Source organism: Nicotiana tabacum, chromosome 4 (genome assembly GCF_000715075.1).
Source record: "Nicotiana tabacum cultivar K326 chromosome 4, ASM71507v2, whole genome shotgun sequence".
Classification (NCBI taxonomy): domain Eukaryota; kingdom Viridiplantae; phylum Streptophyta; class Magnoliopsida; order Solanales; family Solanaceae; genus Nicotiana; species Nicotiana tabacum.
Window position 1 is genome coordinate 66,829,498 of NC_134083.1, and position 72,089 is coordinate 66,901,586.

Below are 72,089 nucleotides of genomic sequence, written 5' to 3' on the forward strand. Positions count from 1 at the left end.
AGATTTGACTTGTTCGAGGTAAGTAACTCTTCTAATCTTAGAGTTGAGAGTATGAACCCTGAATATATGTATTTTATGAATTATGGGGAGGTGACGCACATGCTAGGTGATGGGCGTGCACTATAGCAATTTATGAGTTAAAGATATTGAGCTGAAAAACATATTAAAAATCATGTTGAGGCTATGTGCCAGTATTATTGGGACCCCCAGAGGTCATATTGCTGTGAATTATTTGTTTTAAATTGAAAATTCATACTCAGTCATATTCATTTCATTGTATATCATATCTCAGTCTGTGTTGTTATTTATTGATACATCATATCATCATTTTTGGGCTATTTTTCATGACATTGTGAGCTTGAGAGATTGATGAGATTGATGACTGAGTGAGGCCGAGGGCCTGATTTGTGAGGATATTTATGGGATCGGGCTGCACACCGTAACATGTTTGATATCGGCCAAGTGCCTGAGTGATTCATGCCATGATTTGTCTTGATATAGCGCTTGGGCTGAAGGAGCCCCTCTGGAGTATGTACACACCCCCAGTGAGCGCAGGTACCTACTAAGTGCGAGTGCCGAGTGATGAGTGACTGGGAGACATGAGTGATTGTGAGGTATGCTCGAGTGGCAAGAGTGATTGTGAGGTATGCCCGAGTGGGAAGAGTGACTGTGAGGTTTGCCCGAGGGGCTGTATATGAGTGATGTTCTGCCTGAGGGGCTGTTTATGATTTTATCACTGAGTTGCATCGCATTAGCATGCACACATGACATAAAGGCATAGAGATGTATTTTTTTCCTCATACTGTACACCATCACATCATTCATGATTTCTCACACATTTTGACAGATGGGCATAGTGATGCATTTGTTTTACACAGGTTATCCGAAAGGAAAATGAAACATATTATTTATTATTGAAAAGATTTTTGGAGAAATTTATTGTTTTCATACTATTCATATTATTGGCAACTTCGGCAAACGATTTGGGTTTTCACTGATGTATTTGAAAGAAAGAACTACTATTTTTGAAATCATTATTTGGATGAGTATTTTATCCTTGAGTTACATATGGTATTATTTGATTTATGTTGTTATGGATTGTTGTGGACTATTGGTTTTGGACCCGACCTTAGTGGAAGCTCGTCACTACTTTCAACCTACGGCTAGGTTTGTTACTTACTCAGTACATGGGGTTGGTTGTACTGATACTACACTTCTGCGCATTACGTGCAAATGTTGGCTGCTGTTGTTGCTGTGCTCGATGGTTGCGGGATTTGAAGATGTACCTGCGTTCCTGTTGTAACTGCCTCTTGTTCAGGGTAGCCTTAGATTTATAAAAGCTCTGCTTATATATTATTCAAACAGACTATGTATTTATTTCATTTCCGCTTTGTATACTCTATTCTTAGACGCTCATGATTTGTACTACCAGTTCTTGGGGATTGTATAAGATGAGAATCTTTATTCACTTAAATTGCTTTAATAATTATCATTGAAATTGGTTAGTTGGTAATTGGCTTACCTAACGGGATGGGTTAGGTTCCATCACGACTAGTTGGATTTTGGGTCATGACATCACTAAAGGATAACGCGAAGCACTGGCTTCGTAACTTACCAACGGGATCGATCAGGACATGGGAAGATATGACTAGAAAGTTTCTTGACAAATACTTCTCAGCTGCAAAAACAATGAAGTTCAGAAGGGAAATTCACAACTTTTGCTAGACGGACACCAAAACAGGTTTCGAGGCTTGGGAAAGATTCAAGGAGATAATGAGGAAGTGTACGGTATTGAATTATGGATGCAACTCTAGGACTATAGGGATGGGCTGACACCTCCATCATAACGAACTCTAAACACTGTAGTTGGAGGTCCTTTTATGAAGAAGACTCCTGAGGAGATTGTGGCAATACTTGATGAGCTCTCTAAAGATGCTAACCAATGGCCTTCTGAGAGCAATTATAGAAGAAAATCAGTTGGGGTTCATCAAGTAGATTCCAATACAGCGGTGCAAGCCCAACTAGACGCCATGGCCAAAAAGATAAGAAAACTGACCTTAGCCAAGATCCAGAGTCAACCATCACCAGTTTGTGATTTCTGTAGAATTAGTCATCCAACGTATGAGTGTCAGGCCGCAGCTGCAGATGAAGTGGTAAATTCTGTGGGAAGCTTTGATAGAGGCAACTACCAGAGTGGTAATAATTTCAATACTATAGGACAGAGGCACCCAGGTGTTTGTTGGAATTCTCCAAGTGGTAGCCTGAACTCATGGCAGCGAAGTAACTCTAGACCTCAGGGATAGGGAGCTCAAGGCTTTCAAAATCAGCCGAGGCAGCAATATCAACCTCCATAGTCTAATCAATCTAGCATGGAAGATCTAATGAAGGCCTTCATTATCAAGACAGATGAAAGGCTTGACACCCATTGTACAGCTATCACAGAACTGGGTACATCATTTTGAAACCTGGAAAGACAGGTTGGGCAACTAGTTACTCTATTGTCTAAGAGGGTTCCAGGAATGCTCCCTACTGATACAGAAAAAAAATACAAAAGAGACAATCAATGCAGTGTCTTTGAGGAGTGGGTATGAGTTAGAGGATCCCATAGCAAAGTAAAGGGATGAGCCGATTGAGAGACAGGTAGAGATTGTGGACTAGTAGAAAAATAACAACATTCAAGAAGGAGAAGTGAAGGTATTGAGGATTTGAAGAAGAAGGGGAAGAGTAGAGCTCAGCAAAAGAAGAAAAATGAGAATTCAGCAAATATTGAGACTGAAGAGAGCAAATACATGCCAGCTCTACCTTTCCCCCCAGAAGCAAAGAGGAGAAAAGCTGGATTAACAATTCGGGCGCTTTCGAGAAGTGCTCAAGTAGGTGCATGTGAATATACCTTTCGCAGAGGTGCTTTCACAGATGCCAACTTATGCTAAATATTTGAAGGAGATATTGTCCGAGAAGGGGAAAGTGGAGGAGATATTGGTGGTCAACCTCACAGAGCATTGTAGTGCCATTTTGCAAAATAATCTCCCTAAAACATGTGGAGATCCAGTGAGTTTTACTATACCTTGCTCTTTAGGAAGTATTAAATTTTAAAAAATCTTTGTGTGATTCAAATGATTTTATTAATCTTATGCCTTCGTCTATTTTCAGAAAATTAGAGGGAGATAACGGAGAAATCAGGTCGATATCTGTGTCCTTGTAGTTGGCGGATCAAACCACAATCATACCTGAAGGAATAGTAGAAGATGTGCTAGTTCGAGTGGACAAATTTGTGTTCCATGTGGACTTCATTGTGGTGAACATGGAGGATAATAGGGAGGTCCCTCTGATTTTAGGAATACCCTTCTTGGCTAAGGTCAGAGCAATTCTGGATATTCAGGAAAGGCAGCTCATGCTTAGAGTGGGGGAAGAAAGGATGATCTTCAAGATGGAAAGAGAAGGGGGGCCTAAAAGAGCAACTTGGAGACAGTCAAATGAATAAGTATGGGGTTTACCCAAAGAAGGATGAAAAGAAGCTATCGGCATGGATGTGTGCACTGGATCGGGCATGAAAAGGAGATCCGGACTTCGATTCAGAACCCGACTAGATGAATCAGGGAAGCTTCCTTTACCTCTTGCTTTGTATTTGTGTGTCATGGGGACATGCCACAGTTTAAAGCGTGAGGTGGGGTATATAAATATGTATTTGTGTGTTTGTTTTTCATTTATTTTGATTTAAAAAAAATAATTGACTTTTCCCGATGATAGATTTCCTCGGTTGTCTTCTTGAGGGATTAAAGTCGAAAAAAAAAGAAATTTTTTTTAGCCCTTTATTTTGTTTTGTTTGCTTAGATAGTATAACAATTCCCCCTTGATTTTTCTTTGTTACGCGGTTATTTTTTAAGGGTTTTGTTTGAACCGGGTGTAGTTAATTTTTTTAGGAATAGTGAATTCTTGTGCTATGTATTAAATGGAGATGACTTTTCTTGACGTTGTTTTGCCTTGAGAGTAGTGAGTGCCTTAGCTGTGACGCCTAGGCTCAATTATTGACTCATGTATTGTAGTGCCTTATATTGGTTGATTGTAACTTTGCTTAATTGCTTTGACTAGAGAGTCGGGATAGATCTGATCCTGAGTGAGTTGTTGATATTCTGTGCATATTAGTTGATGTCTAGAACTTGCCTCATGTATTTGCAAAGAAAAGTAGTAGTCTTGTTCGGTCTAGGAAGTGATATAGGTATTTCTTTGTTGAGCCAATTATATATTTTTACCCACCTAATTAATGGATATCTTAGTTAGCCCCGTTGAGCCTGTATTCCTATCTCTTTGGCAACTACACTACAAGCTTGACCCCTTTGGTTGGATTGTCTATCTGTTTGAACCTTTTACCTTTCGTGAGCACTTGAATTTGTATGAGCTTGTAAAAGCCGAGTGGAGGTGTGGTCACATTGTTTTTTATTGAAACTATTGAAAAAATAAGAAAGGTGCACTAGTTTAAAATTTGTGAGAGCCACATGTAAGGGATTGAAAAAAAGAGAGAAAACGCATTTAGAATTTTGAAAAAAAAAGAAAAAAAAAGAAAGAAAAAAAGTTTGTGTATGTAGTAGAAAAATTGATTCCTTGTTAGTGGTAGTTCTCATCTTGTTTGTGCTTAAAGATATGGGGAGCTTAATGTTGTGAAGGTTGGGGTTTGGTTCAAAATAAGTGTGGGGTTTAATGTGTTAATGTACATGTATTAAAGTGCTCAGGGAGGTTTGTCACTATATCCAAATGTATCTTACCCGTTCCGCAACCTACATTACAACCTATTAAAGCCCTACTTGATCCTTGACTAAATGAGCTAAATTAGTATATTATTACACTAGGACAAGCATATGGTACGTCTTCCATGGCGCATGAATTTTAATTTTGAGAGTGAGTGAATTTTTTCTATCTTGAGTTCCTATTTGTTCTTGAATTTTATTGCGCGTGGAACTACTCTCTATTGTTTGTTTGAGGGCACATGATTTACGAGGTAAGGTAAAGTCTTTGACCTCTGTGTTAGAGTAAGTAAACATGTTATGAAAAATGCGTGGTACTTTTGAGTCGAGTCTTGAGGTTAGGATGTTATGATATGGTGCTTAGTCTATTTTAAATATTCTTGGCATGATGCGTTAGGGAAGTTGTCTGATGGGAAGCTCGTTTCTATATGAAGTGTAGTTTGATTGCTCGAGGACGGGCAATGGTTTAAGGGTGGGGTGTTGATGGTAGGCTAGGAACACATGTTTTAGCCAAATTCTGCACTCTAATTACTACACTTTGAGTGTGTTTGACCTTAAATAATAATGATTTATACTTATTACGTGTTTTATGCTTTGTAGGAGATGATTCCAAGTTAAAAAAATAAATTGGAGCTAAATAGAATAATCTGGAGCTTTGAAGTTTGAGTAAAAGGCAAGGAATTCAACTGGGATCGTGTCTGGGGCTCGTGGACCGGCGTTGCATACAAAAGTTGGAAGAAAGCACAAGGGTTATGACATTTGTACTAATGCTTCGTGTAAGGCCCCGTAAACTTTTACCAAAAACCCGGAGTTTTTGGGTTTAACAGTTTGTTGGGGAGTTGAAGAAAATTTTTGAAAGTGAAGGGCATTTCTGCGGCTCATTCTGCGGTCGTAGAACTAATCTGCGGACTGCAGATCTACCGCAGACTTAGGCAAAAAATTTGGGCAAATGTTTGGACCATTATGCGATTCATTATACGGCCGCATAATCGCTTTGCGAGCCACATAACCCATCGCAGACCTACCACAAATATTCTGGAGGGCAGTTCTGCGATGCATTATGCGACCGAAGAATCGGTCTACGGACCGCATATCGGTCGCAGAGTGAGGCATAAGTGCTCACTTCCGAAGGACCATTATGCGGTCCATTTTGTGGACCGTAGAAGCATTATGCGGTCGCAGATCTGTGTCGGGGCTTTATTTTTCCAATTTTATAACCCGACTCCCATTTTATTTATCTAGCCCATGGGTTCATTTTTGGGGGATTAACTGACACGTTAGAGAGATGAAAGAGTTATTATAGAGAGAGGGAAGGGAGGACTAAGGATTTTACTACTCTACTTTGATCAAACCTTGGAATTCCATCAAAGGGAACTTGCTAGGGCTTCAAAAATATTGACATCGTTAGGAGTGTTGGGACATTATTGTGGCACTACGAAAAGAGCTTTTGAGGTATGAAGGCTAAACCTTTCTTCTAGTATCGGAATTCCTGAATCCTTGTGAACTTCTATCATGTGTAGTTGAACTTGAAATACTATTACTGTGGGGTATTCAAACTAGTAAAATTGATTCCCAATTGGCATAACGTGTTACAACGCTCGTGTGTTAATAATTCTCTAATATTGATTCAATTATGTTATACCCCCTTTTGGGAGGATATCTTATATGATATCAATGTGATTAAACACTTATTTCTCATATGATGAGACCTTGTGAACTTACACTTGCTAAGGCCAAAGGTGCCAAATGGTTGATTTAAAAATGGAACTCACTTGTACAAACTATTATCGTTTTGGGAATCCGAAGTGTGGCATTGCGAATATACCTCCACCCGCATACATTAGGGTAAGACGGCAAGGCCGATTTGTGTAGAGTTGTGGTATTGTGAATAAACCTCCACTCGCATACATTGGGATGAGGCAGCAGGGCCGCTTTGTGTAGAGTTGTGACATGGTGAATGCACCTCCACCCGCATACATTGGGGTGAGGCGGCAGGGCCTCTTTGTGTAGAGTTTCTGGTATTGTGATTGCAACTCCACCCACATACGTTGGGGTGAGGCGGCAGGGCCGCTTTGTGTAAAGGTAGTTGCAGAGGATCCCCGACTTATGAATTTATAATTGTTATTGAAAGCTCTTAATAAAGTTTCTATGGATTTAACGACTAACTAAGCCTTTTATGGTTACCATGATTCATCATATCCATGTTTTACTTCCAAGTCCTTACATAGGTGTTTGGTTTTCGTACTAGTACTATTAGACATGTACTAACGTCCCTTTTGCTGGGGGCAATGTATCTTTAATGGATGCAGGTGGTATTGATCAATAATAGCATCACACCCTCTCCCCAACTGACTTGATGAGCCCCACTTTATTCTGGGGTCATGTATTCTTTTGATCCATGTGCATAGTGTTTTAAGGTATAGCCGGGGCCTTGTTGCCGGCACTATCATAGTACTCTTTTATTTCTGTTAGAGGCTCCGTATACATAGTGTGGGTTGTATCCTATTTTGGGAAGGTTGAACTAAACTTGTTGTAATTGTATCATCTGTCCCGTTTTAACTGTGATTGTACAATGTACTATTTTGGAGACTTGTTAATGACGTAACTAATCGAAATGAACTGGTGTTATTCACATGACCTCTTACTGTCAAATTAATGATATGTATTCTTTCTTTATTCATGAGTGAGTTGGGTAGAAGGTAGTGTACATGCTTGCTCATCCGAAGTATCTCAGTTGAGCGACGGTTGCGCTTCCCGAGGTCGAGGCGTGACAATTCACACCATGCGTAGCACAGTGCGACGCATCAGTGCAAATGTGCGTTAGAAATTTGAGAAGTTCAGAGACATGGAGTTTTTGGGTCTAATAGAAAAATACACTAATGCTAGGCATAGTGCATGGCATAGTACGTAGCATCAGTACAAAATTTTGTTAGATAAGCTAAGTTCAAAGAGTTTACAACCGAGCAAATTGCACTAATGTTACGCACCCTGCGTGGCATAGTGCGACACATGAAGTATAAAAAGTTTGTAGGTTTTTCCACTTCGGTCAAAGAGGGTAGTTTAGTCCAGGTTCATTCCTACTTGGTATAAATACACAAGAAACACATTTTTGAGGGAACTTTTGACCTTCAAACCTTTGGGAGGGCATTAGAGGCTACAAGACACGAGATTCCATCATCTTTCCATCAATTCAAGACGAGAGTTTGGATTGTAAAGTTAGATTGTTTCTTTCTTATTCTTTAATTATAATTGTGATGACTTCCTCTATGATCATGGAGTAATTTCCCTTAGGGTTTGACAGATATGGTATTTTGATAAATATTTGTGGATTTAAACTCTAATTCCTGCTTGAATTCATTTATGGAGTTTTGAATTGTTGAAGTTTTATTCATCCGTTTATTTAATCGAAAGAGGAATATCTTGGTGATTATCTTTGCATTATTTTCTTTGATTCAATTCATTAATTCTCTTAAGTAATCGAAAGAGCTTGTTGAATTGTTTATTGAATCAAGTTAGGAGACTATTCGAGAGACGTTTTTCTTAGGAATAATCCATTAACGCATGCTTGCATACTTCACAATGCTTATATTAGTTCACCTCATAGAATTAAGATTTAATCGAGAGAGGAGTCTTGACAAAAAGTTTGAACTAATTATCGAGTGAACTCATTAGAATTTTTAGAACATTAGAGTGAATTAAACTAGAGCTAAATCCCAAATAGCTATCTTGCACCTATCCTGTCAAACCCTTATTAGTTACATTGATAAGAAACCAACTCTGCGAATTCCAATTCTTTCCTGTTAATTGTCAATTGCTTTATTTTAGTAGTTAAATATAGTTCATAATCCTTTAACTCAATTGTTAATCATCATGAATAGCAATTAACCCAGAAATTACTCAAACATTATTTCAATCCAGTTCCTGTGGAGATGATATTTTACTATACTATCTTTGGTTAGCCAACATTAATTTTGTGTTGTGTTTTGCGCTCGCCAATATAGTGGATATTATCATACCTGGCCTTGAAGACCCTATCTCAATATATCCAAACTGGAACCCGTTTCAATTATTAAGCATGACGTTGCCGAGGCGAATGGCCCGATCCCATAAGAATAGTGATACTCAATACTGTTGAGGCGAACAACCCGATCCCATAAGAATAGTGTTACCATCATACTGTCGAGGCGAACGACCCGATCCTATAAGAATGGTGTTACCGTACTGCCGAGGCGAACGACCCGATCCCATAAGAGTAGAGAATTTTACCTCGCTCGCGGAAGTACTTGCGACGCAAGAGGACATGGAATTTTCATAGTTATTAAGTATTCCTAAATTTTCCAAAATAAGAAGTCTAAGTCGATAATTGAAACTTTATAATCCCTAGTCTCAGCTCTATTCAAGACAGTTAATACGCATGATAAATACAACAGTACAATAAAATTATGATGTGGATCTAAGTCTACCCGGACATATCATGGAATATAGCTACGCACGGAATCTCGTCAGCTCGTGCGTACGTAGCTCCCCACATAAGTAATACACAACAAGATAAACCTAAGGGGATGAGTTCCCTCTTACAAGGTTAGGCAAAAGACTTGCCTCGTTTCCAAGATCACTTTTGTTCCACTAATCCACTCTAAAAGCCCCAACTCGATGCCGAACAATTCAAAACTAGTCAAATATTATATAATTTAAACAATATATACTCAAAAGTTCATAATTTAGATATTAGAGTAATTATCTAACCCAAATTGAAAAATTCTTAAAATTCTCCCCCGAGCCCACGTGCCAAGATTCCAGAATTCGAAGATAAATATTACCCATAACCTCAGGAACTCAAATGTATAATTTTTACTTAATTCCATAACCAATTTTGTGGTCAAATCCTATTTTTACCAAAATCCTAGGTTCTTCACAAATCCCACAAGTTTTCACAATCTTTCTATGTTTAATCTACCTAAAACCCGCATAATTAACTTGAAAATGGGTGGGAGTTACTTACCTTAGGATATTGATGAGAATCCCCCCTCAAATGTGCTCTCAAAATCTCCCAAGACTAAATGAAAATGTGAGAAAAAAGGTTTAAGTCCCGCAATAAAAGCCCTCACTGCCCCCAACGATATCGCACCTGCGACCAAAACAGTCGCACCTGCAGCTCCTCTTCTGCGGAAGAATCATCGCAGGTGTAGTCCTTGCTCAGGCCACCTCTCTTCGCTTCTGCGGACAGGCTCTCGCTTCTGCAGAAAGGACGTCGCACTTGCGAACCAAAGCCTGCTTGCCCTCCTTCGCATCTGCGGATCCTCCATCGCAGAATCGATTTCGCTTATGCGAAAAAATGTCATTTTTGCGGACCACTAGCCGGCCCACTCCCAGCCGCTCCCGCGATCACACGCTCGCTTATGTGAGCTCTCACCTACGGCTAAACCCACGTAGGTGCGAAAGCACCAGAACCGAAGCCACCAGTAGTTTCCCCCATGCCGAAATCGAGTCTGATTCCAATCCGTTTCGCATCCTGGACCACCGGGGCCCCATCAAAATATACTCACACATCCATCAACATACTACAGACTCGCTGGCATGATCAAAACACCAAATAACATCTAGAATTACGAATCGAACCCCAAAACACATGAATTCGACAAGAAACTCTAATACTTCTAAATACACTTATGCGCGTCCGATTCCTATCAAATCAACTTGAAATGACGCCAAAGTTTGTGTGTAAGTCATAAATCACCATACAGAACTATTCCCAGGCTCAGAATCCTAAACAGACCTCGATAACACTAAAGTCTACTCCAGACCAAACATAAAGAACTCGAAAAACCTTCAATGCGCCAACTTTTAGTATTAAGCGCCGAAATGCTCCCGGGTCATCCAAAACCCGATCCGAACACACGCCTAAGTCGAAAATTATCATACGAACCTATTGGGATCGTCAAATTCTGGTTCCGAGGTCGTTTACTCAAAACGTTGACTCAAGTCAAACTTAACTAGTATAGGCTACTATTAAGGAACTAAGTGTTCCGGTTTCAACCCGAACCCTTCCAAACCCAAACTGACCATCCCCGCAAGTCATAAAATAGTAGAAGCATATACGGGGAGTCTTCATTAAGGGAACAAGGATCTAGAAAGCAAAACAACCGTTCGGGTCGTTACATTCTCTACCTCTTAAACAAGCGTTCGTCCTCGAACGGGTCTAGAATCATACCTGTAGTGCTGAAAAAGTGCGGATATCTGCTCATGTCCTCCTCGGCCTCCCAAGTCACTTCCTCGACTAGTTGTCCCCTCCACTGGACCTTCACAACAGCAATCTTCTTGGACCTCAACTGGCAAACCTGCCTGCCAATAATGGCAATTGGCTCCTCTTCATAACCCAAACTCTCATCTAGCTGAACCATGCTATAATGTAGCACGCGCGACCTGTCGGCATGATACTTCCAGAACATAGACACATGGAATACAGTATGAACTCTCGATAGACTGGGACACAAAGCAAGGTCATACAACACCTCAAATGAGCAAATAAACCTTGGGATCAGATTGACCTTCTTCACAAATCTCACGATCCCCTTCATCGACGAAACATTCAAGAGAACCTTCTCGTTCACCATAAATGATAGATCACGTGCCTTCTGATCCATGTAACTCTTTTGTCTGGACTGCTGTGCGAAGTTGCTCCTGAATCAACTTTACCTTTTCCAAGGCCTCCCTCACCAAATTAGTACCATATAACTTAGTCTCGCCGGGCTCAAACCATCCAATGGGCGAATGACATTGCAGACCATATAAAGCCTCAAATGGAGCCATATCGATGCTGGACTGATAACTGTTGTTGTAAGCAAACTCGGCCAAGGGCAAGAATCTATCCCACTAACCTTCGAAGTCAATGGCACTTGCTATGAGCATATCCTTTAGAATCAGAACTGTTCGCTCTGACTGCCCATTGTTCTGCGGATGAAAGGCTATGCTGAGCTCTACCCGAGTACCCAACTCGCTCTGAACTGCTCTCCAGAAGTGTGAAGTGAACTGAGGGCCTTTATCAGAAATGATGGAAACAGGCACACCATGCAACCGAACAATCTCCTGAATGTAAATCTAGCCAATCTCTGAAGAATATGTAGTCACAACTGAAATAAAGTGTGCCGACTTGGTCAACCTGTCGACAATGACCCAAACTACATCAAACTTTCTCAAAGTCCAGGGCAACCCAACTACGAAGTCCATAGTAGTGCGCTCCCATTTCCACTCAGGTATAACCATCTGCTGAAGTAGGCCACCTGGCCTCTGGTGCTCATACTTAACCTGCTGGCAATTTAGGCACCTCGCTACATACTCAACTATGTCCGTCTTCATCCGCTGCCACCTATAATGCTTCCTCAGGTCGCGATACATCTTCGTAGAACCTGGATGAATAAAATACCGAGCATTGTGTGCCTTCTCTAGAATCTTCTCCCTCGATCCATCCACATTAGGAACACATAGATAACCTTGGAGTCGCAGAACACCATTCTCACAGATAGTAACCTCCTTGGCACCACCCTGTAGTACCGTCTCTCTAAGAACCATTAAGTGCGGATCATCGTACTGACAAGCCTTGATCCACTCAAGTAATGAGGACTGAGCCACTACGCATGCAAAACTCGACGGGGCTCAGAAATATCCAATCTTACAAGTCTGTTAGCTAAGGACTGAATGTCAAAAGTCAATGGCCTCTCATCTACTGAAATAAATGCCAAACTACCCATACTCTCAGCCTTCCTGCTTAAGGCATATGCAACCACATTCGCCTTTCCCGGATGATAAAGGATAATAATATCATAATCCTTTAGTAACTCAAGCCACCCGCGCTGCCTCAAATTGAGATCCCTCTACTTGAACAAATGTTGCAAGTTGCGATGATCGGTGTAAACCTCACAAAATACCCCATAAAGATAATGCCTCCAAATCTTGAGAGCATGGACTTTCGCAGCCAACTCCAAATCATGTACGGGGTAATTCTTCTTGTGGGGCTTCAGCTGCCGTGAAGCATATGCAATAACTTGCCCCTCCTGTATCAACACATAACCCAGACCAATGCGTGAAGCATCGCAGTACACAGTATACATTCCTAATCGGAAGGCAACACTAACACTGGTGTTGTAGTCAATGCGGCCTTGAGCTTCTGAAAGCTTGCCTCGTAATCATTGAACCATCTGAACGGAGCACCCTTCTAGGTCAATCTAGTCAAAAGTGCTTCAATAGAGAGAAGCCCTCCACAAACCGGCGATAATAACCTGCTAACCCTAGGAATTTCCTGATCTCGGTCGCTGTGGTAGGATGAGGCCAACTCTGGACTGCCTTGATCTTCCTCGGATCTACCTTAATAACCTCGCCTGATACAACATGCCCCAATAATGCCACATAATCTAACCAGAACTTGCACTTGGAGAACTTAACATATAGCTCCCATTCCCGTAAAGTCTGAAGCACAACTCTCAAATGCTGCTCATGCTCCTCCATGCTACGCGAGTAGATCAATATGCCATCAATGAAGACAATGACAAATGAATCAAGATACGACTTGAATACTCGGTTCATCAAATCCATAAACGCCGCAAGGCTGTTAGTCAAGCCAAAGGACATCACCAAAAACCTCATAGTGACCATATCTAGTCCGGAAGGCCGTATTCGAAACATCCGAAGCACGAATCTTTAGCTGATGATACCCAGATCTCAAGTCGGTCTTAGAGAACACCCTGGCACCCTACAACTAGTCAAACAAATCATCAATACGCGGCAATGGGTACTTGTTATTAATGGTAACTTTGTTCAACTGGCGGTAATCAATGCATATCTACATAGTCCCATCCTTCTTCTTCACGAACAACACCAGTGCACCCCAAGGTGACACACTCCGTATGACGAACCGCTTTGCTAGCAATTCCTCAAATTGTTCCTTCAACTCTTTCTAAGCCATGCTGTAAGGCCCCGTAAATATTTTACCTAAATCTCGGGTTTTCAAAATGCCGGGGTAGACTCTCAAATGTTGCTCGAGCTCCACCAGTTTTGTAGATACTACATCCGCAACACCTCCTCCAGCTCGAGGCACCCCAACACTCGCAGGGCGAGGTACAACTAGGGGTGGCGTACAGAGTTCGGGAGGACCCAGCCAATTTTATGCTATGAGGGGTCGCCAGAGTTCATAGGTTTCTCCAGATGTTGTCACAGGTATATTGACTGTCCAATATTATGATGTGTATGCTCTTATTAATCGCAGTTCCACTTTGTCCTATGTCACTCCCTATGTTGCTATGGAATTCGGGATAGACCAGAACAACTCCATGAGTCGTTCTATGTATCTACTCTGGTTGGTGAGTCTATTATGACCGCACGAGTTTATAGGGATTGTGTTGTCACGGTGCATGGTCGGGACACCATGGCTGATCTCATTGAATTGGGGATATTGGATTGTCATGTAATAATGGGAATGAATTGGCTTTATTCATGTTTTGCCAAGCTTGACTGTCGAACCAGAATCGTTAGGTTTGAGTTTCCAAATGAGTCAGTAATTGAATGGAAGGGGGAGGATATGGTGCTGAAGGGTAGGTTTATTTCTTACCTTAAGGCTACAAAGATGATTAACAAAGGGTGTATCTACCATTTGGTCCGGGTTACGGACACCAATGCGAAGACACCTATACTTGAGTCTGTGCTTGTTGTGTATGAATTTCTGGAGGTCTTTTCGGATGAGCTCCCTAGGATCCCGCCAGACAGGAAAATTAATTTTGGGATTGATGTGATGCCAGGCACGTAGCCTATATCTATTCCACCATACAGAATGACACTAACAGAATTGAAGGAGCTAAAGAACAATTGAAAGATTTATTAGAGAAGGGTTTCATCCGGCTGAGTGTGTCGCCTTGGGGCACACCAGTTCTATTTGTAAGGAAGAAGGATGGGTCGCTAAGAATGCGTATTGACTATCGACAGCTCAACAAGGTTACAATAAAAAATAAGTACCCATTGCCAAGGATAGATGACTTGTTTGATCAATTGCAAGGTGATAAGTACTTCTCTAATATTGATTAAGATCTGGGTATCACCAGTTGAAGATCAGTGAGCAGGACTTTCCGAGAACAGCTTTCAGGACCCGGTATGGGAACTTTGAATTTCTGGTAATGTCTTATGGGCTAACAAATGCCCCCACAACTTTCATGGATCTTATGAATTGGGTCTTCAAAACTTTCCTCGACTCCTTTGTAATAGTGTTTATTGACGCCATTCTTGTTTATTCGGGGAGTCGGGAAGACCATATCGATCATCTCAGGGCAGTTTTGCAGGCCCTGTATCAGCACCAGTTATATGCAAAGTTTTCGAAATGTGAATTTTGGCTTGAATCTGTCACGTTCTTGGGTCATGTTGTCTCTAGAGAAGGAATTGAGGTTGACCCGCAGAAAATTTCAGCCGTGAAGAATTGGCCTAGACCTACTACCCCAACAGAGATTTGCAGTTACTTGGGCTTAGCTGGTATTACATGAAGTTTGTGTAGGGGTTCTCCACTCTTGCCTCTCCGTTGACTAAATTGACACAGAAGGCGGTTAAGTTCCAATGGTCAGATTCTTGTGAAAAGAGCTTCCAAGAGTTGAAATAAAGATTAACTACGACACTAGTGTTGACTCTACCAGAAGGTACGGATAGATTTGTGGTATATTATGATGCTTCAAGGATCGGTCTTGGGTGTGTATTAATGCAACATGGCAAGGTGAGAGCTTATGCTTCTAGGCAACTCAAGAATCATGAAAAGAACTATCCAACACATGACTTAGAGCTTGCGCTGGTGGTATTTGCATTGAATATTTGGCGTCATTATCTGTATGGGGTTCATGCAGATATATTCATGGACCATAAGAGCCTACAATACATTTTTAAATAGAAGGAATTGAATCTGAGGCAGAGAAGATGGCTTGAGTTACTAAAAGGTTACAACATCGATATTCTGTATCATCCGGGGAAGACTAATGTTGTGGCAGATGCTCTTAGCCATAAATCTATGGGTAGTTTGGCTCACTTGGAGGCATATCAAATGTCGTTGGTCAAGGAGGTTCATCGGGTGGCTAGTTTGGGAGTTCGTCTTGTGGATTCTAGTGAAGGAGGGGTGACTGTGCAAAATAGGGCTGAATCGTCACTTGTGGTGGAAGTCAAGGAGAAGCAATACAACGATCTATTGTTGGTGCAATTGAAAGAGGTTATTCATAAACATCAGCCTTTTCTCTTGGCATGGATGATGGTACACTAAGGTACCAAGGGTGACTATGTGTTCCTCATGTGGATGGTCTCCGGAAAAGAATCATGACTGAGGCTCACACTTTTAGGTATTCCATGCACTCGGGCTCCACAAAGATGTATCATGATCTTAGGGAAGTTTACTGGTGGAATGATATGAAGAGGAATGTGGCGGACTTTATGGCAAGATGTCCAAATTGTCAGCAAGTGAAGGCCGAATACCAAAGGCCCGGTGGGATGGAACAGAACATAGAGATTCCGATATGGAAGTGGGAGATGATCAATATGGACTTTGTAGTAGGGCTACCTCGCACTCCTCGCAAATTCGACTTGATTTGGGTGATTGTGGATCGACTCAAGAAATCATCACACTTTTTACCTGTTAAGGCTACCGATATAGCAGAACAGTATGCTCAATTGTATATCAAGGTAATAGTTAGGTTATATTGCACTCCAGTTTCTATTATCTCAGATCGAGTGGTATAGTTCATGGCTAATTTTTAGAAGAAATGTTAGCAAGGTTTGGGTACTCAAGTGAATCTTAGTACAACCTTTCACCCACAGACTGGCGGGCAGGCAGAGCGGACTATTCAGACGCTCGAGGATATGTTGCGCTCTTGTGTTCTTGACTTCAGGGGTAGCTGGGATGATCATTTTCCGCTCATAGAGTTTGCCCACAACAACAGTTATTATGCCAACATTCAGATGGCACCGTTCAAGGCTTTATATAGTAGGAGATGTAGATCTCCCATTGGATGGTTCGAGATTGGGGAAGCAGAGTTAATAGGGCCATACCTCGTGCATCATGCTATAGAAAAGGTCAAGATCATTAAGGAGCGATTAAAAAACTGTTCAAAGTCGTCAGAAGTCCTATACAGATGTTCTTCATAGGGATTTGGAGTTCAAAGAAGATGATTGGGTATTCTTGAAGGTTTCCCCTTTGAAGGGTATAATGTGGTTCGGTAAGAAAGGAAAATTGAGTCTGAGGTATGTCGGATCGTACAGAATCATTCAGAGGATTGGTCAGGTGGCTTACAGGCTAGAACTACCTCCAGAAATGTCTTTAGTACACCCGGTGTTCCACTTGTCCATATTGAAGAAGGTGGTTGGAGATCCATCGCTTATTGTTCCGGTTGAGACCATTGAGGTTAATGAAGAATTGACTTATAAAGAAATTCCAATTGCCATCCTTGATAGACAAGTTCGAAGTTGAGTAACAATGAGATTGCCTCCGTGAAAGTACTATGGCGGAACCAACAAGTTGAAGAGGCCGCCTGGGTGGCCGAGGAAGAAATGAAGAAGAAGTATCCTCATTTGTTTGAATAGCCATGTATTTATAATGTTGTGTTCTATGAAAATGCTAAGAGTTACCTTCTATAAATTATGTATCATTGGTACAGTTGATGCTAAAGGTGTTCCTTTTTGGTAGTATACTGCTCGTGAGGCCACGATTGGCATTGTTTTAATGTTACGTTGCATCGATGGTTCCTGTATTTATTGTTAGGACTGGTTTTGAGATTCTTTGGTAGGTGGATAGGCCCAATTACAGGGGAGACTCTGGTAAAATATTTGGAAATTTAGGGAGTTAGTCAAAAATTGGAACTGTTGGTGTGTGTTGTAGCAACTGAATCACATTGTGCGCTAATGGTAGATTTTGACCCTCATTCGAGGACGAATGATCCTAAGTGAGGAAGGATGTAAGGCCCCGTAAATATTTCACCTAAAACTTGGGTTTTCGAACTGTCGGGGTAGACTTATTGCGGTTCGGACTTTTTAGGTTGAATAGTGCGTTGGGTAGTTGAAGAATATTTTTAGAAATATAGGGCATTCTGCGGCCCATTTTCCGATTGCATAACTAGTCTGCAGACCGCATATCGGACGCAAAATGAAATAGAGAACTAGCAAAACATTTGGACCATTATGCGGTCCATTATGAGGCCGCATAATTGTTTTGCGGGCCGCATAACCCATCGCATACCCAACATGAAATTTTTAGGAGGGAAATTTTGCGGTGCATTATGCGACCGCTGAACAGGTCTGCGGACCGCAGACTAGTCGTAGAGTGGGGCAGACTTGCCCATTTTTGAAGGGCCATTATGCGGCTCATTTTGCGGACCGCAGAAGCATTATGCGGTCGCATATGCGTCCACAGATCTGTGATGTTACCCGACCCTATTTTGATTAAAGGCCCTTGGGGCTCATTTTGAGAGAGAAATCTGATATTTTAGAAAGAAGGGAGAGTGTTCTAGAGAGAGAGAAGGAGACCCTAGTAAAATTATTCAACAATTCTTGCTCAAGACTTGGAGAATTCACAAGGAAAACTCACAAGGTCTTCATCCAAGAGGTAATGTTCTAACCCTAGTCTTCAATTTCGAGTTTAGGTGGAAGATATGTAATTGGGAATATGATTCTTTCGTATGAGAGTTTTTTATTTTACATGCATGTACCATCGAGGTTAGTGGGAAGATTGTTGAGCTCTTTTTGGTAAACTTTGGATAGAGGGATGGAATAATTCACCATAGGAGGACCTTGAAACCTTAATGCACACCTAATGTTTGATAAAATGCTCAAGTGAGCTGAAACTATGAACTCCTTCCTAATTTGTGTTCAATTTTGCTATATCTCTACATAGATCGACGAGGCTAAGAATTCCAGAATATTATAGTAATTTAAAAAGCTCGAGGCGAGGTATGTTGGCTAAACTCTTCTCTTAGAATTGAATCCCACAATACCCTTGTAAGTCCCATGATGCTTATTATAAATTGAATTATTCCAAATAAGCCTTGTGTCAAAACAAATATGCGTTCAATATGTATTCCAAAGATTCTTGTTATGTTGAGTTACCGTTTGAGAATGTGGTTTAAGCATGGGATGTGTGTTATAGTGTTATGATTTTAAAATGTGTTTCTAACGAAAGTTACCATGTCAAATTGTGTAAAAGAAATCACATATGCCTAAGACCCTAATTTGCTCATGTGTTAAAGCCTTAATTTGAAAGGCCTTGTTGTTGATTATCCATGATGACATTTGAAAGTGAAATAGTGAACATGAATTACGAAGTACGGCCAACGTGCCAGGAATGATATTGTGTTATGGCCAATGGTGCCAACAAAATGAATGACATGTAAAAGAATGTGAAATGAGTGGTAAATCCTTTTTATAATAAATGCCTTGGGAGTATCGTTTAGCCACCGATGAAGGGTAGGTCGGAACAATCTAACCCCGAAACTACACGTGTCGGTATAGGAATGACGGAGGGGTAAATCCCTGTGTTAATGTGAGGAGACTGTTTCCCCTTATATGAGATGAGATTGATGTGTTGAGATGTTTCCCCTTAAATGAGATAAGATTATTGCTAGCAAGATGTGATGTGATGTCGATCCACACGGAAACGTGGTGAGACGGCTTAGCCGATCCGACTGAGATTGGACGCCATGCCGTGCACATGGTGGTATTGTGAGTATATGTCTCAGGGTGAGACGGCTTAGCCGGTCGGGCTGAGATCGGACTCCGTGCTAAAACACAGTGGTGTATCGGTGCTAAAGATCTCCCAACTTAAATTACTAAAACTTACTTGAAATTTACTTTTCCTCTAATTTGACACTTTGATACCATTTGAGTCTCTTATTGATTTCATATTTTATTCTCCGTTTACTATTACTCGTTCTATTGAGGGGATGTTCAGTTTTACATACTAGTACTATTCCATATGTACTAACGTCCCTTTTGCCGGGGGCGCTGCATCTTTAATGGATGCAGGTGAATCTATAGCAGGTGGTATTGATCAGTGATAGCAACACACCCTCTTCTCAGCTGACTTGGTGAGCCCCACTTCATTTCAGGGTCCTCTATCTCTTATCCTTGTACATAGAATTTTGAGGTATAGCCGGGGTCTTGTTGCCGGCACCGTCATAACACTCATTTGTTTTTGTTAGAGGCTCCGTAGACATAGTGTGGGTTGTATCTATTTTTGGGAAGGTTAAACTAAAAATGTTGTAATCGTATCATCTTTTCCACTTTAACTATGATTGTACAATGTACTGTTTTGGAGGCTTGTTAATGATGTAACTAATGGAAATGAACTTAATGAAATGTATTCTTCCCTTTATATATGGGTGAGTTGGGTAGACGGCACTGTGCAGGCTTGCTCGAACAGGGTAACTCTGTTGAGAGCCGGTCGTGCTCCCCGAGGTCGGGACGTGACACATGCGGTATGATGGAATAGAGATAGGCTGGTTACCTGGAGCCAAATCAATACAAAAATTGATATCACTATCTGGTGGCATGCCTGGGAGATCAAAAGGAAACACATTGGAGAACTCTCGCACCACGGGCACTGAATCAATCATCATAGTCTCTGCAGCAGTATCCTGAGCTTAAGCTAGATAAGCCAAACAACCCTTCTTGACTATGTGTGGAACCTTCAGGAAAGGGATAACATTACTAGATGCACTGACAGATGAACCCTTCCACTCCAATCTAGCCAACTCTAGTATCGCCAAGGTAACAGTCTTAACATGACAATCAAGGATGACATGATATGGAGATAACCACTCCATGCCCAGGATGACCTCAAAGTCGGTCATATCAAGCAACAGAAGATCCGCTATAGTCTCATAACCATAAATATTCACGATACAAGACCTATAAATCTGATCCACAATATTAGAATCGCCCACTAGCGTGGATACATATAAAGGAGTACCCAAGGACTCGCGAGAAACACTCAAAAAATGAGCAAACAAAGATGAAACATATGAATACGTAGACCTTGGATCAAACAGTACCGTAGCATCCCTACCGTTGACAGAAATAATACATGTGATCACGGCATCTAAGGCTACTACTTCTGGTCTAGCTAGAAAGGCATAGAACCTAGATAGAGCACCACCTGACTGGCCTCTACCTCTAGGACTGCCCCTACCCACCTGCCCTCCGCCTCTGGGCGGCCAAACAGCTGGTGTGACAGCTTGTGCGGTAATCAAGGGCAGATAGTCCTGTTGTTCAGCCTTGCCCCAAAGTCTGGGACAAAACCTCTTCACGTGGCCAAGATCCCCACACTCGAAACAACCCCTCGAAATAGTGGACTGCTGACCTGAAGCCTGACCTTGTTGGCCTGAATACCCACTGGAGGAACCCTGAATAGTTGGCGGGCAGTAAGTACTATCTGGAATAGCAGTGAAACAAGGGCGTGCTGGAGCACTCCGAGCAAGCGGTGGTGTTGAATGCATGGGTCGAGCCCTCATGAACTAACCTATGCCCTCAGGTGGGGCACCACTGAATCATCCAAACTATCGGGGCCGCTTGTCTCTCGGCGCAAACTTTCAACTGCGGTTACGAATACGCTTGATCCTCTGAGCTATATCCACCACCTGAAGAAAAGAAATCCCCATCTCTGCCTCACGAGACGTAGGTACTTGAATCTATGGGTGTAGACTTGCAATGAACCTCCACACCCTCTCTGTATCTATGGGGAGTATAATAGCTGCATGGCGAGACAAGTCAGTGAATCTCGCCTCATAGTCAGCGAGAGACATGTGACCCTGGCGGAGTCGCTCAAACTAACCCCGAAGCTCCTCTCTCTCCGAAGGTTGTATATATTTCTCCAAGAACAGATGTGTAAACGGATCCCAAGTCAAATGAGGTGAACCTACTAGCCAGTTTAGAAGATAAGCTTGCCACCATCTACAGGCCTTCCCCTCAAACTGAAAAGTGGTGAAGTCTACCTCATTGGACTCCAATATCCCCATATTCTGGAGCCTATCCTTATACCGGTCAATGAAATCTTGGGGGTTCTCTAACTGCTCACCCCCAAAGATAGGGGGCGAAGCGTAGTCCATCTGTCCAGCCCTTATGCTGATCATCAATCGCGACTGGTACAGGCTCCGTCATAGCCGCTATAATAGGCTGGGCTCCACCCGCAGGTAGTGTACCTGGCATTTGATAAACGGCAGCGGCGTGCACTGGAGCCTGAGCGGTAGGGGTCTGTGCTCCCCTCCCGCCTGAACCGCAACATACGGCCCATGACCTCCTGGAATCCCGGTGCAGTCATGAAATCTGCTGGGCTGGCACAGCTGCAGGAGACTCATCGTGCTCCTAAATAACAGTATCCTCCACTAGATCTACAGGTGCACAACAGGAGTAACCCTAGGGTGCCCTCATCCTCTGACTGGATCTAGAGCCATCCCCCGGCCTCTACCTCGGCCATTACCAACGGGGGAAGCAGCCCCTCGACCGCCTGAAACATCCGTCGTGTGCGTTCTCACCATCTGTGAGAGATCAATCGAAAGAAACTTAGTATAATATCAACTACACGATAGGAAATGAAGAAAGAGAAGTTTACTAACACCCTATAGCCTCTCGAAGATAAGAACATACGTCTTCACACCGATCCATAAGACTCTACTAGGCCTGCTCATGACTCGTGAGACCTATATGAACCTAAAGCTCTGATACCAAGCTGTCACGACCCAATTCCATACTAGGTCGATACTGCACCTAACACCTCCGTTAGGCAAGCCCACAAGCGAAACTACTGTTTATTTATCCTTTTTCAACATATATTTAATTACACTAAATTTCATGTAATTGTGATAAGTCTTTCTTGAACAAAATATCAATATCAGAAGTACATAGTCTGCGGTAATAGAAATGACAAGTACAACAGTACATAATTGCTACAAATCCCCAAAACCCGGCGTCACAAGTACATGAGCAATCTAGAGAATATACAAAACCACTAAAACTACTGTCTGAAAGTAATAGACAAGAATAGTAAATAAGATGGAAGGAGACTCCGGTGCTGCAGATCATAGCGAGGCAAGCAGCTCACCCCTAAGTCTCCGTAGATGATCGGCTTCGCGCCCGCATGACCACTGTTAGAACCTGTCTCAGTACCTGCACGTCAGTGTAGAAGTGTAGCGTGCGTACGAAGAACAACGCGTACCCAGTAAGTATCTAGAATAACCTCGAAGAAGTAGTGATGAGGGTCGTCTTGACACTTATTAGAGGTCAATAAGAATAATGAAAATGCGTAAAGTAGACATGGTGAACATATAATAGGTATCAATGAGACAAATAAAAACAACAACAATAAATACAACAGAAATTCGTAACACATCACCAACATCTCATAACTGGCCGTGAAGACCCTAACTCAATTATATCCAAACTGGAACCCGTTTCGATTATTAAGAACGATGTTGTCGAGGAGAACGACCCGATCCCATAAGAATAGTGTTACCATCATATTGCCGAGGGGAACTGCCCGATCCCATAAAAGTGGTATTACCGTACTGCCGAGTCGAACGACCAGATCCCATAAGAGTAGAGAATGTTACCTCGCTCGTAGAAGTACTTGCGACGTGAGAGTACATGGATTTTTCATAGTTATTAAGTATTTCTCAATTTTCCAAAATAAGAAGGCTAAGTCGATAATTGCAACTTTAAAATCCCTAGTCTCAACTCTATCTAAGACAGTTAATACGCAAGATTAACACAACAGTACAATTAAAAGTATGATGTGGTTCTAAGTCTACCTGGACATATCATGGAATATAACTACGCACGGACTCTCATCACCTCGTGCATACGTAGCTCCTCACACAAGTAATACACAACAAAATATACCTAAGGGGATGGGTTCCCTCTTGCAAAGTTAGGCAAGAGACTTACCTCATTTCCATGCTCACTTTCGGTCCGCTAATCCGCTCTAAAAGCCCCAAGTCGATGTAGAACAATCCGAAATTAATCAAATATTATATAATTTAATGAATATATACTCAAAAGTTCATAATTTAGCAATTAGAGTAATTATCCAACCCAAATTGGAAGATTCTTAAGATTCTCCCTAGGGCCCGTGTGCCCGGATTCCAGAAATTTTCGAAGATAAATATTATCCATAGCCTCACGATCTCAAATATATAATTTTTACTTAATTCCATAACCGATTTCGTTATCAAATCCTATTTTTACCAAAACCCTAGGTTCTTCACAAATCCCACAAGTTTTCACAATCTTTTCATGTTTAATCTATCTAAAACCCGCATAATTAACTTGAAAATAGGTAGGAGTTACTTAACTTAGGATATTGATGAGAATCCCCCCTCAAATGTGCTCTCAAAAGCACTCAAGACTAAATGAAAATGTGAGGAAAAAGGTCTAAGTCCCGCAATAAAAGCCCTCACTGCCCCTAGCGATTTCGCACCTACGGCTTCGCTGCTACAAAAGAATCATCGCAGGTGCGGTCCTTGCCCAGGCCATCTCTCTTTGCTTCTGCGGATGGGCTCTCGCTTTTGTGGACCCGCTTTTGCGGAAAGTCTATCGCACCTGCGAACCCAAGCCTGCTAGCCCTCTTTTGCATCTGCGGACCACTGGCCAACCCACTCCTAGATGCTTCTGCGATCAGAAGCTCGCTTTTGCGAGCTCGCACCTGCGGCTAAACCCATGCAGGTGAGAAATCACCAGAACTAAAGCCAGCAACAGTTTCCCCCATGCCCAAATCGAGTCTAATCCCAATCTGTTTCGCATCCGGGACCCTCGGGGCCCTATCCAAATATACTCACACATCCAACAAAATACTACGGACTCGCTCGTATGATCGAAAAACTAAAATAACATCTAGAATTATGAATCGGACGCCAAGACACATGAATTCGACATGAAGCTCTAAAATTTCTAAAAACACTTCCGCGCATCCGATTCCTATCAAATCAACTCGAAATGACGCCAAATTTTGCGTGCAAGTCATAAATCACCATACGGAACTATTCCCATACTCATAACTTTAAACGGACCTTGATAATACCAAAGTCTACTCCAGACCAAACTTAAAGAACTTGAAAAATCTTCAATGCGCCAACTTTCAATATTAAGCGCCGAAACGCTCCCGGGTCATCCGAAACCCGATCCGAACACACGCCTAAGTCGAAAATTATCATACGAACCTATTGGAATTGTCAAATCTCAGTTCCGAGGTCGTTTACTCAAAGCGTTGACTAAAGTCAAACTTAAGCATTATAGGCTACTGTTAAGGAACTAAGTGTCCTGATTTTAACCCGAACTCTTCCAAACCCGAATTAACTATCTCCGCAAGTCATAAAATTATAAAAGCATATATGGGGATTCTTAATTAGGGGAACGGGGATCTAAAAAGTATAACGACCGATCACTATTTTGGCGCTTCTTTTGAAAGATGAATTTCAGTTGATTTTTTCTGGAAGAGTAAGTTGAGTTCAATTTTTTGTGGATAATGTTCATTCTAATCAACATATTTTCTTGAAAAGTAATTGTGTCTCAGTGAATTATCAATGTGGCTATGAGTTTTAATATTGAATCTCATCCGCTTTTTTAAAGATGAATCTCAAAAAGGCGGTGATGATATTTGCTTTTCTGGGCTATAAAATCATTTGAGTGTAGAGATAACCAAACCCGCATGTTGGCTTGACTTATGTGAATTGAGGCATCTCCATCACATGCAACGGGTTCTTTGTGACCCATTTAGTTAGAATATAATAGTCGAACAATTTCGATTTCACAGGTTTTTAAAGCTCGAATTTTCTCTAGGTGGGGAAAATAGGACAGCAGTTCGAATGTAAGAGGTAAGTTCCGCACTTTTTTGTTCTGATGGTATATGCTTAGTTGTAATGATATAGTACATATATGTAAATGTACGAAGAAATTTAGTTAAAACTAAAAAAGATAAATTGATGTCAAACATCTCTGCTCTACAAATGATAAGCTTTGTTGTGACTACACTAAATATACTTCAAAAATGTAAAGAAGAGAATAGAGGTTGGCATTAGCTTTAGATGGTACAAATGCAAATAGCTTGAATAAAGAGCAACAAATTTGTTTTCTCAAACAAGAAATTGAGCAGATAAGAAATTTTTATTAGTCTCATAGAAGAAGTTCTCAGAAGCTGAAAAGAGAGCCAAAACCATCCAAAGAGCTGAGACACAAGGCATGTTCAAAAGTTTGTTGCATAATGAAAAGTTAGTTTGAGTTTTATTTCTTCATGAAAGAACTGTGATATTGGTGAATGAGTTTGGAGTTTTCTCTCGAAATAATCAGAGGAAGTAGAAAATATTTATGATAACGAACTAGAAAACCAACATATGCATCAAAGTAAGCTTTCTGTTTGCCTACTTGTGCGCCTTTTCAAGTTCAGTGCATAATCACTATCGCTGACCTCTAATTTGTTGGGGATATTCTGAAGTAGTAAAAAAGTGAAACTGTATAGTAAAGATGGGATTTTAAGAAATGACTAAAATTGAAATTAACTTGAGGAAATGTTGAAGCGTGCCTTACCTTAGTCTAAATCATGTTCATTATAAATAGATATATACCCATTATATGCAAAATCTAACTTTATAATCTTATAATGCAAATGCATCCCACTCAGTGAATCTCAATCAACTGTGATTTACATGAATTCTGCAATTAACAGGCCAAAAATATTGCCGGTTCAGGTTCTTCTTTACACAGTTACCATCTCCTATTGTGGCTCAATGAAAAAGATAGAAATGATTGAAACTGTGCAACTACTTTAGGTTTTGCTTTTGCTTTTATAAACACATTGATCGAGGTACTTACAAGTATTATCTGCACTCTTTAGATTTAGGATGTCTGTTTTACGATATGCTTACGTAGACTAATGAATTAACAATGAGAGTTGATGATAGGTATATGATTCATTTATTTGGTCTGTTCTTCTCTCTATCTTATGAGGAGGCCTATGCATTGTGACCATTTAAGAGCCAAGTTTCAGTTCTGGTTATAGTATCAATAGCTTTGACTTCTGCTGGAAAGAAAAAGTTATACTGATCCAACACTTAACTTCAATCTCTCTACTAGAGGTCTCTTTTTGGCACAATTCTCAAGCTTACTGGAGAGGCAGGCCCAATTGATATAGGATTTTGTTCACCATTGATGTATCATTATTCTGTTCGTTTCATTACATATGTGAGTATTCTCCTTTTGAAGAAGATATACATCTTTGAGAAATATAATTTAAATATCAATATATTTGTGCAAGTTATTTTCATGTTTGTTCAAGTGCATATTAGTGTGCACACTTACGTGTCATCAGATATGGAGGATTGGTTGGCATTGGATCTCTTTTCAAACAATTACTTGATTTTCTTGATTTGGTGTTGTAGCCATGAATGAATTTTGCTTTTGTTAGGGACAGTTTCACCATGTCTCGATAACATTTTTACCATTAAAGGTTCTGTGTTGCAGTTAGATTGCTTTTTCAGTTTCATCATTTTTCTGAACCACATTATAAAGAATAGGCTACATCTTTTTTACTCAAATATTTATACCATACCTTTTTTTTTTACACCAAACTTCCGAGATTGCTTTAGAGCCCCTTTCTTCTTGATTCCCTTAATGTAGCACAATCCACTTGTGGTATCTGCTATCAGTAAATGCAATTGGAGTGGTCCTGATATAGCTATTTGATATGTTATAAGTCTACTCCTTTTTTGATGTGGAAGACCTAATTTCCAAGTTTCATACACTTTATGAATACTTAGGTTTGTTTTTTATAGTAGATAGATCAGTTGTACTGGTGGATTAATAGACTATCAGGTAAAATAAAATCACAAAATTCCGACATAATTAAGCTTCCATCATATAGTCCAGAGCTGCATAAGTATTGAGAAATTGGTGTCTTAGCATACATGAATATATTATTTGGTTACATAAGATCAATTATTTCTATATATAGGGCAAAACTCCAGCTTGAGGTGTCTCATAAGGATCCATGCATGTCAAACTACAGAGGTTCTTAATTAACTTGTCATTTTCATGCTTCTATCCTACAAAATATAGATAATTTCAGCAAGTCTTAACCACCTTATTTTTCCTCCAAGTCTGTTATTATTTTGTTTACTTCCTAGCTATAGTTTACTAAGAAGAAATCTTACACAACAAAGTAGTTCTCCAAATTCAACTGGTTTCAAAATTCCTTTGATGGAGGTCTTCGTATAGATTTAGTAAGTTTGGATCTTTTCTCTCCTCCTCTTAGTTCATGCTAATGTTTTAGGGTAGACTTCTCCTCTTTTTGTCCTTTAAACTAACTGGATTTATGGCTGCTATACAACATATGCAATCCTTACGAGGAAAAATTCTTTTGATAAGTGCCTTAGTAGTGAAGTTTCAATTATCTAAAACATTGTATTGATTCAAATAGGTCATCTAATTTGCAAAAGATCATATGAATTTTATAGTAGGTTGTCGTTGTCTTTCTCTTCGCATTTCTATTTTTTCATTTTGGTAAGGAATTATTTATGAATTTTTATTAGTCTATGTAATATATTATTTTCTATTTTCTTAAGAGTCGGAAAATAGGATGAACCGCTTTTAGTATCTCCTGAGCAAGCAAAAAAGCCATTTTTTTCTCTTATGTGCATGATTTTATGTCAATATGAGAATTCAATTCTATGGGATATATTGGATCAATTATTCAATAAAGCATTTTATGCCACAACCTTCCAATGACATAGATATGGGGTCACAGAGTTTGAAGTTGGAACCAATTGTTAACCTTCAAGGTATGTGTTGAAAATTAAAGGTATGAGATAAACTTCTTAGTTTGGGTTGGATTGGGATTAGCTTTAGTTGGTGAGGCATGCACAAAATTCAGTATGCTTAAACGCGAAATATGAAACGTTTTCACATGCAAGTGGCCATTGGCCCTTCTCATGATAACCTCTGATATATTGCATCTACTTTGCTTCTTTTGTCATTTCAGTTTTTTATTTAACTTAATGATAACTCAAAGAATTATTATCCATCATAAGTTTTGGGTGGATTATCTTATTGCAGGTTTAAATCAGTTTTAAGTACCCTAAACTTATCAATGCTTAGTCAAAATCTTTCAAAATTGGAGTACCTTCCTTTCTATATATGTAGATATGTCACTCGCGATGAGCGAAAGCATGATGATGCAATGCCGAGAGAGACAATTTTCTATCATGTTTGATAGATCATAGTTCTCTTGATTATTATTTTATTATCCTTTTGGAAAGCAATATCAGAAGGTTTGTCCTTTCTTTCCTTTGCTTTGCATTGATTATCCTAGATTTAGCTTGGTATGTTATCCTTTGATTCTAATTCTTAGTTTTCCTTTCATTAGTGGATACCAAGGTGAAAGTATGTGCTATCACAATTGCAGCATCAGCTTTTGCATTAGTTGGGACTATCAATATGAACATGATTAATCTAATTATTTGTCTTTCTCGTTGGGAACAAGCCCAAGAATGTAAATGTACAACGTCATTCCGCAAATAAATGTACATAGTCTGAGGCCTGATATGTTAATATTTAGTCAGATCGATAGTTATTTTTTCCTGTATATTATGAAATTATCTTTCTCGGTATCAAATCTCTTTTGTAAAGCAAATTCACGCATATGCCCGTGCAAAGCACGAGCCACCTAGTATTAATTAAAGGTCGATCTAGAAAATATACTTTGTGCACTGCCAAGGGTCGAACGACACGAACCATAGATGCATCTATTAACCTCCCGAGGCAAATGATCCACTCCCATGAGAGAAGAGGAAATTTACCTCACTCGCGAAAATACTTGCGACGCGAGTGAACATGGATTTATCAGAGTTATTATAAAATTCTTAAATTCTTCCCAAACATAAGAAATCCAAACCGGAGACTTTAAATCTTAAAATCCTTAATCTCAACTCTATTTGAGACAATTAATATGCAAAATCAATATAACAGTACAAATAAAGTATGATGTAAATCTAAGACTTCTCGGACATCACATGAAATTTAGCTACTCACAGATTCTCATCAACTAGTGCGTACGTAGCTCCCCACACAAGTAATTCACAACAAATAAACCTAAGGGGATGAGTTCCCTCTTACAAGGTTAGGCAAGAGACTTACCTCATTCTCAAGCTCACTTCCGATCCACAAATATTCTTTAAATCTTCAACTCGGTGCCAAACGACCCGAAACTAGTCAAATGTTATATAAATTAATCCATACATATTCAAAAGTTCACAATTTAACTATTAGAGTAATTACCCAACCCAAATTAGAATATTTCTAAAATTCACCCATGGGCCCACGTGTACGGATTCCGAAACTTATCAAAGATAAATGTTACCCATAACCTCACAAACTCAAATATATAATTTTCACTCAAACCCATAAATATTTTCGTGGTTAAATCTCATTTTTATAAAAACTTTGGTTTGTTCATCTAAACCCATAATTTTCGCAATTTTACATGTTAAAATCTACCCATAATCTATGTATTTAACTTACATTGGATAGAAATTACTTATCTCCAATAGCTAGGTGAAAACCCCTCTCTAAGAAGCTCTAAAATCTCCCAAGGAATACAGTAAATGAACCCAAAATGTCTCAAGTCCCGACTTAAATGAAGGTTCTGTCCAGCGGTTTTTCCACTTTTACGGCTCCTTAGCCGCATCTGCTGCTCCGTATATACGGAAGATTCCTCATAGATGCGGTATCCCCTTAGCTGGCCTAAATCTGCATCTGCGGAAGAGTGGCTCGCTTCTGCGAACCTGCTCCTGCAGCGTACGAGCCGCACCTGTGCCCCCCTCCCGCTTCTGCGGTCGCGCATCTGCGCCCATCTCGTCTGCATATGCGATTTCTGAGCTGCCTACGATGGGCCACTTCTGCGGCTGCTGGATCACTTCTGCGAGCTCGCACCTGCGGCTGGTCCTCCGCAGGTGTGATTGCACTAGAAGCTGGGTGCTTCAGCTATTCATCCAAGGCCAAATGACTTCCGCGCATCATCTGAATAGCATATGTGTCCTCCGAAGCCCCGCCCAAACATACCAACAAGTTTAAAATCATGAGACAGACTTTATTGAACCCTCGGAATGCAGAAAACAACAATAAACTAAGAATCACACCCCCAAACAAAATTAAATCAACTTATGAACTTAAAGTTCTTCCAACTTGCTCGGAACGCGCTGAATCGTACCTAAACTACTCGGAATGGCACCAAATTTTACGTTCAAGTTTTAAATCACCATACAAAATTAGTCCCAAGCTCAGAATCCCAAACGGACCTCGATAATACCAAAACCTACTCCAAAATAAAATTAACGAACCTTTAAGCCTTCAATAAGCCAATTTCCAACTTTAGGCATCGAAACGCTCCCAGATTATCCAAAACCCGTTCCGTGCACACGCCCAAGTCTAAAATTATCATAGGAATCTATTGTGATTATCAAATTCTAGTTCCGAGGTCGTTTACTAGAAATGTTAACCAAAGTCAAACTTACCCCTTTAAAACTAATATTAAGGAACTAAGTGTTCCAATTTTAGCGTGAACCCTTTTAAATCCTGAACTAACCATCCCCCTGTAACGATTCGGCAGATCGTTTTGATTATTATAATTTCGTTTCTCCATTTACTGCTCAAATTATGAATTACAGTTGTTATTTGGCTTTCTGGGGTAATTGGTTTGGGTTCGGTGAGGCTTTGAAATGACTTAGAGTGCTTAGTTCCAAGGTTTAGAATTTAAGTTGAAAAGGTTGACCGGATGCTAACCATATGTGTAACGACCTCGGAGAAATTTTGCTAAGAAAATTAAGGTTGGGTGGCTCGAACTTTTTGGGTTGAATAATGCACCGATGTGTGAAGGAAAATTTTGTCGCAAAATGGTCATTTCTGCGACCACTATGCAGTCGCAGAATCACTCTGCGGACCGCATAATGGTCGCAAAGTGGTTCAAGAGAGGGGCAAGATTTGAGGAAAATTTGCGGTGCACTATGTGACCGCAGACCTGTTTTGCGGTGCATTATGCGGACGCAGAGCAAGTATGTGGAACGCATAATGACCGCAGACCGGGTCAGTAACGCCCAGCTTTGGAGGCCAAATTATGCGGTTGGTATGCGGACTGCATACCTGTTATGCGACCGCTTAACTGCATCGAAGATTCCATTCTTTTTAATTTTTTATCCGACCCAACTTCAATTTATAGCCCTTGAAGGTCTTTTTTTAAAGCCAAAATCTGATATTTTAGAGAGAGGTGAGAGCATTTTAGAGAGAGAAAGTGAAGACTTAGTCATTTATCCATTAATTCTTGTTCAAGGTTTGAAGATTTCACAAGAATCTTGCTAGGGCTTCAAAGAGGTAAGAATTTCTTTTCCTAATTCTTCAATTTCGTATTTAAAGTAAAGATGGGTAATTTATAGTATGATTCTTGGGTGTAAGAGTATTATGTATACATACCAATAAGGTTGTGGAAGGATTGTTAAGATCAAATGGGTAAGGATTGAGTCGAAAATTGTAGAAATCTTCATAGACTTTAATTGAAGATTTGAGGGTCGAGTTGATGTCGGATTTTGGTGAAATTTATATGGTTGGACTCGTGGTTGGATGGGCGTTCATATTATATAACTTTTGTTGGGTTCCAAGACGTGGGCCCTACGGGCGATTTTTGAGTTAACTTCGGATTTTATTTGGAAAATTAGTATTTCATTATGGAATTAATTATAATAATTTGTATTGACTGATTCGAATTAATTATAGCTAAATACGTGGCTTTCGGAGACCAATTCTTGTGGCAAGGGCATAGCTAAATAAATAATTACACGGGTTGAGGTAAGTAACAATTATAAATCTGGTCATGAGGGTATGAAACCCCAGATTTTGGTATCATGTCATTATTTTGGAGGTGGCGCACATGCTAAGTGACAGGCGTGTTAGCGTACACCGAGGGAATTGTGACTTGGTCCATCCCGGGTAGGGGTGTTCAAAACCGAACTGAAACTGAAAACCAAACTGAAACCGAAGCTTAATGGCTTATTGGTATTGGGTTAACGGTTTAACGGATGGGGAACGGATTGAAATATTTTTATTAACGACTTATCGGTTTGGGGGCGGATTATTCAATTTTCTTAATGGATAATCCGTTAACCCGTTAAGAATATATATATATATATATATATATATATATATATATATATATATATATATATATATATATATAAAAATCCAAAAAGTATCCATATATGTATTAAACAATCAAAAATCCTTCTTCCACTTCCAGTACTCTATCTCTATTATCTATTACTAATTTAGTATTAGACATTTAGAGACCCTAACGCCTAAATTTCAACCAGCAGCCACCAGCACTCTATCTCGTCGACTTCCAGTACTCTATCTCGTCGACCCACCATCTCCCTCCCGTGGTCTCGTTGACTCGCAGTCTCGCTGACTCGCCGTCTCCCTCTCGCCGGCTTGCCTCTCTATCTCGCCATCTCGCCTCTCCCTCTCGCCATAGCCAGAGTAGCAGATGGTAAGTTTCTTTTCTTGTTGATGTCTTTAAAATCAAAGAGCATCTCAATTCTCAAAGTATTCAGATTCTTGCTTCAATATACATAAACAGGAACTCATCTGTTTTGAAACATAAACACAAGATTTGTGAAGAATCAGAAACTTCTCACTTTAAAAGCATACAAAATTTAGGATGTTTGACTGCGTTCTGAGTATACAAAATTTAAAAGCAATAGTAATCAGCAGGATGTTTTAAAGTTCACAAAACTCATCTGTTTTTAGATCGATTTTGACAGTACCTGTATAAATATCTGTTAAGGAACTTGTTATTCTCATTCCTTTTGTTTTCTTGTTGCAGTGACTCATAGCATGGTTGAATATATACAAAGTGATAAGGTGATGGGTGAAAGTAGGGCTTCTAATTATTCTAATTCAAATGCAATAAGTCAAGCTCAAACAACGGAGTCAAATATAACAAAAGAAAAAGGAAAAAAGGTCTGTTGTGTGGGATCATTTTACAGAAATTATTACTTCTGAAGGGAGTACAAAAGCAAAATGTGACTATTGCTTTATTGAGTATTGTTTTAAGACCAAAGATGGTACGTCAACACTTCTTACTTATGTGAATAAGTGTCCTAAACGCCCTGCTATTGTTGATAAAAAAAATAATCAAATTTAGGCTTTCAATCTGTTTCGGGGGAGGGGGGGGTATAGTCAAGGTGACGTAATTGTTGTTACTTAGAAATTTGATCAAGAAGAGTGTAGGAAGGCGTTAGGTCGTATGGTAATAGTTGATGAACTTCCTCTTAGCTTTGCTGATAAAGAAGGTTTTAGAGACTTTATGAAAGTGGCGCAAACTTATTTTCGGATCCCTTCCCGTAGTACTGTAACTAGGGATTGTTTTGATATTTTTAATGAAGAAAAACAAAAGTTGAAGAGGTCTTTTATAGAGTATGTATTACCACTGATACCTGGACTTCTATACACAGAATCAATTACATGTGTATCACTGCCCATTGGATTGATAGTGAATAGAATATGCATAAGAGAATAATTAATTTTTGTCCTATTGTTAGTCATAAAGGCGAAGATATGGCAAATGGTATTGGTAGGTGTTTACGTGAGTGGGGGATAAATAAGATCTTCACTGTCACAGTTGATAATTCAAGCTCAAATGATGTGACAATAAAAGAATTATCTAAGCAATTAACAAAAATGGGAACTAATTTGATGAATGGTACTCACCTTCACGTGAGATATATGGCTCACATCATGAATCTTGTGGTCCAGGATGGTTTAAAAGAATCTTCAGTGTCAATTGAACGCGTTAGGAATGCAGTGAGATATGTTAGGCAGTCTCCTGCGAGGTTGAAGAGGTTTCAAGAATGTTTTGATGATGAACAACTCAATTGTAAAAAAACTTTATTCTTGGATGTTCCAACTAGGTGGAATTCCACCTACTTAATGTTGCGTAGGGCTGTTAAATTTGAAAGTGCATTTGCACATTATGCTTCTAGGGAAATTGGCTTGAGACATTATCTTGAGCATTCTTATGTTGAAGTTGAAATTCCTATAGGTAAACTTTTGAGTAGTGATTGGGAGAATTTAAAAAGAATTACAAAGTTTCTTGAAATATTATGTCTTCTTACTTTGAAGATATCTAGATCACGTTATGTTACATCGAATATTCATTTTCTTGAAATTTGCGCAGTTGCTGTTTATTTAAAGCAATTGATAGCAAATGAAGATACAGTTTTAAGTGAAATGGCAAAGAAGATGAAAGAAAAGTTTGATAAATATTGGGGTGATCCAGGAAAAATGAACAAGATAATTTTTATCTCATGTATTTTGGATCCACGTTACAAGCTCGAATCAATTGGCTATGCACTTGTAAAGATGTTTGGTGTAGATCCAGGGACAACTATACAAGCAGAATTGACGAAGTACATGACTTCATTATTTAGTGAGTATATAAAGTCCAGCTCAAAAGGTGTTGTGCTTGCTTCATCTTCAGATTGTTCTTCATTGGACACTTCGACTTCCGGGCTTTCTGGAAGTCAAGCAAGCACCCAAAATATAGGACTTTTAGAATCACTCATGCAAGATATAAAAAAATATAAAAGTGGGAGTGGAGGTGTTGATACTAGAACAGAGTTAGATAAATATTTAGGTGAAGAAACTGAGGATGACACTAAAGAATTTGATGTTCTTCTTTGGTGGAAATTGAACTCAGCTAGATTTCCTATTCTTGCGAAGATGGCTCGTGATGTATTAGCTGTTCTGGTTTCAAGTGTAGCATCCGAATGTGCATTTAGTACGGGAAGACGTCTTCTTGATTCATTTAGGAGTTCATTAACTCCTAAATTGGTGCAAGCTCTAGTGTGTCTTCAAGATTGACTTCGAAATGAAAAATTAAAACAACATGTTAGTGTTGAGGAAGATCTTGATAAAATCGAGAAGCTTGAACAAGGTAATAATATTGTTACTATATTTTTTTTATATAAGTATTGTTGATATGCTTATATTTATCGCACGACTCATTATTTTAATTTTTTTCTTCATATTTAGCCAGCAATGGAAAAGACCCTTCCGTAATTGACGTGTAGTGTTAATATATCTGGTAAGAATTCGAATTTAACCCATCAAGGCTTCAAGTATTGAATATGTTCTTGCAACTTCTATGATTAGTTCTCATCAGTAGTTATCAGTAGACATCCTATCTTCTATTATCATTAATAAGTAGTTGATAGTTTCCTTATGATAAAGAGAACTTAAGTTATACTGTTGTACTTAATAAGCAGAAATGCTTCACCAAGCTAATGGTTATGAAAACTGTGAATTTTGTATCTCGCCATCCCTTGATTTGGAAATTATAAATTAATTTTAACTGCTTTTTCCTTTTTCATCATCTTGGGTTATGGTGATTAGAATTTAGAAACATATGATGAGAGGAAAGAATATTTTGTTTTCTAATTGCATGTATTTCCTTTTCAGAACCTACTAATCAGAGTAGAATACAGATAATTTTGATGTCATGTATTATACCAAGCGTTCTCTTCTATTTCTTCTGATAGTTATATATTGTTAATAGGCTCATCCCCAGAGATGATTCTACTGGGAAATACGCTACGAAAAATATATTGAGCACTTAATGATCTATTCAGAAAGAACATGTATGAGAAAAGTCATCTAAACATCAAATAAGAATCAAGACAGTAGTATTTATCACAGTCTCAACTTCGTTGCCTAATGCTGAAATTTGGTGAATGCATATTTTTTACCGGGATCTACTCACTTATGGATTAAACTGTTGTTTGAACTTTGAAGCTGCAGAAATTCAAGCACTGTGAGGCATTAGGTGCAGGCCAAACATTTCTGTGTAGTTTGCTCACTTATGAATTAATCATTTTGAAATATGTATTTTGCACTCACTTTGAATATAGACTGGAATTTTATCATTTCAGAATTAATCAAGGAGCATTGACTTTTCCTTTGCAGTTGTGGGTGGAGGAAAGACATATGTATTCTGGACTCATCTGTAATGTAGTCTTCTTTGTGATGTAATCGACTCATCTATTGTATTCTATATACTGGAATGTAGTCTGCTGAGCATCGGAATTATTTTGAGTCACAACGGTCAGCAAACAATTAATGCACGCAATATAGATTAAATTAGGCCGATAAACCGCTCGATAATCGTCCGATAAGAGCTAAACCGATACCAATCTGCCCGATATTTTATCGGGTGGCTAGCGGATTAATATATTTAAAAGCCGATAACCGATAAGCCAAACCGTTAAGAGTAAATAACCGCCAAATCCGCCCGATAAGCAGCCTTAGTCCCGGAAAACTGTAAAAGTTGAATAATTTATTTTTAGCTATATGATCTCTATGTGTTGAAGAAATTTGACTATAAATCATGTTAGAAATCATGCTTATGCTATGTTATAGTACAGTTGAGACCCGTAGAGGTCGCGTACTTGTTGAATTATTTGCTAATTGATGTCTTGTACTCAGTCATGATTTTTCTTGCGTATTATACCTCAGTCTTTCTGGATATTTGTTGATATACTATATTATCTTTGTTTGGGCTGGCCTTTGTGATTTCTGAGAGCCCGAAAGACTTGAGAGGTTGAGGACTGAGTAAGGCCAAGGGCCTGTCGGTGAGGTAAGGATATTATAGCACGTGAGTTGTCCGTGCAGATTATGGAATTTGGGCTATAGGAGCCCCTCCGTAGTCTGTACACACCCCCAGTGAGCGCGAGTATCCATTGAATGTGAGTGCTGAGGGATGAGAGCCGAGTGGTTGAGTTGTTGTGATGAGCTGAGTGACTGTTGCCTGAGAGGCTGTACTTGCTTTACATTTGTTGTTGCACTTGGTTGCTATCTGCCATTGTTGTGAAATCTCTGAAAGAATTTATATCCCGATTACTTGAAATTGAACTGTATAAAATTGATTTGACTTAAACTGTCGAAATTGAAAGCATGTCTATTCTTTGCTGGAACTACTGAAAGTGAACTATGACTGTGTAGCTCGTCATTATCTTTAGTTCCTTAGTTATTATTGTCACTTGCTGAGTTGGTTGTATTCATACTACACCCTGCACTTCGTGTACAGATCCAAGTGTTCCTCAACTTAGCGGGTGTTGATCATTTCGCGCAGTTAATTTTTAGGAGATTTTGAGGTAGCTGCCGTGTTCCGCAGACCTTGTCTCTCCTCCTATATCTCCTTGTTTACTGTATTTGGTCTCAGACTATTATTGACCATATTTTTCAGACTTGTACTCATATTAAATGCTCATGTACTTAGTGACACCAGGTTTTAGGAGTGTTGTATCGAAAATTGCTAGATATTTGGTATTGTATTAAACGTTATATTTTTAAATTTAAAGGAAATCATGGGTTATTGATGTTGTCGGCTTGCCTAGTACTGAGATAGGTACCATCACGACAGGTTAGGATTTTGGGTCGTGACACCCCGCAAGTCATAAAACAGTAAAAGCACATACGAGGAGTCTTATTTAGGGGAATAATTATCTAGGAAGCAAAACGACCGGTCGGATCGTTACATTCTCCACCTCTTAAACAAACGTTCGTCCTCGAACAGGTCTAGAATCGTACATGGAGTGCCGAATAAGTGTAGATATATGCTCTGCATGTCCTCCTCGGCCTCCCAAGTCGCCTCCTGGAATGGTTGGCCCCTCTACTGAACTTTTATGGCAGAAATCTTCTTGGACCTCAACTGGCGAACCTGCCTGTCAACAATGGCAATTGGCTGCTCCTCATAACCCAGGCTCTCATATAGTTGAACCATGCTGAAGTCTAACACATGCGACCTGTCGGCATCATACCTCCGGAGCATAGACATGTAGAAAATCGGATGAACTTCCGATAGACTGAGAGGAAAAGCAAACTATTAAACAACCTTCCCAACTTGCCTCAACACCTCAAATGGACCTATAAACCTTGGGCTCAACCTGCCCTTCTTTCTGAACCTCATAATTCCCTTCATCGACAAGACCTTCAAGAGAACCTTCTCACCCACCATAAATGATAAATCACGCGCCTTCTGATCTACCTAACTCTTATGTCTGGACTATACTATGCGAAGTCGCTCCTGAATCAACTTTACCTTTTTCAAGGCATCCTTCACTAAATCAGTACCATATAACTTAGCCTCGCTTGGCTAAAATAATCTGATGGGAAAACGACATATCTGACCATATAAAGCCTCAAATGGTACCATCTCGATGTTGGACTGATAACTGTTGTTGTAAGCAAACTCGGCCAAAGGTAAGAATCGGTCCCACTGCCCTCCGAAGTCAATCACACATGTTCTGAGCATATCCTCCTAGATCTGAACTGTCCGTCGGTCTATGGATATAAGGTTGTGCTGAGCTCTACCCGGGTCCCTAACTCACTCTGTATTGCCCTACAAAAATTCACTAGTAAACTAAGGGCCTCTATCTGATATGATGGAAACAGGCACACCATGCAACCGAACAATCCCCTGTATGTAAATCTAAGCCAATATCTCTGAAGAATATATGGTCACCACCGGAATGAAGTATGTTGACTTAGTCAACCTGTAAACAATGACCCAAATTGCATCAAACTTTCGCAAGGTCCGCGGCAACCCAACTACAAAATCCAAAGTATTGCGCTCCCATTTCCACTTAGGTATAACCATCTACTGGAGTAGGCCACCTGGCCTCTGATGCTCGTACTTAACCTGCTGGCAATTAAGGCACCTCGCTACATACTCAACTATGTCTTTCTTCATTCGCCTCTACCAATAATGCTGTCTCAGGTCGCGATACATCTTCGTAGAACCTGGATGAATAGAATATCGAGAACTGTGTGCCTCCTATAGAATCTTTTCCCTCAATCCATGAACATTAGGGACACATAGATGACCTTGGAGTCGTAGAACACCATCATCACCGATAGTAACCTCTTTGGCACTACCATGTAGTACCGTCTCTCTGAGAACCAATAAGTGCGGATCGTCGTACTGGCGAGCCTTGATCTTCTCGAATAGTGAAGACTAGGCGACGACGCATGTAAGAACTCGGTTGGGCTCCGAAATATCCAACCTCATAAGTTTGTTAGCTAAGGACTGAATGTCCAAAGCTAGTGGTCTCTCCTCTGCTGAAATGAATGGCAAACTATCAATATGATAATTGATGATAAAGGATGGTAATATCATAATCTTTTAGTAATTCAAGCCACTTGCGCTGCCTCAAATTGAGATACCTCTGCTTGAACATATGCTACAAGCTGCGATGATTGGTGTAAACCTCATAGGACAACCCATAAAGATAATGCCTCTAGATCTTAAGAGCATGAACAATCGCAGCCAACTCCAAATTGCGTACAGGGTAATTCTTCTCGTGGGGTTTCAGCTCTTGTGAAGTGTATGCAATAACTCGCCCCTCTTGAATCAATACACAACCCAAACCAACCTGTGAAGCATCACAATACATAGTATACATCCCTGAATTGGAAGGTAAAACTAACACCGATGCTGAAGTCAATGCGGTTTTGAGCTTCTGAAAGCTCACCTCACAATCATCGGACCATCAGAAGGGAGCACCCTTCTGGGTCAACCTAGTCAGAGGTGCTGCAATAGATGAAAAACCCTCCATAAAATGACGATAATAACCTGCTAACCCAAGAAGCTCCTGATCTCTATCGTTGTGGTAAGACGATGCCAACTCTGAACTGCCTCGATCTTCTTGGGATCTAACCTTAATACCCTCGCCTGATACAACATGTCCCAAGAATGCCACTGAATCTAACCAGAACTCACACTGGGAGAACTTAGCATACAGATTCTGTTCCCGCAAGGTCTAAAGCACCACTCTCAAATGTTGCTCGTGCTCCTCCATGCTACGTGAGTAGATAAAAATGTCATCAATTATGACAATGACAAATGAATCAATATATGGAATGAACACCCGATTAATCAAATCCATAAACGTTGCCGGGGCGTTAGTTAACCCGAAGGACAACACTAGGAACTCATAATGGCCATATCTAATCCAGAAGGCCGTCTTCGGAACATCCAAATCCCGAATCCTCAACTGATGGTACCCCGATCTCAAGATCTTAGAGAACACCCTAGCACTCTGCAACTGGTCAAACAAATCATCAATATGCAGCAACATGTACTTATTCTTAATGGTAACTTTGTTCAATTCTTCAATATCAGAGTTATTATAAAATTCTTCAATTCTTTCCAAACATAAGAAATCCAAATCGGAGACTTTAAATCTTAAAATCCTTAATCTCAGCTCTATTAAAGACAATTAATATGCAAAATCAACATATAGTGCAAACAAAGCATGATGTAAATCTAAGACTACCCAGTCATCACATGAAATTTAGCTATGCACGGACTCTCGTCACCTAGTGCGTACGTAGCTCCCCAAATAAGTAATTCACAACAAATACTCCTAAGGGGATGAGTTTCCTCTTACACGGTTAGGCAAGAGACTTACCTCGTTCTCAAGCTCACTTCTCCAATCCACAAAATATGCTTTAAATCCTCAACTCGATGCCAAACGACTCGAGACTAGTCAAATATTATATAAATTAATTAATACATGTTCAAAAGTTCGCAATTTAACTATTAGAGTAATTACCCAACCAAAATTAGAATATTCCAAAAATTCACCCCCGGGCTTGGATTTCGAAAGTTTTCGAAGATAAATGTTACCCATAACCTCACGAACGTAAATATAAAATTTTCACTAAAATCCACAACCATTTTTGTGGTTAAATCTCATTTTTATCAAAACCTAGGTTTGTTAATCTAAACCCATAATTTTCACAATTTTACATCTTAAAATCCACCCATAATTTATATATTTAACTTACATTGGATAGAAATTACTTACCTCCAACAGCTTGGTGAAAACCCCTCTCTAAAAAGCTCCAAAATCGCCCAAGGAATGCAATAAATGAACCCAAAATGTCTTATGTCCCGACTTAAATGAAGGTTCTACCTACTGGTTTTTCCGCTTCTGCGGTTCCTTGGACGCATATACGGCTTCGCATCTATGGAAGATTCATCGTAGATGCAGTATCCCCTTAGCCGGCCTAAATCTGCATCTGCGGAAGAGTGGCTCGCTTTTGCGAGCCCGCTTCTGCGGTTGCGCATCTGCGCCCACCTCGTCCGCATCTGCGGTTTATGGGATGCCTACGCTGGGCCTCTTGTGCGGTTGCTGGCTCACTTCTGCGAGCTCGCACCTGCGGCTGGTCCTCCACAGGTGCGACTGCACCAGAAGCTGGGTGCTTCAGCTATTCATCCAAGGCCAAACAACTTCCGCGCATCGTTCGAATGGCATCCGGGGCCCCCGAGGATCCCGCCCAAATATACCAACAAGTTTAAAATCATGAGACGAACTTGTTCAAACCCTCAGAATGCGTAAAACAATACCAAAACTAAGAATCACACCCCAAACTAAATAGAATCAATTTATGAACTTTAAGTTCTTCCAACTTGTTCCAAACGCGCCGAATCATACCTAAACTACTTGGAATGACACCAAATTTTGCGTGCAAGTCTTAAATTACCATACAGAACGTTTTCCAGGCTCAAAATCCAAAATGTCCCTCGAGAACACCAAAACCTACTCCAAACCAAATTTAAAGAACCTTTAAGCCTTCAATAAGCCAACTTCCAACTTTAGGCACCAAAACGCTCTCGGGTTATCCAAAACACGTTCTGAACACACGCCCAAGTCCAAAATCATCATACGAACCTATTGGGACCATCAAATCCTGGTTCCGAGGTAGTTTACTAGAAATATTGACCAAAGTCAAACCTACCCATTTCAAGCCAATATTAAGGAACTAAGTATTCCGATTTCAGCCCGAACCCTTTCAAATCCCGAACTAACTTTCCGCGTAAGTCATAAAATAGTAAAAATACATAAGGTGAGTCTTATTTATGGGAACGGGGATCTAAGAAGTAAAACGACTGGCCGGGTCGTTATATGCATCAAATAATCAGCTGCTATATCATCCAATCTCTTTCCTCCAATTGCTCGACAAAAATCCTTCAACAACCTTAGTCAACTTAGTAACTGGAATTTCCTTGCCCTCTAGGAATGCTAAATAAGATTAATATAGATTAATAATTTTTCTAATATTCATGTGAAATATACTAAAATTTTGGTATTAAATCTTTTCTTATTTGAACTATGTAAAACTCCTAATATTTAGGTTATATAAATTTATTTCTTAAATTTCTAAACATTAAAGTTTACTATATAATGTAAAATACACATAAGCACAATAGGACGTGTAAGAAAATTCTTTAAATAAACGACATGCTTACGTTAAAAAATAATAATAATTCATGTTAATAATATATAATATACTTTAATTTCTATTTACATATTGTAATATATGGCCATATTAAATCACAAAATCAATTACAATATTTGACAAGTGAAACATAAATAAGATACTTAAATATATATATATTAAAATTAGCAGTAAATTTACTCTAATTTATAAGAAATTTAAGATCGTTTAAATTATAACTTTCTACATTATTTTTAAAAATCTATGCTTATTTAAGTAATATAGGAAGTCAAATTATATTATTCATGTAATTTTTTAAATTTATTTTCATAGATAAGGGTTCACGTGCAACACGCATATTTTAAAATTAGTAAGATTTAAACGTCAAATATTATTATACGTATGTAATAGTCATTATCTATACCAATCAAAAACTTATCCAAACAGATAGCATTATTATAGATTATCTTATGTTCCGTCGAGATGATAAAGAGGATTGGTAAAGTGAACGGAAAAGGAGAGGAATACATATTTTTCTTTTTTTCATTTAAAAGAAGTAAAAGAAAAATTGAAAACTAATAATGCACTCTAGCTTCTCTTTTCTTTGCGGCTGATTATCATTCTCTTTTCCTTATAATCTAATTATCACGGTCAAATTTTGTTTCTCCACTCCTTATTTGTTCTTTTCTTACGCGAACAATTATGAAGGTAAGCTTTGGAGCGTCAGTATAGTTGTTTTTGTGTGACCTATAGGTCATGTGTTCGAACCGTGGAATCAACCACTCATGCTTATATTTGGATAGAATATATGCATCACATTCTTTGAAATGCGACCTTTCCCCCGCCCTGCATAAACATATGATACTTTGTACATCGAGCTTTCTTTAACGAAATATTCTCAGTTTCATCAATCAGAAGAGCTTAAATACAAATAGGCAACGAGCATAAATTGGAATAATGGGTTAAGTTAAAGGTAGGGCTATTTATCGGGCGGATATTTACGTTTAACGGTTTGGTTATCGATTATCAATTAATAAATGTGCTAATCCGCTAGCCAACCAATAAGATATCAGGTAGATTAGTATCGGGTTAGCGATTATCGAACAATTATTGAGCAGTGTATTGACTAAATCAAATAGACAATGAAAATGAAAAGTACATGGACTAATACAACTCAATGAAGACAAGGGGAAACTTAATATATATTCCAAATTCATAGACTCTTGTGTAACCTGAATCTGTCTGTAAGTATATGGACTATATATAACTCTAAAGAACTAAACATTTAAACAATTGTCTCAAAATAAAAAGTAAAAGATTATAGCACTCACAAATAAGGCTGTTTATCGGGCGAATTTGGCGGTTATTTACTCTTAACGGTTTGGCTTATCGGTTATCGGCTTTTAAATGTATTAATCCTCTAGCCACCCGATAAAATATCGGGCGAATTGGTATCGGTTTAGCTCTTATCGGGCGATTTATCGGCCTAATTTAATCTATATTGCGTGCATTAATTGTTTGCTGACCGATGTGACTCAAAATAATTCCGATGCTCAGCAGACTATATTCCAGTATATAGAATACAATAGATGAGTCCATTACATCCCAAAGAAGACTACATTACAGACGAGTCAATGCTCCCTGATTAATTCTGAAATGATAAAATTCCAGTCTATATTCAAAGTGAGTCCAAAATACATATTTCAAAATGATTAATCCATAAGTGAGCAAAATACACAGAAATGTTTGGCCTGCAGCTAACGCCTAACAGTGCTTGAATTTCTGCAGCTTCAAAGTTCAAACAACAGTTTAATTCATAAGTGAGTAGATCCCGGTAAAAAATATGCATTCACCAAATTTCAGCATTAGGCAACGAAGTAGAGACTGTGATAAATACTACTGTCTTGATTCTTGTTTGATGTTTAGATGACTTTTCTCATACATATTCTTTCCGAATAGATCATTAAGTACTCAATATTTTTTTTGCAGCATATTTTCCAGTAGAATCATCTCTACGGATGAGCCTATTAACAACTTATAACTATCAGAAGAAATAGAAGAGAACACTTGGTACAATACATGACATCAAAATTATTTGTATTCAACTCTGATTAGTAGGTTCTGAAAAGGAAATATATGCAATTAGAAACCTATTGATTAATGACTACTCCTTTGGAATAGGCTACTTTGCCTCATGGTTAGCAAACCAATATATCTTCCCTTCCTAAATACATGCAATTAGAAAACAAAATATTCTTTCCTCTCATCATATGTTTCTAAATTCTAATCACCATAACCCAAGATGATGAAAAAGGAAAAAGCAGCCAAAATTAATTTATAATTTCCAAATCAAGGGATGGCGAGATATAAAATTCACAGTTTTCACAACCATTAGCTTGGTGAAGCATTTTTGCTTATTAAGTACAATAGTATAACTTAAGTTCTCTTTATCATAAGGAAACTATCAACTACTTATTAATGATAATAGAAGATATGATGTCTACTGATAACTACTGATGATGACTAATCATAGCAGTTGCAAGAACAGATTCAATACTTGAAGCCTTGATGGGTTAAATTTGAATTCTTACCAGATATATTAACACTACACGTCAATTACGGAAGGGTCTTTTCCATTGCTGGCTAAATATGAAGAAAAAAATTAAAATAATGAGTCGTGCGATAAATATAAGCATATCAACAATACTTATATACAACAAATATAGTAACAATATTATTACCTTGTTCAAGTTGCTCGATTTTTTCAAGATCTTCCTCAACACTAACAGGTTGTTTTAATTTTTCATTTCGAAGCCAATCTTGAAGACACACTAGAGCTTGCACCAATTTAGGAGTTAATGAACTCCTAAATGAATCAAGAAGACGTCCTCCCGTACTAAACGCACATTCGGATGCTACACTTGAAACCGGAACAGCTAATACATCACGAGCCATCTGCGCAAGAATAGGAAATCTAGCTGAGTTCAATTTCCACCAAAGAAGAACATCAAATTCCTTAGTGTCATCCTCAGTTTCTTCACCTAAATATTTATCTAACTCTGTTCTAGTATCAACACCTCCACTCCCACTTTTATATTTTTTATATCTTGCATGAGTGATTCTAAAAGTCCTATATTTTGGGTGCTTGCTTGAGTGCCAGAAAGCCCGAAAGTAGAAGTGTCCAATGAAGAACAATCTGAAGATGAAGCAAGCACGACAACTTTTGAGCTGGACTTTACATGCTCACTAAATAATGAAGTCATGTACTTCGTCACTTTTGCTTGTATAGTTGCCCCCGGATCTACACCAAACATCTTTACAAGTGCATAGCCAACTGATTCGAGCTTGTAGCGTGGATCCAAAATACATGAGATAAAAATTATCTTGATCATTTTCCCTGGATCATCCCAATACTTATCAAACTTTTCTTTCTTCTTCTTTTCCATTTCACTTAAAACTGTATCTTCATTTGCTATCAATTGCTTCAAATAAATAGCAACTGCGCAAATTTCAAGAAAATGAATATTCGATGTAACATAACGTGATCCAGATATCTTCAAAGTAAGAAGATAGAAGATTTCAAGAAACTTTATAATTCTTTTTACATTCTCCCAATCACTACTCAAAAGTTCTCCTGTAGGAATTCTAACTTCAACATAAGAATGCTCAAGATAATGTCATAAGCCAATTTCACTAGAAGCATAATGTGAAAATGCACTTTCAAATTCAACAGCCCTACGCAATATTAAGTAGGTGGAATTCCACCTAGTTGGAACATCCAAGCCTAAAGTTTTTTTACAATTGAGTTGTTCATCATCAAAACATTCTTGAAACCTTTTCAACCTCGCAGGAGACTGCCTAACATATCTTACAGCATGACTAACGCGTTCAATAGACACTGAAGATTCTTTTAAACCATCCTGGACCACAAGATTCATGATGTGAGCCATACATCTCACGTGAAGGTGAGTACCATTCATCAAATTAGTTCCTATTTTTGTTAATTTCTTAGACAAAATTTTTTACTGTCACATCATTTGAGCTTGCATTATCAACTGTGACAGTGAAGATATTATTTATTCCCCACTCACGTAAGCACCTACCAATACCATTTGCCATATCTTCGCCTTTATGACTAACAATAGGACAAAATTTTATTATTCTCTTATGCATATTCCATTCTTTATTAATCCAATGGGAAGTGATACACATATAATTGATTCTTTGTATAGAAGTCCAGGTATCAGTGGTAATACATACTCTATAAAAGACCTCTTCAACTTTTGTTTTTCTTATTTAAAAAGATCAAAACAATCCCTAGTTACAGTATTACGGGAAGGGATCCGAAAATAAGGTTGCACCACTTTCATAAAGTCTCTAAAACTTTCTTTCTCAACAAAGCTAAAAGAAAGTTCACCAACTATTACCATACGACCTAATGCCTTCCTACACTCTTCTTGATCAAATTTCTAAGTAACAACAATTACGTCACCCTGACTACCCCTCGGAACAGATTGAAAGCCTAAATTTGATTTTTTTTTTATCAACAATAGCAGGGCGTTTAGGACACTTATTCATATGAGTAAGAAGTGTCGACGTACCGTCTTTGGTCTTAAAACAATACTCAATAAAGTAATAGTCACATTTTGCTTTTGTACTCCCTTCAGAAGTAATAATTTGTGTAAAATGATCCCACACAACATACCTTTTTTCCTTTTTTTTTGGTTATATTTGACTCCGTTGTTTGAGCTTGACTTATTGCATTTGAATTAGAAGCCCCACTTTCACCCATCACCTTATCATTTTGTATATTTTCAGCTATGCTATGAGTCACTGCAACAAGAAAAGAAAAGGAATGAGAATAACAAGTTGCTTAACAGATATTTATACAGGTACTGTCAAAATCGATCTCAAAACATATGAGTTTTGTGAACTTTAAAACATCCTGCTGATTACTGTTGCTTTTAAATTTTGTATACTGAGAACGCAATCAAACATCCTAAATTTTGTATACTTTTAAAGTGAGAAGTTTCTGATTCTTCACAAAACTTGTGTTTATGTTTTAAAACAGATGAGTTCTTGTTTATGTATATTGAAGCAAGCATCTGAATACTTTGAGAATTGAGATGCTCTTTGATTTTTAAGACATCAACAAGAAAATAAACTTACCATCTGCTGCTCTGGCTATGGAGAGAGGGAGAGGCGAGACGGTGAGAGGGAGATGGTGAGTCGGCAAGATTGCGAGAGAGAGACGACGAGTCGACGAGACCGCGAGAGGGAGACGGTGGGTCGACGAGATAGAGTACTGGAAGTCGACGAGATAGAGTGATGGTGGCTTCTGGTTAAAATTTAGGCGTTAGGGTTTCTAAATGTCTAATAGTAAATTAGTAATAGAGAATAGAGATAGATTACTGGAAGTGGAAGAAGGGTTTTTGATTATTTAATACATATATGGATAAAAATAGATATATATATATATATATATATATATATATATATATATATATATATATTCTTAACGGGTTAACGGATTATCCGTTATGAAAATTGAATAATCCGCCCCAAGCCGATAAGCCGTTAATAAAAATATTTCAATCCGTTCGCCATCCGTTAAACCGTTAACCCGATACCAATAAGCCATTAAGCTTCGGTTTTAGTTCGGTTTTGAACACCCCTACTAGTTGGCTTGAATCATCTCTTTGTCGAGCTCACCACTTGTATATGTAAGCTCAATAACTTAGAAGATCCAATTACAAGTATATACTTAGGGGTACAAATATAAATATAATAATTCTTAACGGTTTAACTATTTATCCGATAAGAAATTTGAGTAATCCTCCTCCAAACCGATAAACCGTTAATTATAAAATTTTAATATATTCACCAACTATTAATCCGATAACCCAATACCAATATGTCAATTTTGTGATTCGTTTATCGGTTACGATTCAATTTTGAATGACCCTAGTTAAAGGTATTGTCAAGTTCAGTAAGCCTCATCATTACTAAACTTACTAAACTATTAGTTGTCACGCTTCTATGGTTTGTGTCCCAACAATTAATAACAAACTTGTTTACCCAGAAAATCTGATATAGTTGAATTTATAAGTAGTTCTAAGGATATGTGATATAGCTTGACATAAATCGTACGTAGAAGTAGAAATATTTAGATTCTTGGCTATAGAAATGGGATATAAATTATTGAACTAGAAGAATGAGTATGCTGAGTAAAACAAACTTAAGAGATTTAGTCTTCAATAAATAGAAGTAGTCTTTTCTTACAATGTGTAAACCTGCTTGTGCTTACAAGGATTCCTCCATTTATAGTAGATGTATCTTACTATATTTATAATAAAAAATATATAGTGGAGAACTCATGATGAATTGTCTCTTCCTCGATTCCTGCCAAGATTCTCTCCCCTAGTTCGGTTGCAACGACTCCTGTCTGTGAGCTCGATACTGGCTCGAGCTCGGTATTGGGTCGAGCCCTCGACCTTGAGTTCGAGTTCGACATTTGGGGTGAGTGTCAATCAGTCTGTGCATCTCCAACAACCTTCTCTTTGCCTTGTGGTTCGATTTGGTCACGGGCTTGATAATGATACCGAGCCTATTCCTCGATCGGTTTTAGAGCTCGAGGCTTATTTGTACTATCCTCAAAACCCATCTCGAGCTCTCACTTCGATTGCTTACCATTTGAGCTCGATAAAATGTACGGAGGTAGAAATTTATTTTGACCGTATACAGATAGTTCCCTAGTTTCTCAGAAAGAATGTGGTGAGAAGCGATATGATTTTCGACGGCCAGATCGGATTATAAGCTGACGTTTTCACTGGGCTCGATAGTGACGTATGTGATAGTTGTCCCATCGATTTAGAATTTATAGATATTTAATGCACGTCAGACGGTGGTCGCCACCCCTGATACTGAACCGCCATGGTATAAACCAATAAATAGCCCTTCCATTTATCACTTACCACTTTTACATCTTCAATCTCCCAAATTTTCTTACTCTTTCTGCCTCTATTTCGCCGCTTGCAGAGCCACCTTCATCAGCGTTTGGCACCATCAACCTTTCATATTCCTTTGCTTTTCTTTCTCTTATATCAATGGCAAAAACTTCAAAAACCGTACCTCAGAAGGAGAAAGATTCCTCTTCACGTCCGTCCGGCGAAAAGGCGCCGATGGAGCCGCCTCCCCATGAGTATGTTCCTGGCCCGTGTACTCTGAAGATTGATTTTAAGGTTGAAAATCCTTCGTCGGTTCCGGGTCGATGTGAGTATATGTCGATGTACATGTGCTCGATAATAGAGGGCCATCTCGAGGCTTTGAGGAAAAACTGCAACTAGGGTCCCGAGGTTGTGTTGCAAATTCCCTCTCCCAAAGAGAGCGTCATCACTCATGTGGAGGAATTTTTAAGTGTTTATAATTACCCCTTCATGTTGGGTCCCGTCGACCCAGTGATCATTGATTTTTGTAAAAGATATCAGGTCACCCTCGGTCAAATTCATCCTTCTCTATGGCGCATAGTGACCGTACTTCACTTTTTCTCCAACAAGGCCGGGGGGCTGTATTTCAGCCTAAATCACCTCATACGATTGTATCGGCCTCAAACCTTTCGAGGACTAATCAGGCTTCATCATCGGGCATCGAAAACTTTAATGTCGAGCATCGACAAAAACAAGGATTAGGGTTGGATGGGCCATTATATTCGGGTGAGGACCCGTGACCTCATTCTTGAAGAGAAGATGTCGTTCCCCGAGGAATGGAATTTCGACCGTAAGTGGTTTTCATAAGGCGTTGCTTTTTTTGTATCTTTCTGATTCTATCTAATATCTTTTTCCGATATACAGCTGCCCCTTGGATGCCACAAGAGGTACCCGACCTCGAGGATTGGGTTCGGAAGTTAACCTCGACTTCCTCTTATGCCTAACACGCTTGGCGTGATTTGGCAAAAGATAGATGGGAGGCCAAGAATCATGGTAAGGGTCACTTGTCATGTTCTTCAAAATGTTTTTTTACGCTCCATTCATTACCAATTTCCTTTCATGTAGGTGTAACCAAGGATTCCGTTTTGAGTCCTTCGAGTGGCGAGGAAGGAACCAAGTCCTTGATCCCGGAACCGGGGAAAGATAAGAAGCAAAAATTTGTCTCTCGGTCAGAGGACCCCAAGCCCAAAACTCGAAGGGTGAGGAGGAAGGAAATCGCGCTTTCGACGGACTCTGTCCAACAACTGAGAGAAGAAGAAGAAGAAGAAGAAGAAGAAGAAGAAGAAGAAGATGCCTCAGCTTTGGTGATCTGATTTGCGAAAGCTATCAAGGTCACCAGACCTTCTGAGCCGATGACGGCTATACCAGTCGGGGTCATTTCCGATACAATGAATCTCGATCAGAGCGTCTCGAGTGATTCGCTTGGGACTATGATAGTGGGTCATTTGCCTTCTCTTCTGACCTTTTCTGAGGAGGCGTTAAAGGAAGCTCGAGAATTGAAGACCCCCGATATGGGCGGAGGCTCTAGTGTAGGGGACCCTTTTTGGGATTGCTTTATTGGAGTCGATGATGCCTCCGACATTAGTGACGCTTCTCTTCTCCTAGAAGAGGCCCAACGTTTCATTTCTCGGGTAATGATTGTATTGTGCTTGGTTTCTTTGTTCTTTTCTAAACTTGACTTGTGTATTTTCCTTACTGTGCAGGCCATTAGCAGGTTTTGAGTCGACCTCAGCCACTGTGAGGTCGAGCTTCATAAGGTCTCGGGAGAGATGCTCTACGGCTTCTTTGCAGCCAAAAGGAATAGGCTATAAAGGACCTCCAAGCAGATTTGGCTAAGGCTCGTGAAGAAGAGGACAAACTAGATAAGCAGGTGAGCCTCGTTCTGTTAGAGTATGGGTTTGACCCAACTGTGGAAGCTAACCCTTCGTTATCTAAGCCGTATCAAAAAGTTGAAAAGATTGGGTTGCTTCGGGAAGAAGTCGATCAAATCAAGGCCGAATGTGACCGGTGGAAGGAGATTATCGACTGCCTGGCTACAGAAATAGAAACAATCTTGGCCAAATTATAATCGACTGATGTTCAGCTTCAAAGTGTCAAGCAAAAGGGTTTGGCTCAGGCCAAGAGGATCGAGGAGCTTGAAACACGGCTTGCTGAGGCCAAGGCGGAGGTTGAGTCGTCGAAAGTCATGGCGGACAAGTCCATTGTTGTGTATCGGACCGATGCTGAGGCTGCTCAAATGGAGGCAAGAGAGGCAGCGGATAATATCGACACTCGAGCACATTGGGTTGCCAAACTTGCTAAGTGTTGGTCTTGGAGGGAGACCCTCGAGGAGATACACGCTCGAGGCTTCGACCTTGTTGAAGAGATAAAAGGGGCTAAAAAACTCGAAGCTAAAGCTGAGGCTTTGGCTTCTGATGGCGATGATGATGATGATTGTGGTGGTGGTAGCAAGAGCGGGTCCGAATATAGGGGGAGCTCGGTGGAGAAGAGACCGCTCTCGATGATAACCCAGAAGCTTAACCCTTAGCTTCTTCTATGTTGCATTTATTTATGTAAACCATACTTGTATATTTATACAAATATCTTTTTCTTTTACTGACTTGCTTTATGAAGATTTCATTCATGCCTTGCAGATGTTTTCATGAGGATATAGGTGATTTCATCGAATTCGGAGTTCGTAGTCTTTATGGCCGAGTGTGTTCGCTCGAGCTCGGAATAAAAGTAGCCCACAGGCTTAGTGGTTGAGTGGGCGCTTGCCCGAACTCGAAAAATAAAAGTAGCCCACAGGCTTAGTAGCCGAGTGAACGTTTGAACTCGAAGTAAGATAGCCCTTAGGTTTTGATAATTGAGTGAGTGATTGTTTCGAACTCGAACTCAAAGTATATTAGCCCGTAGACTTTTATGATCGAGTAAGTGATTGCTCGAACTCGAAGTAAAATAACCCTTAGGTTTTAATAATTGAGAGAGTGATTGCTCGAACTCGAAGTATGATAGCCTTTAGGCTTTAATAATTGAGTGAGTGATTGTTTCAAACTCGAACTCAGAATATCTTAGCCCGTAGGCTTTTTATGACCGAGTGAGTGATTGCTCGAACTCAAAGTAAGATAGCCCTTAGGCTTTAATAATTGAGTGAGTGATTGTTTCAAACTCGAAGTAAGATAGTCCTTAGGCTTTAATAATTGAGTGAGTGATTGTTTCGAACTCGAACTCAGGATATCTTAGCCCATATTCTTTTTATGACCGAGTGAGTGATTGCTCGAACTCGAAGTAATATAGCCCTTAGGCTTTAATAATTGAGTGAGTGATTGTTTCGAATTCGAACTCAAAATATCTTAGCCCGTAGGCATTTTATGATAACTTGTATAAAATATCCCTTTGATGGTGGTTGGCCTTTAAGCCTGTTTGAATCATGAAACAGGAAAAACTTTTCAAAGTGTGAGATATATGAAAAAGAAGTTCTCCTTTATAAGTCATTACACATGTGTTTGTATCTTGTGCCAGAGTTCGAGCAAAACTACGAGGGCATGGTTCGTTTTAACCATGTTTGTCATGAATTTGATATGGAGCAACTTTCTTGTGCCGAACTTGATTTATTCGCTTGGTAGCCCCCCTCTTTGAGGTTTATTATGAAGGAGCCTCGGATACGATTGATTTGTCCCCGGGTAGCATATAGTTGTTGTCTCGTTAAAAACCTTGCCGAAAAAATCCATTTGGGATAAAAGCCGAACTTAAGGGAAAAGGAGTACAACGCGTGCTTTGAAACCAGAGGTCTTGATATTTTTCGTCGAATTCTTGCAATGAATTAGTGTCGAATATACGTATATAGACAATAGAGGAGAAAATCATACCTTAACAGTAATATCGTTTGAGAAGTGATATGTTCCAATTGTTTGGTAATGGTTTTCCATCCATTCCTCCAAGTTTATACGACCCTTTCCCGACTATATCGAGGACTTGATAGGGTCCTTCCCAATTTGGGCCGAGCTTCTCTTCATTAGGATCTCGAGTGTTGACGGTGACCTTCCTGAGGACCAAGTCCCCGGCCTTGAAATGGCGGAGGTTGGTTCTTCTATTGTAGTACCTTTCAATTCATTGTTTTTGTGCAGCCATTCGAACCAGTGTCGCCTATCATTTTTCATCTAATAATTCGAGGCTAGTATTCATGGGCTCGTAGTTAGATTCTTCCGATGTAAGTCGGAACCTTGCGCTTGGTTCCCCGACTTCAACCGAAATTAGAGCTTCGGATCCATACACTAGGGAATATGGGGTTGCTCCTGTACTGGATTTAGATATTGTCCGATATGCCCAAAGGACTTCAGGCAAAATTTCTCTCCACTTTTCGTTAGCTTTGTTCAATCTTTTCCTTTTGTTTTGGACAATAATCTTGTTCGTTGATTCGGCCTGTCCGTTCCCGCTAGGTTGATATGGTGTAGACAATATTCTTTTTATTTTATGGTCTTCGAGGAATTTCATCACTTTACCGCCGATAAAATGTCTACCATTGTTGCATGTTATTTCTGCTGGTATCCCAAATCGACACACAATGTGGTCCTAGATGAAATCTATAACCTCTTTTTCTCTCACTTTTTCAAACGCATGTGCTTCAACCCATTTAGAGAAATAGTCAGTCATAAACAAAACGAAATTAGCTTCACCTGGGGCCGATGGTAGAGGGCCGACGATATCCATTCCCCATTTCATGAATGGCCATGGAGAAATGACCGAATGAAGCTGATCTCCGGGTTGATGGATCATCGGTGCAAACCTTTGATATTTATCACATTTTTGAATGAACTTCTTAGCGTCCTTCTCCATGCTATCCCAATAATACCCTGCTCTGATGATTTTGCGAATTAATGGTTCGGCGCTGGAGTGGTTTCCACAAGTGCCTTCATGGACCTCTCGTAAAACATAATCGGTGTCTCCTGGTCCCAAACATACCGCCAGTGGTCCGTCGAACGTCTTTATGTATAATGTACCATATTCAACCAGCGTGAATCGAGCAGCCTTGGTTCGTAGAACCCTTGATTCTTTAGGGTTCGATGGGAATATTTCATTCATTAAATATTCAATATACTTATTCCTCTAATCCCAGGTTAAGCTCGTGGAATTTATTTTGGCATGTCCATCCTTGATTACAGATCTCGAGAGTTGTACGATAGTCCCCGAGTTGATCTTATCTTCCTCGACCGATGACCCCAAATTTTAGAGTGCGTCGGCCTCACAGTTTTGTTCTCGAGGCATATGTTGAAGGGTCCATTCTTTGAAACGATGTAGAGTTACCTGTAATTTGTCCAAATACCTTTGCATCCTATCTTCTCGAACCTCGAAAGTTTTGTTTACTTGGTTCACCACTAGTAAAATTTGGCTTTAATGACTTCTGCTCCCAAGATTTTAGCTAGCTCGAGACCTACAATCATGGCCTCGCACTCTGCCTCATTGTTTGTTAATCTAGTGGTTTTGATGGATTGTCTAATAATGCCACCTATGGGAGGTTTCAGTACGATGCCAAGCCCGAACCCCTTCACATTTGAAGCACCATCTGTGTAGAGGGTCCAAACCCCCGGCGACGTACCCGATTTTAATAAGAGTTCCTTTTAAACTTCGGGTATGAGGGTTGGCGTGAAATTGGCCACGAAATCCGCTAAATTTTGGGACTTGATGGTCGTATGGGGTTGATATTAAATACCGTACCCACTGAGTTCAACGGCCCATTTGGCTAATCGACCCGATAGTTCGGGCTTGTGCAAAATATTGCGAAGTGGGTAAATGGTCAAAACGCATAAGGGGTGACATTGAAAGTATGGTCTTAACTTTCTAGAGGCGCTTATTAATGCAAGTGCTAATTTCTCTAAGTTAAGGTATCTAGCATTTGCTTCCCCTAAGTTCCGACTTAAATAATAAATAGGAAACTGTGCACCTTGCTCTCCTCGAATTAGGATGCCACTTAGCGCGATTTTCGATACCGCCAAGTATAAGTAAAACTTCTCATCTGTCCTCGGGGTGTGAAGTAGTGGTGGCTCGATAGGTACCGCTTTAATTATTCTAGTGCCTGTTGGCATTCCGGGGTCCAGGCAAAATCATTCTTCCTTTTGAGTAGAGAGAAAAATTTGTGGCTTCGATCTGATGACCTCGAAATGAATCGGCCTAAGGCAACTATCCGCCCGGTCAGCCTTTCCACTTCTTTCACGCTATCCGCGATGGTGATGTATTCGATGGAATTAATTTTGTCGGGGTTGATCTTGATTCCTCGATTCGATACCATGAAACCAAGGAACTTGCCCGATCCAACCCCGAAAGCACATTTCTCGGGGTTGAGCTCCATGTTGTATTTCCTTAATATCTTGAACGTTTCCTGCAAATGAGTCAAATGGTCCTCTGCGCGCAAGGACTTAACTAGCATGTCATCAATGTAAACTTCCATCGACTTACCTATTTTTTCTTCGAACATTTTATTCACTAGGCGTTGGTAAGTAGCTCATGCGTTTTTTCGCCTGAATGGAATTACATTATAGCAATAGGTTCCGTACTTGGTGATAAATGAAGTCTTTTCCTGGTCCTCCGGGTTTATTCGAATTTGATTGTACCCGGAGTAGGCGTCGAGAAAAGTAAGGATCTCATGGCCGGTTGTGGCATTGATCATGCGATCGATGCTAGGCAATGGAAAAGAATCTTTGGGGCATGCTTTTTTTAGATCTTTATAATCTACGCACATTATAAGTTTGTTCCCCTTTTTAGGGACTGCAACTACGTTGGCGAACCACTCAACATATTTTACTTCCCGAATTGACCCTATTTTGAGAAGTTTAGTTACCTCATCCTTTACAAATATGTGTTTTACCTCAGACTGAGGTCTTCTTTTTTGCTTCACCGGTTTGAACCTAGGGTCCAACTGGTGCGTTGTTATCGACGGTGGGATCTGTCACGCCCTAAAACCGAGGAGTGCGACCGGCGCTCAACCGAGGGAACCCGATCGAGCAATCCTGTTATATTTCATTCTACCCTAACTCATCCACGAATAGAGATAATACATATTTTTATTAATTAGACGAAAATGTGTTCATGTCTACAATACCAATTCATTTCCAATAGTTTCATCATTTTTAAAGTCTCAAATGGACAATTAATACAACCACAACATAACATTTTTTGTCTTTCCCCAACACAAATACACAACCCACACTATGTCTACGGAGCCTCTATAGATAAATAAGAGTACAATGATAATGCCGACAACAAGGCCTCGGCTATACCTCAAACAGAATACACAAAGTACAAAAGATTCTTGACCCCGGGATGAAGGGAGGCTCACCAAGTCAGCTGGGAAGAAGGTGTACTGCTATCACTGATCAATATCTCCTGTTGTCGAACCACCTGCATCCATTTAAAAATGCAGCTCCCCCAGAAAAAGGGACGTTAGTACCGTCGAATAGCACTAGTATGTATAACTAAACACCCTCTCAATAGAATGACAAATAATACAAACAAGATTATCATAATATCAATGAAAGCCTTAATCAACATCAAACCTCAATTTAGGATCAAGACAGTGTTCAAATTAATTTTTATATCTCACATTGGGAGATTTTTAGTATCGATATACCATTGTCCACAATACCAGTGCCATTATTCACCATACCAATACCACTATTCACAATACCATTATTCACCAAACCAGTACCGCTGTACTCTTAGCACGGAGTCTGATTACGACCCGATCGGCTTGGCTATCTCAATAGAGACATCAACCACAATTTCTCTCAATATCAATACCACCGTCTTTAACACGGAGTCCGATCACGACCTGATCGGCTAGGCTATCCATTAGGGACATCGACCACAATCACAATTTCAATTATAATTTCCAGCACAATCACCACCATGTGTGGAGCATGGTGTCCGATCATGACCCGATCGGCTAAGTTGTCTTATTTGAGACATCAACCTTTTTATATCAATCATCGCATTTCATAATACTTTCACATCTTTTTATTTCATTGGCACTAATGGCCATAATTATAAGATCATTCTTGGCACGTTGGCCATATTCAGTATTTCATGCTCACCTTATCAATTTCAAATATCATTATCATCATCAACAACAAATACAACTCAAATCAAGGTGTGTAGTACACATGTGAGCAATTTAGAGTCTAAGGCACATGGAGATATTTCACAAAATTTGGCATAATAGCCTTAATTTGAACTTGACTTAAAGTCGAAACATTATTAATGCACAACCTGTATTTTAACGCATCCTCAATTGGTAACATAACATGAATAAAGCATTTAAGATGCTTGTTGAATATATATATCTTTCAACCCAATCTTACTCGGAATGGCCAGTCTCATAATGAATCACTCGGGACATACATAATTTATATGAATATCGAGGGATTCAATTCTAAGAGAAGAGTTTATCCAACATACCTCACTTGAGATTCCTTACACTCTAAATATTCCAGAATTCTTAGCAACTTCAATCTATTGTAGAAATATAACAAATTGAATCAAAATTACGAAGATGTTCATGGTTTGAGCTCATTTGAGCATTTTATCAAACACTAAGTGTGCATTAAGGTCCCAAGGTCCTTTTATGGAGAATTCCATCATCTCACAACCTAATCTTTACCATTTTTAGCTCAACAATCTTCCTACACCCTTTGATAACACATGCATGTAAAATAAACAACCCTCATGCCCAAAAATTATCTTGTTAGTTACCCATTTCTAGAAAATTTCGAAATTAGGGTTCAGGATGTAGAATCTTACCTCTAGGATGAAGACCTAGTGAGCTTCCCTTCTTAATCTTCCAAAACTTGAGCAAGAATTGAAGATAAATTATTGAAGAACACCTTCTCACTCTAGGACACTCTCTCTCACTCATGAATATCAGATTATGTATCAAAAATGGCCCAAAGAGTGTATTTAACAAAATAGGGTCGAGTTTTAAAAACTCAAAAATGGAGCTCCGGAACAAGGTATGCGATCGCATATGTGATCGCATAACCGATATGCGGACCGCATATTGGTCGAATAATTGGTTACAAAATAGCCAAAAGAACTGTCTGTGTATGCGGTCATTATGCGATCGCATAGTTGCTTCCAACTGACCCAATTAACTGCCTCACTCTACGGCTATTATACTGTCCGCAGAGTGGTTCTGCGGTCGCATAATGGACCGCAGAAATGCACTTTTCCGTCAAAACTTTTCCTTTACTTTCCGATACATTGTTCAGCCCAAAACGTCCGAGCCGCGGAACACGTAAGCCTAGTCCAGCACCATGAAATATTATTTTCTTTGCAAACTTTACCGGGCTTTACACTTAAGTACTTTAAAATTTTTCGGGGTGTTATAGGATCCCTGTCATGTCTAAATGGGACCAAGTAAAATAGCCTATGTTATCGATAAGAAACTGAATGAGTTTTTCCCTGAGTTTAGGGGTCAATCTCGTTCCCAGGTATACCTTTCTCTCGAGAAGATATTCAATTAATATAACCTGCTCTAGTTCTTCGATCGTAGATTTGGTGGCGTCGGAGTCGTCGGGGATGATGAAAGCTCGAGGTGTCAGAAACTCTTCCTTGTCATCCTGTATTTCCTATTCTACCGGTTCGGTCGAGACTTGTGGCTGTGATTGTTATTTAGTTTCTCGTTTATCTTTAGTGCTTGATGTTTTCGAGATCGATAGCGTTGGTATCGGTGTTACCTCATCGACCGCAAACATTTCCTTTGCAGCATGTTGCTCCCCGTATACTGTTTTCACGCCGTCCGACGTAGGAAATTTCATTACTTGGTGGAGGGTCGAAGGCAATGCCTTCATATTGTGGATCCAAGGTCTTCCGAGTAGGGCATTGTACCTCATATCCCCTTTAATTACGTGGAATTTGGTATTTTGGATGGTTCCATCTACATTCACTGGTAGAGTAATATCCCCTTTAGTCGTTTCACTGGCCATATTGAAACCGTTCAAGACCCGAGCTGCGGGCACGACTTGATTCTACAAACCGAGCTGCTCCATTACCCAAGATCGGATGATATTCGTAGAGCTACCTGGATCCCCTAAAACACGCTTAACTTTAGCTTTATTTAACAGGATAGAAATTACCAGAGCGTCGTTGTGAGGTTGAGAGATGCTCTCGGCTTCTTCAATTCTGTATGATAAAGTGCCCTCGGGTACATAACCTCGAGTTTGTTTTTTCCCTATGGCTGGTATCTTGCCGTACTTGAGCACAGCTCCTTGTGGAGTATCGACCCCACTGATGATCATATAAATGTTATGCAGAGGTTCCTCTTGTTTACCCTTTTTGCTGGCATCTCTTTCTCTTAAGTGATTCTTGGCTCGGTCACTGAGGAACTCTCGAAGGTGGCCCTCATCGAATAGGCGGGCTACCTCTTCTCTTAATTATCTGCAATCCTCGGTCATGTGGCCATGAATGCCATAATACTTGCATATCGAATTCGGGTTTCTTCGGGAAAGGTCGGTTTGCATGGGTCTGGGCCACCTAGTATCTTTGATTCTTCCAATCGCCGATACAATGCCCGATGCATCGACGTTGAAATTGTACTCCGATAGCCGAGGTGCCTCTATAGGATCGCCATATTTATCGAAGCCACTCTTGCTCATAAGCACCCGAGAATATTTTCCTCGATCACTCCTTCGATTGTTTCGAGCGGAATTGCGCATTGTGTCGTTGTTCATTCGATCTGCGACATATGGTTGATATCGGTATCTGTTCGACCTTCGTTCTCTATCGATATCCCTCTGGTTTTTAATAGTTGCCCTGTTTTGGTGCATGGATCCGGAAGGAGCTCCCAACTGGTCGTCTTCGACCCTAATTTTTGACTGATATCGGTTGTGTACATCCTCCCAAGTTATTGATGGATACTCGATCAAATTTTTCTTCAACCGACGTGATGCTATTGAACTTTTCTCGTTCAACCCTTGGGTGAAAGCCTGTACGGCCCAGTCGTCTGTGACAGTGGCAATTCCATGCGTTCTATTTGAAATCGGGACACGAACTCCCTCAACATTTCATTGTCACTTTGCTTTACTTTGAAGAGGTCCGATTTCCTTATTGCAACCTTTATGGCACCAGCATGTGCCTTTACAAACGAATCCGCTAACATGACAAAAGCATCGATGGAATTTGGGGGCAAACTATGATACCAAATCATCGCTCTCTTCGAGAGGGTCTCTCCGAATATTTTCAATAACATGGATTCGATCTCATCGTCTACCAAATCATTACCCTTGATGGCACACGTGTAAGAGGTGACGTGTTCATTGGGATCGGTAGTACTGTTATATTTGGGAATTTCGGGCATACGGAATTTTTTGGGGATTGATTTTGGGGCTGCACTCGAGGGAAAAGGCTTTTGGATGAATTTCTTCGAATCCAGCCCTTTTATCATTGGTGGTGCTCCCGGGATCTGATCGACCCTGGAATTATATATTTTTAATTTTTTATTGTTGGTTTCAACTCGTTTTGTGAGTTCCTCGAGCAATTTAGTAATTTTGGGAGTAGTCCCCGATTCTTGCTCGTTTGACTTCACTATGGCTGGCTCCGTTCTGTGGGTGATTTTCCGAAGCAGATCAGGCTCCAGCCTGCTTTGTACCTGAGTTTGGCTCTGCAACTGAGCTATCGCTATTTGCTGGGCTTGTAACATCTCGAAGATCATCCGTAAGCTGACTCCGATCTCATCCACGTTATGGGCGTCTCGAGCTACGGATCGAGTACCGCCCTAAATATTTTTTTCGGTTCGGAACGTTGGTTCGCCTCAAGAACCACTTTTGAATTGACATCTAGTGGTACTTCGACCCGTATTTCAGGTACTTCGATTTGAGCTTCAGTGACATCATTAAGTGGCCTTCCGGTCCTGGATATCAAGTTGTTGGTTTCATCCTGAAGGTCGGCTTCGTGGTCGATAGGTAAAGCAATGAATCGAGGGTTTGCCATTGCTGATCCGGAGTTGTAAACTGGTGCGTATTGCGGATTTGTATCAAACAGCCACAGTTATCCTTAGCCCTACGGTGGGCGCCAAACTGTTTACCCGGAAAATCGGATATAGTTGAATTTATAAGTAGTTCTAAGGATATGTGATATAGCTTGACATAAATTGTACGTAGAAGTGAAAATATTTAGATTCTTGGCTATAGAAATGGGATATAAATTGTTGAACTAGAAGAGTGAGTATGCTGAGCAAAATAAGTTTAAGAGATTTATTGTTCAATAAATATAAGTAGTCTTTTCTTACAATGTGTGAACCTGCTTGTGCTTACAAGGATTCTCCTCTTTATAGTAGAGGGATCTTACTTTATTTATAATAAAAAATATGTAGTGGAGAACCCATGATGAATTGTCTCTTCCTCGATTTCTGCCAAGATTCTCTCCCCTAGTGCAGTTGCAACGGCTCTTGTCTACGAGCTCGATACTGGCTCGAGCTCGGTATTGGGTCGAGCCCTCGGCCTTGAGTTCGAGTTCGATATTCGGGGTGAGTGTCAATCGGTATGTGCATCTCCGACAACCTTCTCTTTGCCTTGTGGTTCGATTTGGTTATGGGCTTGATAATGATACCGAGCCGATTCCTCAATCGGTCTTGGAGCTCGAGGCTTGTTTGTACTCTACTCGGAACTCGTCTCGAGCTCTCACGTCGATTGCTTATCATTTGAACTCGATCAAACGTACGGAAGCTAAAATCTATTTCGACCGTATACAAAACTAACAACTAATTCTTAAATTGAAAGATCATAAAGTAGGACTAGAGATTTAAGTATGCCCCGTAAATGACGGGCAGAAGTTTGTGTTAACGCATGAACTACGCGAGGAAGAGCATTTTCTAAGGTCTTCTAAATGGCGAAAGTGCTCTTGACTAATTACTGAGAGACACGACTAGTCCGTTAGTTTTTATTGACTATTGATCGTTCTGTGTCACATCCACTTGAATGAAAAGCTATTTTCTCATTTTAAAAGTATCGTATAATTTTTGCAATTCCTCACTTGCCATCGAACCCACGGTTCACTGAACCATTTATTATATTATTAGGTTAGCAGTTTATAGTATTGTGTACATATTTAATAGATTTTTCAATATATATAGTATAAAATTTGAGTAAAAATTATCAAATTCTGTCGAACTTATATCCGACCATATTTTTGCACATAAATCATTAAAGCACTAAAGCTGAAATTATTTATGCGCCTCATCTACATAACTTCAATACGTTAATGTGTTTGTGCAGCTCCGCATTCTATTTAGAGAAAAGGAACTCTCTCAAGGAGTCGTTTTCTCTTGAGGACAACTGAAAGAAAATATTTTTCTTTACTTCATCAAATTTAGCTTACACATAAAATGGTTGTAATTCATAGGTATTGGTAGATATTCATCTAACATGTACATAGTTTTGTACATGTATCTTAAATTAAATTTTATACTTTCTCATTTTTTTCTAGTTTAACAACATATGTATCCTAAGATTAATTAAGTTTGCTAATTGAGCTAATATAAAATCAGTCTCTTCTTTCAATCCACGTCAATTTTCATCCAATACAAGTCCATTGTACCAAACTCTACATATGCCTAAATAAATTTCTAACAGAAAAATTTCTAGCTAGATTACGTATTGGAGACCAAGTGTTTACGGAAATATTGACTTTTCACGATTAATCACAATCATGTAGACGAACTTTCACTTCTACAATACAAAGCAAACAGCCAAAGGAAGAGCAAGAGACTGTTCTTAACGCGTTCCAATTTTTTGGATCTGTTACTTCAATTCTTTTTAAAGTTTAAGCTGTATGTAATAACTGTGTAAAAAATATTTACACACTTATTATTATTAACATTATTAATTTTGGTCAAAACACAATCAGGTCATGATAATTAAAGCAATTATAGATAAATCTCTATCTAATTGGTAACGTTTAAAAATTATAACTATAATCTTAGCCTATCATAAGTTATATAGACAGTATCAAAAATCATTGCTCAGTCAATTTATGAAACTTAAATCCTTTTCACAAAAAAAAATTTCCCTAGAAAACCCGAAAATTGGAAAACTATGAGTACAAAAACTTCAAAACTTTCCACAAGCCAGAATATGTGGACTTTATTAACCAAAGCCGCCACTGATGGCGGAGTCTCTTGACTGGTAACAAATTCCACTATTGCTTTCTTCTCTAATTAATCACAATGGAGGTCAACACACCTATAAGCTTCCACCTAGGGTCCCACAATAGATTCATCAAATCCCCAAAGTGTTGGAAGTGTACACATAGTAATTCTACACATAGTTGTTTAATTGCTCAAAGTGCATGTAAATATGCCTCTATAAATAGCGTTTCTGATCACTTGCATTAAGTAGGGAAACACAAAACCAAAAACACTTGAAACGCAATAGAGTTGATTCCCATCTATTACTTATTACATAACAAGTTCTCGACATGGCTTCATTCCATAGCTTGAAGACTTTGGCCATTGTTGCTCTTGCAATTTCCTCCTTCGTGCAAGTCACCTTAGGTCAGTCTTCCTTTTCTTATTAATTTAGTAACACATGGTATAAACTTCGTTCCGTGTATTTATCTTTGCACTAGATAATGGGCTTCTATTAAATTTATAAGTACAAAAGAGTAATATTTCTGTAGGTTCAACTGAACTTATTATTTTTTTTCTTGATCCATGCAGGGGATATAGCATGCGAGAACCTAAACGAAGACTCGTGTGCCTTCGCCATATCAAGCAATGGGAAGCGTTGCGTGCTAGAGAAACATCTGCGAAGGAGTGGTGAAGAAGTATATACATGCCGCACATCAGAAATAGAGGCTGATAAGCTCAAAGATTGGATTGAAACCAATGAATGCATTGAGGCATGCGGCGTCGATAGAAATGCCCTCGGCATTTCTTCGGACGCACTCCTAGAATCTCGCTTTACTAACAAGCTTTGCTCCCTTGCCTGCTACAAACACTGCCCCAATATTGTTGACCTCTACTTCAACCTTGCCGCTGGTGAAGGTAATATTCGATATGATCTTTTGTACTATCAATAAAAGTAATAGCAAGTTCGATAGAGTATCATTTTTATCGGGTGACAAGCTAATACTTAATTATTATAAAAGTTTATATGTAATTGAACCATATATATATATATATATATATATGGTTTGATTGTGTGAATATTTTATACACCTTTCGGGGTCTCTTGGTAGGGTGTATAAGAATAGTGCAGAATAAGGTGTATTAGTAATGCATGGGTTAGTAATGCAAGCATTAGTTATGCAGATATTATTTCTTATCTACTGTTTTGTGTGGTGTATTAAAATTATAATGAATTGCATAATTTTTAAGAAAAACAGTTGTTTACAAAAATGTCCTCCATATTCTCAAGCTTTAAGGGACTTTAAGGATAATTTTGTCTTTAACCAACATAATGCATGCATTAATAGCCTTGGTATTACTAATGCCATGGTTTACTATGCATTATTTATACATAGGATAATACCAAGTATGATTGAAAAAATACATCAAACAAGATATTAGTAATGCATAGAGTTAATGCTTGCATTATTTTTTCTAATACCTCCTGCCAAACTACCCCTTAGTGAATTGAACATAAGCTATTATGAAAGTTCTTTTTTATTATAATGACAAGTGCTTCTTTTGAAAAATCTCATCTCTATTTTATTCTGTTGTCGAACTTAGTTTTGCCTTTGCCTGTTATTAATGGGTGTGTCTTTGATTGGCCAATAGGTGTATATCTTCCCAAGTTGTGTGCAGAGCAAGGGAAAAGTGCAAGGCGAGAAATAGCGGAGATCAGAAGCTCGGGATTGGTGGCGCCAGCTCCGGAATCAGAAGTCAAGGCCAGCAATTTCATGATTGCTCCGGCAATGCCTCCTTTCTAAATTCGATAAAGATTAAATTCAGCACTATAAGTATACAATGGTCTTTAGTTGTATTGTAGTATGAGAATAAGGACTCTGGGTAGGCCCAGTTAATATTACATTTGAATCTTGGTATGGTTTGTTAGTTGTTACATTTCAGTAGCATATACAATATTCATAAGGTAGGGGAGAAATGCCTCACAGATACAATACAATGGCATTCCCCCTACCCAGCCCATTTTCCACTATTTTTGTAATGGAGTATTAATATGCTTAATATCTATTTTATTTCTTGATGTTCAAAAACTTGATCTTGTTGTGCTAAATTTTGCTTGAAAATTAATCTTGAAGCCATTAGTCCTTGGATCATACTGTGTATTTTCTCTTGAAAAGAAGTATAAGTGTTGTGCATCTTTAAGGCAGATTAACGACTACTCTAACCGGTTAAACATCGTTCTTAATTAAGAGGCTAGTCCCACTAGTACATGACAGAAGATCCAAATCTATCTCTGCTACAAAACAATCAAGAAAGCTAACATTCCCACTGCTTGACTGGGTAATAGTAATAGACGTCGGAATAATTGAACGCTTTTGGGGTGAATCCATATCCCATTTCCTCACCAACAAAATGGTAGGTGTCATTTGTCAAGCCTCTAGTGGTGGAAGTTATGGAAATAGCCTTTGGGATTCCAAATGTAAGCGCTTTCTATTGTCATCTTTACACAAATAGTCGAGTCAGTTTACTTTTACCGTTGGTATACATAAATTAAATATTAATTATAAGCGATTATATATATATATATATATGATATTCGCAAGTTAATTTTAATTTAAGCTGTTCGGTAGGCGATTATGATTAATTCTTTTTTTTATTATTATCATAAGAAAATTCTCTCTTAACATTTTCACATCTTTTTTTCGCTTTCCACTAGTTAATGGTGAGTAGGAACACCTAACTGATAGTATCTGTGGTTCTATTAGAACTCAAACTCGTAACACTAAGATATGAACTTTGATCTCGTTAATTTGGCCATCCCTTGTTTTTTACAACTGCAAAATTATTTAAACAATTACTAATCCACTAATTTATACTCCCTCGTTACCTTCCAGAGTTTACAGGTCTGTTTCTTGCTGACCAAAATGTTTCTATTTTTTAAAGTGACAAGTGAAACTTCTACAATTTGCAAATATTTTGAAAGAGGGGGCGAATTTCTTATTATTTACAAACAGAATCGAAGATGACGAGTTATGCATGTAGAAATTATAAAAATTTCTTGTCAAAGAAAAATAATAGCGGCCTCAGCTTAAGGCGTAGGAGTAATTATTTTCTTAAGTGTTGCTCCCTCCGTTTCAATTTATGTGAACATGTTTGACTGGGCACGAAGTTTAAGAAAAAAATAAAGATTTTTGGAATTTGTGGTTCTAAACAAATCAATAAGTCCCAGAATATTTGTGTGGTTATAAAAGTTTCTCATTAAGGGTAAAATTGTAAGTTTAAACTAAATTATTTCCAAATTTAGAAAGGAATCATTATTTTTTGAACGAATCAAAAAAGAAATAGGTTATAAAACTGGGAGGGAGATTATATTAAAAGGTAAAAGAATATCCAGCGAATATAATTGTTGTGGTCGTCAAAGTGAGCAGATTTCTCTAAAAAGATTAGCTGTTTTTTTAAAACTTTCAAGCATTATTATAATCCCCATTCCATTGAAAACAAGGTATGTGGAGTTAAATATAGATTTTGTGCTATGTGGACCTTGATAAGATTTGCCTGTTATCCACGACAGACATCAGTAAAGGATTTTTGTTTTCCATTTTTATATGTGTCGCGAAAGAGGAAGGGTACAAAGTACAATGTAAATTGTTCATACCCAATGTTTAAGTTAGATTCAATATTACAATACCGTATCACTTAGCTAAAGGATACAAATTTTTACCTAACTTTTATTCTTAACTTTAATAAACTGATGTACAATACCGTATCACTTAGCTAATGGATACAAATTTTTACCTAACTTTTATTCTTAACTTTAAAAAACTGATGAGTTTGGCCGATCTAAGATTTTAAAGTCATAAGTATTTGTCGAAAAGAGTTCAAAAAGAAACCAGTGAAAGAATTTAATTGAGGTGTTCAATCAGTACTTATCTAAATTTTTTTGCTAATTGTCTTTGTAAATATATTAAATCTGGGTAAAAACAATAGGTGCTTGATCTACTCTCCATATAGATCTGCCATTGGCTTTAGTGTAACCACTAGTGGTGACTCACACCTCGTGTGAGTGTTTTTTTAACTCATATCAAATAACCATTTGACACCAAAATATGGGCCCAAATCAAATATGGAGTTCTTTATAAATGTGTCCCGTATCTTTCTTCACAAATAATATAAAGTCCCTGGTTCTGATAGAGTTGCGTGTGGCAGGACACGTCTTCATAATAACATCACATTTTTTCTTTCTGTTTCTACTTCATGTATTCAACCGTCCAAGCCAAAGGCATAAATTACAGTCTTAATCATATATATGCAGACATAAACACTGTATTATCAGGGAATTGCTACACGCAAGCCTCTTATATCTCGTGCATCCAACCCTATTTTCCTCCTCAATTTAAGGCCTTAAAACACACCAGATTTGATTCACTTAATAAATCCAAGCTGCCAACTAGTCTACCTACTTACCTTTAAGCAGAAAAACCCCACCATTTCTGCCTGACATTATGATAACGATAACAAATTTATTCCATTTTGTGCATGCAACAACTAATGTTACGTAATTTGTAAATGATTAAATAATAAATTTTTTAAAGTAAACTTTATGCAAAAGACACTTGGCAGTTGTCATGCATCTATATTAAAGTGCATGTGTGGAGTGTAAGTAAGTGTTATAATTTAACTTTCATTCACTCGGTCCTAAAAATTATGTCGACCAAAAATTTAATGTTTGCCTTCTGATTTAAGCAATTGATCTCAAAATTTGGAGACTCATAGATAGTTAACCGGTGCGTGACAACTTACCATTTGGATTTCAGACTTTTTCTCCTCTGAAGAAGAAACGGTATCTTCAAATATTTGTATGTCGATTTCGTTTGCTACCTACACGTTTTCATTGAAAATTTCTTAACAATAATAGCATGAATAGCATGTTTGGTGAATTGTTTATTATCAAATCTTGTACCTCTGCTTTGAAAGTGCACACACATACACAACACCAGTTACAGCATTTAGAATCTTGATTTAGTGATATAAAAGGCACTTGCTGATCTTTTGTGATAATAAATGTTAATTTCATACAATATATTTACATATTTTAAAAAGTTTTAATGTTATAACATGTAATTTGAATCAAAAGCAATGGATGCACAACTAAAGCAAGCGCCAACGACAGTCGTGATGGACTGACAAGGTGATTATTTCTTAGTTCTTTCTTACATATAATAAAGAGACATCTAAATAATGTTGAAAATGATGAAAGAAAAGAACCAACTTTGACACAAAACCACTGCTTTGATGTTTAGCGGGCATCTGAATTACAAGTGTCTAGATGGGGCCCATGATGATTGATACTAGCTACTCCGTAGTAATCTTTCGAGTTGTTTAATCACTAATAGATGACACGTTGCAAACTAAAATCTAAATTTTATGGGTTCTCAAGCTGCCATTCGATCTACATCTCATTTTAATTTCTAGTTTGTAATTAAATAATTATATATATTTAATAAAAAATTTATATGTGCCCTGATTACAGTTGCTGCCTCATGAAAATATAGTATGCCATAATAATACTCGGGCCGGCTGCTTCTTTTAATTTTGGACTACTTTGTTCGGCGAAGTGCAGGTATAGTCACTTTTAAACTCGTTATTTAAAATATATTTATAATTTACATTGTATTTAAAGATTAACCAATTCATCCAAACTTCAGGACTAAGTATTCTGAATTTGGAAATTCAGGACTAAGTGTCCTGAATTTCCGAACTACTAATGTAAAATTCAGGACATAAGATCCGAACTTTAGGACACGATGTCCTGAAGTTTGTACTTCGAGGTTTAAACCCTAGGACGTCGTGTCCTGAAATTTGAGCGAAATTGGCTAATCTTTAAATACATTATAAATTGTTGATATATTTTAAACAGCATGCTTAAAAGTGATTACCTAGTGTCATTTTCACTCATTTTGCCTGTGTCAAGCAGTCAGAGGATGCATAAATCTGATAATTGTGCAAATTTTGTTACAGTCTAAAAAACAAAAAAGAATCATGTGCTTTCTCTTGAACAATTTTATTAGGATGGAGAACACGGGTAGGACGTAATTTAGCCAAATAATATTATAATTTGATAATAACAAAAACAGTACAAGTTGATAATAACGGTAACTAAAGCAGATAAAGAAGGCACAAATTTAACATGGTTCGGTCAAGGTGACATACGTCCACAAGCGGAGAGGAGCAATTTTACTATACCAACAAGAGTATAAATTTAGAGTAAATACTCTAATTAGTCCCAAATACTCCAAGAGAATAACCTCACAAGATCACTCCAAAAGAAAAGTTCACACAAGTATTTTCCAACACTCACTCTCTTACAAAACACTCTATAATGAAAGGAAAAGAACAAGATAATTAAAGAAACTCTTGAAAGCTTTTGGTTGTGTAGAAACTGAACGAGTGGCCTTTCTTTTATAGGCAAAAAGCCTTGGCCTCCAAGCTACAAAATAAAAAGATAAAACCTTTGCAAATAATATCCACCACATAATGCAATACTTTGCCCCAAGTAAAAATATTGTCAGTAAAGTCTACTTGCAAATAGGCTTATGCCTATATGAGATGGGGCCCATTTTGAAGCCAAAATAATGACCATATTACAAATCTCCACATTAGCCTAATTTTTGAGTGATATAGTTAAATTTACTCCACATTTCCCGCAAAAGCCTATATGGGCTAAATTATTCTTCATAAATGAAAATCAAGTTCAAGCACAACTTGAACTTGCCAACTGAAAGAAGCTTTGTAAACATGTCAGCAAGATTGTCTCTAGTATTGATCTTTTGAACAAAGACTTTTTTATCAGCAATAATTTCCCGGATAAAATAGTACCTGATATCAATATACTTCGTCCTGTCATGATACATTTAGTCTTTAGTCAAGTAAATGGTACGTTGACTATCACAGAAAATGATAATACCACTTTGGTGTAAATTGCGTTTAGCAAAGAGGCCCTTCAACCATAAAGGTTCTTTGATAGCATCGATCACTGTCATATATTCTGCTTTGGTAGTAGATAAAGCTACTACGTGTTGTAATATAACTTTTTAACTAATAGTGCAACCACCGATGCAAAATACGTAGCTTGTTAGTGATCTTCTTTTGTCAACCTGCATAATCTGTGTCTACAAAATCAATCAAAGTATTAGTATTTCTTTCGGACGCCAAACATATGTTTGAAGTACCTCGCAAGTATCTGAGAATTCATTTCACAGCCTGCCAATATGCTTTATCAGGGGAAGCCATATATCGGCTCACCACACTAATTGCCTGTGAAATATCTGGACGTGTGCACATCATTGCATACATAATACTGTCGACTGCACTGGAATAAGTCACTTGTGCCATATACCTCTCTTCTTCCTCTGACTGCGGTGACTGGGCAACTGATAACTTAAAATGAGTGGCAAGAGGGGTAATAATTGGTGTAGCATCTTTCATGTCAAACCTCTCCAAGACTTTCTCCAAATGCTTCTTCTAGGTCAGGAATATCCAGTTGGCTCCTCGATCTCTTTTGATCTCTTTTTTTTTTCATATATAATTCCTTAAGTCCCATAGGTTTGATCATGTAGAATTTGACCTCCATGCCATGGATTTTCTTCGCTGTTCATCTCATATTCACTTTTCAGCTGACTTTTCAAATTGTGAATTTTTGTCAAATCCTTAGCTGCAATGAGCATGTCATCAACATATAATAATAGGTATATAAATGAACCATAATTTAACTTTCGGAAGTAAAAGCAACTATCATATATGCTCCTCGAATAATCATGACCCAATATAAAGGAATCAAACCTCTAGTACCTTTGTCTTGGAGACTGCTTTAAACTGTACACGGATTTCTTGAACAAGTAAACATGA

General features: G+C 38.9%; 2 protein-coding genes across 2 annotated transcripts; both read left to right on the top strand.

Annotated features, from left to right (window-relative positions):
* Positions 1–34,382: 34,382 nt before the first annotated feature.
* On the top strand, positions 34,383–35,687 carry LOC107783537 (zinc finger BED domain-containing protein RICESLEEPER 2-like). The gene has a single exon (XM_075250861.1). The coding sequence runs from the start codon at positions 34,383–34,385 to the stop codon at positions 35,685–35,687; it is 1,305 nt and encodes a 434-aa protein (XP_075106962.1).
* A 28,754-nt stretch (positions 35,688–64,441) lies between these two features.
* LOC107783540 (uncharacterized) lies at positions 64,442–66,274 on the top strand. Its single transcript, XM_016604519.2, has 3 exons — positions 64,442–64,610; positions 64,776–65,102; positions 65,838–66,274. Exons 1-3 carry the CDS (start codon positions 64,535–64,537, stop codon positions 65,987–65,989), a joined length of 555 nt encoding a protein of 184 aa, XP_016460005.2. The 5' UTR covers positions 64,442–64,534; the 3' UTR covers positions 65,990–66,274.
* Positions 66,275–72,089: the final 5,815 nt, after the last annotated feature.

Excerpts from the sequence above, each read along its gene's own strand:
- LOC107783537 (XM_075250861.1), top strand. The coding sequence starts at position 34,383 with ATGGCAAATGGTATTGGTAGGTGTTTACGTGAGTGGGGGATAAATAAG.
- LOC107783540 (XM_016604519.2), top strand. The coding sequence starts at position 64,535 with ATGGCTTCATTCCATAGCTTGAAGACTTTGGCCATTGTTGCTCTTGCA. Across the intron at positions 64,611-64,775 it reads CTTCGTGCAAGTCACCTTAG|GGGATATAGCATGCGAGAAC; the intron begins GTCAGTCTTCCT and ends TGATCCATGCAG. Across the intron at positions 65,103-65,837 it reads CAACCTTGCCGCTGGTGAAG|GTGTATATCTTCCCAAGTTG; the intron begins GTAATATTCGAT and ends ATTGGCCAATAG.